General features: G+C 44.7%; 1 protein-coding gene and 1 long non-coding RNA gene across 3 annotated transcripts; one reads left to right on the forward strand and one right to left on the reverse strand.

Annotated features, from left to right (window-relative positions):
* The first annotated feature begins 3539 nt into the window (after positions 1-3539).
* LOC138849965 (uncharacterized) lies at positions 3540-36597 on the forward strand. Of its 2 annotated transcripts, none has more exons than XR_016232578.1 (4): positions 3540-3668; positions 24802-24989; positions 31710-31851; positions 35632-36597. It is a non-coding gene; the product is annotated as an uncharacterized LOC138849965 (long non-coding RNA). The 2 variants fall into 2 exon arrangements; XR_016232579.1 differs by having other exon boundaries at positions 3550-3662.
* A 19100-nt stretch (positions 36598-55697) lies between these two features.
* Positions 55698-56640, reverse strand: OR2AT4 (olfactory receptor family 2 subfamily AT member 4). Its single transcript, XM_008267736.4, is given in 2 exon segments — positions 55698-56339; positions 56341-56640. Coding segments are annotated over 2 exon segments (942 nt in total).
* Between the last annotated feature and the right edge of the window lie 11640 nt (positions 56641-68280).

Here is a 68280-nt window from a genome sequence, read left to right on the forward strand (position 1 = left end):
TGTAAGTCACCAGTGAGAGCTTGCAGGCCTCATACCAACCCGAGGAGCTGGGGCAAATCCTCATCAGACTGCCTAAGGTCCCTGGGGCCTGATAAGGATCCTGAGCTGCAGACACACACTTGCTAGGGGCTGTGACCAATCCTGCCTCTGGTGCACAGGTAAGTGGATATGTTTGGGCAGGGCTGCTACTTTTGGTGTGCAGTACAAATGTGCCCGGCCATGGGGCAAGGCGGCTGCCATCCAAGCCCAAGGTGGAGTTCCCCAGGCCAGGCACTTAAAGTCTGCAGCTGCCAAGGAGTACCTTTTCCTAATTAGCACAGGCAGACTACAGGACATGTGGTTTTGTGTGTCTGGGACGGTGCTAACCACTGCTGTCAGAGAGCCCTGGGCTGAGAAGTTCATGCCTGGCTTCTTTAGGAGGTGACGGGGCTAAGGCTGGCTCTACTCCCCCTGCTGCTTCAGAGAAGCTGCCTTGGGCCTGAGAGCAGGCTGAGATCCCCTCACTCAGGGTCTGGGCTTTGCCATCCTGCAGTTAAATATAGAGCATCCTAGGCCACTGTCAAAAGAGGCCAAATTTGACAATGAGACCTCTGTTCTGATGGCAGGGATTAGTGAACCTTTTTTTTTTCCTTTGGTGACAAGACTGGGAGGCAGAGAGGCAAACCCTTGAATGACATTTAGGAGAATATCATATATTGAATAGGACCAAATGAATAAAATTATGTGAACTTAGGGTTGTGCTAGGAATCAAGAGACAGCTCTTAAGATCCCCTTGGGTTTCTGGAGGGAAGCTGACCTTTGTTTTTACTAATGGAGCCTGCCTTTCCTCTTCTGTAAAGTGGGTGCAGCACCCTGACCTCTCAGAGGGTGGGAGGATTCAGAATGCATCTGTGGATGTGCTCAGAACAGGGATAAATCAGGCTTGTTCTCCTGCCTCATTCCCACTCTAAGAACTTGGCAGGGCCAATGGCCTGGGAGCAGAATCAGTGAGTGTGGGGCCATGAGGGCTCTCCCTCTGGCATCTGAGGGAACCTCAGTGGCCCACTTAGGAGGCCTGGCTATTTGCAGAGTGAGAACCTGGAGACATGAAGGGTGCAGGCCTGCCACATCTTTCAGGACTGCCCAGTCCTCATTGCTCCACCAGCTCCCTGTCACCCTTCCAGTCCCCTCTGCACGCTTCCCCCATAGGATAAAGCCTTAACCTCGCCGTTTAGAGTCCAGGCTATGTTTTTACTCATCTCCCACTACAGTTCTCCCCACACATGACTGAATATTCCTGAGCAGGCCCACGTGGTGATGCCTCTGTGCAGTTCCTTTTGTTTGACATGCTCTTTCTCCTTTTCTGGTAGGAAAACCCCTTTTTCCTCTCAGGGTCTAGCTTCAATGTCCCATTCACCAAGGAGCCTCCCCCGTCCTCACCTATGGCCACTCACCACCCCCTCTAACACAGCCCTGGCCATTCTTTGTTAAATGCTCTGGTGCTGTTTCTGAGCCCTTTTCTGGACTATGAGCTTGCTGGATGCATGTATCCATGCAGAAACATGTATGTAGCTGCGCGGTTGCAGGCAGGTGACAGGCAGCCCTGTCCTCAAGCCTCAGAGGGTCACCTGGACTGGGCATAGGCTAGATTATATTATATTGGTCTCTTTTGTCAAAGAAGGTTAGGTCTGAACTTGTTTCCAGAAACCAGAATAAGTTATCTGTAAGACTGCCTAGGGAGAGTGGCAGAAATCTAGGATCAGTTATTGTGAGGAGCTGTCAGAGGTGACCATGGGCTCTGCTCAGTCCTGTCCATGGCTGAGAAACCACCTCTGCCAGCCATAGGTGGACACTAGTACTGCACTCAGCCCTTGCCACCTGCTGGCAGCTCCACAACAACCTCTGAGGACATGGAGGTCCCCTACTCTCTGGGATCACCCTTTCCCCCAGTCTCTGTTGAATATTTCTTGAGTCTTTGTCCTGTGTTCTGTGCAAAGCTCAGGGTCTTTCCCAAGATTCCTAAGATTTCCTGGGGAGCTAATATTGTGATCCCCTCTCATTCTTAACTCCTGCTTCCATTGCATTCTTATGCCTCTGCATTATTTTGCGCCAAGCTCAGATGCTGCCCTACTCCTTTGTTCCCCAAGCTGTCGCTGTCACAGACATGTGTGTGGAATAGGTTTTCCTTCAGGGTTGGCATCAAGAGGAGAATGATAGTACAAGGCAGGTATGAGAGGTTTATACAAAAGAGGAGACACAGCCAAAGACACTGACCTAGTGACCTGTTGAAGGTTATGCAGCAAGACAGTACTGGAACCAAAACGGAAACCAGGCCTTCCGATAGACTCTCTGCAGAGGGCATTTCACTTTTCTGAACTTCTGTCATCTGAGGAGCCATCAGGGCTGCATTAAGAACAGTTCCACACAAAACAGACAGCTCTGGATGACAGCAGGGAAAGAAACCAGGGGAGCTGGGACTCCCCAGGAGGGTGACTCACCTCCCTCTGTGCCCTGAGTCCTGCAGAACAAGACCAGGAGGGTCAGCTGTACTGTGGATCTGCCTGACACAGGCACAGTAATGCAACTGTTTAGTTTTATCCTCACAACGGACCTGCAAGGTTGGTATCTCTACCCACTTTAGTTGAAGATAAAGGCTCAGAGGGTGAAAGTGTCTCTTGTCCAAAGCCATACAGTTAGAGTCAGGCCTGGCTCTGAGCCTAGGGGGCTCCCAGACGAGGACTCGGCCGGCAGTTCCATGGCACTGCCAACGTTGACCACCAGGTGGCAATCTTCTCCAACTGCCTGCAAGCCTGTAATGAACCACAGCGCTGTGGTGGGGACCAGACAGCAATCTGTCCCTGGATTCTTCCTTATCTCTGCAGTTCACACGGGGAAACCGATCCCTTGAGAGGGGTGGTGGCCTTTCAGAAGAGGAAGTTCTATGCGTGCGCATGAGCTTGGAATCTAGTCCACCTGGGGCTGGTGGACACAGCTGACCCGCGCTAGCTGGGAAGCGGTTGGCACGATTTTCGGTACAGTGCCCAGTCTCCCTCTGTCCCCTCTGTTGCCAAGGCCCGCCAGAGATGAGCAGCTGCGTTTCCTTTCACTCTGCCAGAGGCCCACGATGCCACCCTTTGTGGGGTGAGGGCCGCCTTTGCCTGCTGTGAGGCCATCTGAACAGCTCCGTGGATCCTCACTCTGCTCTCACCGCCTGCTTCTTTGCGTGGGGCCAGAAAGAACGGGGCCCGGGGGCCATGGAGTTCTTCCTGGAATTCCGGCTGGGTTCCGTCTGAGCAGCGCTGGCTGGAACAGGCCCCCGGACGGGACCCCCTGCACCACCTCTCACCTTCCAGAGCCCTGATGATGGCCTGGGCCTGTGGGCCCCGGGCTCGGCCAGCTTTCCACGCGGCTCCCGGGGCGGGCGAAGTGCCCCCTTCCAGAAGTGTGCCCAGTTTCTCTGAAGAGCTGGAGCCGCCCTCAGCTCCCATCCTCCGCCACACAAACGGCCACCGCACCGCGTCCGCCGGCGCTTTGCTGCTTTCCCGCCAAGTCTGAGTGCGCACGCGCTCGCACATGCGCACACCCTCCGCAAGCGGACGTTCTGCCTGCTGCCTTCAGTGTCGGCTTTCTGTACAGTTTCCCACGTCAGATCTCAGTGAAGGTCCCGCTGTACATACCGTGAGGTAAAGGTGAGAACAGCCGCCTTCCAGCAGCCGAGGCAACAGGGTGTGACGGCCTGAGGGCGGAGGCCGCCCTTGAGCTCTGTGGCCCCAGCAAAAGCAGGAGGCAGGATGCATGGGACAGGCCCTGGAGGCTGTTTCCCCCGAGTGCGGGGCCTGTGGTAGCGTCCGTGGGCCCCTTGGCAGGACAGATCCCCACGCCTCCGCGGGGCTCCACGTTCGCCTCTCCAGGGAGCGTGGGCATGTGGCGAACAGGACAAATATGTACGAAGGCGAGCCTTGCATGGCCGTCTTCTCAGGGGTTCTCAGTCTTTTCCCGCCCAACTCCATGGCTTTTTGTTGCTGTTGTTTTGTAAATCTGTGTTTTATTCTTAATATCTTTCTTTTGTATACTTATGTAAATACCAATTCCATAATCTCCTAAGCGATAATAGCCATTAAATCACACATTTGATATATTCGTTATGTGTATTTTTTCCAAGATACAGTCAAATAAACACGGAGTTTTTATAAAGTAACAAAGACCACCAATAAACACCTTGGTTCCTTCATCTTCACATAACCCTGCGAAGTCAGTAATGTAATGTCTGTTTTACAAGCGAGGAAATTGAACTCAGATTGGTGAACTGACTTGGACAAGGTCACACAGAGACTTCTGATCTTGACCCCACAGCCTATGGACAGGAGAGGGGAAGAGGAGCATGTGCTCGGAGGAGGATGGGGTGGAGAGGGCAGCCGCTAATGAGAAGTGCAGGAAGGCAGGAGAGAGGGGGGGCAGGGGAAAAGACTGCGCGTCAGAAAGGCAAATGACCTGAGTCCCAATGTCCTATGCACAGTAATGGCCATGAAAATAGCTGCAGATTTGCCTGCATTTGTGTGACCAAGATTTATTGTACCAGCAGCTCCGGTAATTGGATGATGAAAGCACTGCAGCTGGAACTGTTTGCTGGAGATTAATTATTAGGGGGAGGGGAGGAGGAGGAGAAGGAGAGGAGTGGTCTGGATGATGCCCAGCTGTGGAGGGGCTGCCCCCCCCCCACTGGAAAAGTGGACCCCTCTCCACTCAGCTGAGACCCAGAGAGGGAGGCAACAGACTCAGAGTCACAGCCATGTCACAGCAGAGCAGGAGAGCTGTTCCCCTAGCAAGCGAGGCTGACTTCGTAGAAAAGACGGACAGCCGCAGCAGCAGGAGGTGCTAGAGGGGAAATCCCAGCTTCCTCTCACACTGCCTTTTGAAGATGATGTCATGTCTTTTAGCCTCAGTTTCCCCAGCTGTACAATGGTGCTAACTGAGCTAGAAACTCGTGAGGCTCCAAGGAGATTACTGGATCCTGTTTGGACATCGGACTCACCCAGAAAATGTTCCTTGTCACCCACCCTGCTCAGGTCTGGCACTTCTCCCCCATACCTGAGTCCTGCAAACTACTTGTGCCCTCTTTAGAGACCCAAACTTTGCTCTGCACCACTGTGGGCACTTTCTGAGTGAGTGTTGCAGCTCCCCAACAGGAGTGGGGAACCTTTTTTCCTGCCAAGGGCCCTTTGGATATTTATAACATCATTTGCAGGCCGTACACAATTATCAACTTAAAAATTAGCCTGCCATAGATTTATTGGATTTCGAGTCCTGCCTGCGGTTGCCTTGGCAGGGCCAGACCCAATGATTCTGCAGGCCTTAGATGGCCTGCAGGCCGGATGTTCCCCACCCCTGCAGGGAAACCTGAAAGGGACTAGGAGTTGGGGAGTCCCAAGAAATGTTGAAGTGAAGAAGATCTGGGGACCAGAGTCATCCGAATCCAGCCACCCTGCTAAAAGACGAGAGTCTTGCTGGCATCTTACTTTCTTCCCTCTTGGCAGGGCGCGTGCTGGGTTTTTAAGGGTTTGTCATCCCCCTCTCAGGGCCAACAGAGTCTGAGGGAACTGAGGATTAGGAAAAGGGGCCCTGGCTCACCTGGGGCTAAGGAAGGAGGAGGAGCGGGCTCTGGACAAAGAAGCTCTTGGATTCTAAATCCAGTGTTGCTGCTTAGCTTACTGTATGACTACACCAATTGTTTTCCCTCTCAGCCTTAGTTTTCCCCATTTGCAAAATGGGAATAGTCCTTATCTGTAGTTGCAAATAACAGAAAATCACTGGACTGATCATTTAGGACTAATTAAAATTGTGAAGGAGCCAGCCATGGCAACTGGAACCAGAGCTTGAACATTGTGGGGAGCAGAGGCCAGCTTGGGAATGTCTCTGTTGCTATCTGCTCACCTCCCACTTCTCTCTTCCCTGTGCCTCTCTTCTCTGTCTCACAGTTTCCACTTTCTCAGGATCTCTACTTGAGCACCATTTTTGCTAATACTGCTCGGTCTGCAACTCAATTCCATGGTTGCTTCCTTTGGGCCCCCCTGTAGTCTTCCACTTTGTATTCCCAGCTACCATCCCTCCCCCCCTTTTCCCAGTGCATAAACATGAATCTGACTGGACCTGCTGAGTTCTCTTGCGCAACCTTATCAGAGATTGAGAACGGATTTGTGGCCTTCACCTGAGCAGGGGATCACACAGTCCTCACAGATCTGCGGGAGGGACAGGCCCTTGGGTTGACATTGCCTCTGACCAGGTAAGCGGTAGGAGCTGGATCAGCTCATGCATGGAAAGTGCTGCAGGTGGTGCTGACATATGTAGTGCTCAGGGCACTTGAGACTCAGAGATTTATCCTGGTCCCTCCCTCCTCCCTGCACAGAGGCTTCCTGCCTTAGGTGTCGCCTCCTCTGAATCTTTTCACAGCCTTCCTTCCTTCCCTGGCCAGGCTGGACTTGGGGTGGCATGATCCCTCCTCCCAGACCCTACACTTCCCTGCACCTCAGCAAAGCTTGCCCTTGACAGGCCCAGACCAGCTCTTCTCACCATCTTGCTGACCTCCTGTCTATCTCAGTGGGAAGCGAGTAGGTGATAATCACAAGTGGCTGCCACTCATTGAGCCTGGCCTGTGCTAGGGGCTTTGCCTATTTATGCTTTGTACCCTGTACCATCGTCCCTTGCACCCTATACCATCGTCCCTTGAGATGGAGCTTTATCCAGATGCAAACACTGAGGTTTTGACCTAATGAAGTGATGCAAACCCAGCTCTGTCTGACTCCCAAGTCCTTGGCCCAAGAGCTAAGCTGCAGGATGAGCTGTGCCATCATGCCACCATTCCTCCGACCACACTACTATTTCCCCCTCCCCTCTAGCTTTACAGGTAAATCAGCTCACAACGGCTGTCCGTCTTTTCTACGAAGTCAGCCTCGCTTGCTAGGGGAACAGCTCTTCCTGTTTTCTCTGCATCCACCCTGTCTTCCTGGTTAGAAACCTGTGTGTTACATTCTCCAAACCTCTTTGTCCTTTGTTTTCCATATTGAAAAAAAAAATCACAAAAGTCAGATAGAGTCTGTGTCCCCTTAGATGATGTGGGAACTATGCCTTCCTTTCCAGGAAGTAGAACACAGCAGGGAGACTTGGGTTGAACAGGGATGGGCTTTAGGATTGGACAGACCTGGGTTGAAATCCTGTCTTTACCACTTATTGGCTATATGACTTCCAGCATCTTTCTTAATTCACTCAGTCTTAATTTCCTCATGTACAAAGTGGAGATAATAATCTACCTTGAAGAGTTGTTGTGAGGCTTAGAAACAAAGATGCCACTACTTAGCACTGTGCCCGTCCCCAGGTCCCTCTGAGTGACAGCATTCATTATAATGGTGATAATGATAACTATTTCTGGACTCAGTCTAGGACATCATCTTTTCTCTCTTGGACCATTGCATCAGCTTCCTCACTGGACTCCTTGCCTGCACTGTTCACTACCACCACCAATTCTTCTTTTCAGATTGGAGGACTTTTTCTAAAATACAGATCTGTGTGTGACACCTGCTTAAAACTCTCTTCTTCTTTTGTATCTACCCCACACTCCAGCCACCTTGTAGGACTTCAAGTACACATTGGTCACCACTCCTGCGTTTTATTCAAGGATGTCCCTTTGCATGTCTTCTCTCCCTCCCTCACATCCTTCACACCCAGTACCAGTGTCTGCCAGCCCTCCAGGGGGATGTCTGTTTACTTGGAGCCAACTGCCAGTTCCTTGAGGGCAGGAAGCAGGTCTGATTCTTCTTTGTGGCCTCCTGCCTGCAAGCACAGGGCTTGGCTTGGAAAAGAATCTTCGCACTGCCCAGGGTCACATAGAGTGTCAGCAGCAGGGACAAGGCTTGACCCAGGTCTCTCTCTCTCTTTTTTTTTTTTTCAACAGGCAGAGTGGACAGTGAGAGAGAGAGACAGAGAGAAAGGTCTTCCTTTTGCCATTGGTTCACCCTCCAATGGCCGCCACGGCCAGCGCGGCATGGCCGGCGCACTGTGCCTATCCGAAGGCAGGAGTCAGGTGCTTATCCTGGTCTCCCCTGGGGTGCAGGGCCCAAGTACTTGGGCCATCCTCCACTGCACTCCCTGGCCACAGCAGAGAGCTGGCCTGGAAGAGGGGCAACCGGGACAGAATCCGGTGCCCCAACCGGGACTAGAACCTGGTGTGCCGGTGCCGCTAGGCAGAGGATTAGTCTACTGAGCTGCGGGCGCCGGCCGACCCAGGTCTCTTGTCTTCCTATCCAGGACACTTTTCTCTACACGTGCCCTTTTGCCCTGGTGGGGCACAGGAGCCCAGAGCAGGTGGCTTGAGGTGGAAGACCTCCCCATGTGAGGGCAGCGGGCGGCCTGAGGTTATCACACACTCCATCTTAGCACTGCGCTCGATAAGCAGGGGAAGGATAAAATTATCCACTGCCCACGTCCTGTATCTCCCCATCCGACATGGACTAGAGATAAAAAATGAACGACACAAAATCCAATCTTCCTTGTGCAGAGGCTGGCAGGAGTGGGAGTGGGGCTGGCAGCCCAAGCAGCCGCTCATCGCGCAGCACATCTCATATTTATTGGCTCATAATTGAAGGCAGCCTGGAGATGTCCCAGCACTGGTCCCTGACAAGACAGATGGGGGCACAATGACTGCTGAATGAGGGAGTCAGGACAGAACTGCAGTCACGAAGAGGAGGCCGGGGATGGAGAGGGACCTGACTGAGCACTGGCCCCATGGCACTGTGGCACTGGCCCCTGGTCTGCCTTGGGTCCACGGTCCTGCTTGCCACTCACTTGGGAAGATGTTCTGCCAGGCCCTCCCCTCTCCAGGCCTTTAACTTTAGGCTTCTGGATTTCAGTGCTCAGGAATAAGGGAACCACTCTGGGAGGGAAGAATCAGGACTACTAACTTGCTGTGCAGCTTTTTGTGAATCTCTTCCCCTCTCTGGGCTTTGGGCTTTCTCCTTGTACAGGATAGGATGTCTCCCTGTTCTGCATGATGACTGAGGGGGTTGGGTTGGTCTGGAAGCAGCCAGGTTGTGCATTTTAGCAACAGCACTGGAAAGCTCCCTGTTGGGGGAAGGTGAAGAAACAGGACCTGCTGCCAAGTATTAACAACTTGCATGGTTCCCAGATGCTCATGGAAGTGTTCCACATTCCTAGGCTAAGCATTCAAGGCTCTGCATAACCCACAGAGACCTTCCTTTCGTTGCACCACTGCGGGGAAAGTGTCCAGGGCTGGGAGCCAGGAAGCCTGGGCCCTGGACCGCTCATTCCTCTCCCTTGCTCTGTGACTTTGGGCAGGTCCTGGATCATCTCCAGGTCTCAGTTTCCCAGTCTGTAAGATCTGCATATGTGTTCTTTGATGTAGTTAGGGTCCCCAAGCCAGAGCTAGTCAGTTGCTGTTTCTGTCCTCTCTCCCTCTGAGTGTCCCCCTAAACCCACTCCTTCCCTACCCCCATTCCCATTCGGTAGCTCCTCGGCTCAGTACTCAGTTGTCTCTTCCAGGCCGGCAGGGACCACTCCTTTGCCCTTCCAGCCTCTGCTCCTCTGCTCCATGCTCCTCAGAGACTCTTCTAAAGCATGTGTCTAACCGTGCCCCTCCCCCATACCAAGCCTCCCTCTCCACCCGCAGCCCTCAGCTGAGCCCTTCAGGGTGGCATCTAAGATCCCTCATGGTCTGGCCATCCTGTTTCTTCTATATCTCCTGTCTGTGCCATTCAGGCCTGCCTCCTCCTGCCCTCTGTCCAGCTCTGACACAAGGCCTGGGCCTTTCCAAACTGGCCACAAGGAGGCCTGGGGCCCTGAAGACAGCAGTGGGCAGTGTTGCCACAGTGCCTGGACTGCTGCTTGGCCTCGTCAGAGGCTTCTGGAGCTCCAGGCTCAACTAACCAGGGCCTCTTCTTCCTGCTGCTGACACGGAGAATGTAGGAGCCCAAGGGCCTCAGAGGTGGAGCAAGGCTGTGGATTGAACACTTGAGGGGATTGAATAGGAGGGGGGATCTGGCTCTCCCTTTGGTGGTGGGAGTAGAAGTAAGAGTCTGAGGAGGAGAGGCTCGGGGAGGGGGAAGGACTTCTGCTGATCACGCTCCCATCCTCCTTGGGCCCCAGCTGGTTCTGTCCCATTTAGGGCTCCATGTCTGCCCACTTCACCCCTTGGCCACATCTCCAGCCTTCCTGTACTGGACTGGGGGATGGAGGAAGCAAGGCATCGAGGGCAAGTGTTGTATTCACAGTCATGCTTTGGGGATCTTGGCAGCATCCTACAAGTGCAGAGGCAGCCCTTGCTCTGTTCAGCAAGTCCTCTGTGAAGCAGTGGATATGTCTGCCCTTCGTGGACACTGTGTCTGACTAATTCACCAGGAAGGGGAGCTTCTGGGTAATCTGTCTGTTATAGGAGGATTCACAAAAAAATCTGTGGTATAGGCTGCTGTGACTTTGGCCATGTGAACACCTGGAGGTTAGTCATTTGAAGCCAGGCTAGACAGGGCCCTGAGGGTCAGACCAAAGATCTCAGGTTTTTTTTTTTTTTTTTTTTAAGATTTATTTTATTTATTTGAAAGAGTTACAGAAAGAGGCAGAGATGGAAAGAGATCTTCCATCTGCTGGCTCACTCCCCAAATGGCCACAACAGCCACAGCTGAGCTGATCTGAGGCCAGAGCTGAGCCGATACAAAGCCAGGAGCCAGGAGCTAGGAGCTTCCTCCAGGTCTCCCATGTGGGTGTAGGGGCCCAAGGACTTGGGCCATGCTCCGCTGCCTTCCCAGACACATCAGCAGGGAGCTGGATTGGAAGTGGAGCAGCCAGGACTTGAACCAGCACCCAGTGGTTTACTGGTGCTGCAGGTTGGGGCTTTTAACCCACTGTGCCATAGTATCAGCCCTGGAAATCAGTATTAAAGTTACAAGTCTTAATCATTGATGGCTTTGTGATATTGTGTGGGTAGCTAGTGGACACAAGGAATGAGCTCAGATTCCTGTTGCCCTTTTTGGGCCTGCCTTTCTGGGTCTCCCAACCACTCTGGTTAGAATTTGCCCTTGCCAAGTGAAATCACCCAATCAGAAACAGTTTCTTTGATTGGGTGTCAGGGAGTCTTGATCCTTGCCTTCTTATAGCCCACAGGCCTGGAGATGGGACATAGCAACCCTGGAAAGGAGCACTGAAGAGGCTAAATTGTTGTAACAGTGGTAGGAAGTAGGCAGGGGAAGGATGCCAGAGAGGTAGAATTGGCAGGAATTAGTAGCCAATTAGGTGAGAGACATGCGGCGTCCAGTGTCCTGGGTGACCACTGGCAAGGGTGGCCAGGTATGAGCACTGGATACCACTGACCTCGTGGGTTGTTTCTGGGGCCCAGCCCCACAGAGTCTACAGAGCCCTTCTAGAGGCTGAGTCCTGGTTGGGAAGTTTGGCTGCTGCCAGGGGCCTGCTGAGTGTCCCTTTGGCCCTCCTTTGCCTCACAGGCAACATTGGAACCATCAGCTCAGGTCTGAACTCACTGCTGTGCGTTAGTTTATGCCTCAGTAGTGAGGAGCAGGCCCAATGTGACAACCGCATGAGGTGGCACCACTAGGGAGCTTTTCCAGGGCTGAGGTTATTAATTTTCTGGATGTCATTTCATAGGAGGAAAATGACCAAATGAAACCATGTCTGTCTAATGCCTGAACCAACCTACTTCCAAAGCACAATAGATGATTACTTCCATAGTGTGTCTATCAGTGATGTAAACCTTGAGCTTATCGCATGAATAATTATGGAGAATGCTGTGGCCTAGGCTCAAGGCAGGTTTGGAAGTCCAAGGGCCCTGCCTACATTTCCCTTCTTTTTCCTTCTTTATTTTCTATAATTTAATTCTCACATTTACCTATCTAACTTCAGTTGGGTTTATTTTGGTATATGATCTGAGATGGATGTGAGTCCATGTGAGTTGTAATCTAGGCCAGAATTTTCCAGAGTATTCTACAGAATACAGATCCTGTAGAGTGATCAAGAGTGACAAAAAAAGCATTTTGTAGTAAAAAATATTGGGAACTATCATATACCTACACTTTCCTAGAGATTCACAGTATGCAGTATTCCTCTTTTAAACAAAATTTTTCTTCCCATGGTCACAGTTGCCTGAATTCAACCAAAAATATTACTATTTGTCTTAATTTCCCGTAAAAAGAGACTACATTTATACAACTTTTATTACAGTATCATTATAATTATCCTATGATTAGTTATTGCAATTACTTTCTTTACTGTGCCCATTTTATAAATTAAGATATATCATGGATATACAAGGGTATGCCAGAAATTTCACAGGAAATAATTAAAAGACAAGTTTGTTTTTGTGCAAAAATTTTTTCGTATTCATTCATAGGTATCATAATATTCATTTTCCATGAACTTTTTTTAATCATTAAGGAATCTTTTTATTTGACTCTTGTATTTAAAATAAAATGACCCAGCTGTGTTATTATTTACCATAACAAATGAAAGATTTTTTAAGAAGACATTTTGGGGCATTCATTTTCATTAATCCTTACAAACCATACAATAAACTAAAGTCTTATATGGACATGAGCTAATTCACAACTCTCAGACAATAGACTTGTTAATTGCACTGATTATCAGGGAGATGGTCATAGTGAGGGGATGGATTTTTTTTTAAGATTTTATTTATTTATTTGAGAGGCAGAGCCAGAAAGAGGGAGAGACAGAATGGTTTTCCATCCACTTGTTCACACTCCAGGTGGTAGCCACAGTGGCCGGAACTGACCCAATCCAAAGCCAGTAGCCAGCGGGTTCTTCCAGATCTCCTTGGATCCAGGGACCCAAGCACTTGAGCAAGCTGGATCAGAGGAGGAGCAGCCGGGACATGAACCAGCACCCAAATGTGATGCTAGCACCACAGGCAGAGGCTTAGTCCACTATGCCATGGCTCTGGCCCCTGCAGCGAACATTTTTAATTTACAGACTTGCTTAGAACCATGTCATCTGCGTACCTAGCTACAGAATTGCCACTGAAATTGCCAAGTGTCCATTGTTTGGCATCTGTTAACTGAATATAATCCTCACATTATCAGTTTTCATCATACATATAAATGAAATCATTCTACTAATAAAAGTATAGGCAAGTGCTAAAATAAAAATGTCAAGCCTCTGGTCCAAAAGCCACCTTCCACATTAGGCTGGTCCTTTTCCGGTCTTCCTGGTCCTATGAACAAACAGTATCAGAGCATCTTGCACTGCTGTACTGATAAAGACAAGCAAAAAGAATTAAAATTGCTGGTCTATCAGGTTTTCCACTACTTACGGATTCCATGAACTTTTTAAAGAACCTTCATGTGTATAGAAAAAACATTTGAACCTATGTATAAACAGATCTCACTGAAGGACCCTAATCAATCCCTAGCATTCTAGTTCTCTCCTGAGCCTGACTCCCCAGTCATTTGTTTCAGACAAGAAAAGAACCTTGCCAACTGTCCAAGGAAAGCGGGCTGCCTATGGGAAGCCCCGTGTGTTCTGCACAGAGGCCATCCATGTTCTGGAACTCTGGACACTGTTTTGGCATCCACTGGGGTTCTGGGAACAGATTTCCCTTGGATAACAAAGGACTCCATCCGTTCACATTAACATAGTGAAGGCTCTGAGGAGTCGGGAAAGCCTCATCTTGTTTCGTAATTGGATTTGACTGCCAACCTCATTATTAAATTATGGCTGTAAACACAGTGTGCAACACTCTGGAGAACAGAGGGCGTTGGGGCAGAGCTGAGATGCAGGCCTTCTCTGCCTGCGTCTGTGTCTGGGGCCTGGCCAGCTCTGTTCCAAGGCCCTCAGTGCAAAGAGCTCTGCCAGGAGCCTCCACCATGGTGCCCCTGGGGAGGACAGAGTGGCCTGGCACTTGACGGAGAGGCTTTTGGGCCTTGAAGGGTAAGCAGTATGTGAGGTGGTCCTTGTGAGGGCAGGATTCCCAGTGGGGACACCCTGCCAGGGTGCCTACTGGGTCAAGCCTCCAGGAACCAGGGGGCATAGGAGGTGGATGGGCAGACCCATCCCTGAGGAAGCAGGGGATATGGGGGCAGTGTGGAAAACTCAAATGCCTGTGCGGGAGCAGAAGTGGGTGTGGGCATGCAGTTCTCCTGCAGGTGCCAGAAAGGGCAGTCTGTTCCCTTGCCCAGTGCTGGGTCCATCTTGCTGAGGCAGGGTCCCGTGGGGCCTTGTTAGGATGGTGAGCACCAGCCACACATGTGGCCCTCTCCCCAGGCCTCTCTTTCCTTGGGGAGTCTGCAAAGTTCTTTTCTTGTCTGGAGCAAATAACTGGGGAGTCGGGCTAGGGTGAGAGGAGAACATGGGGACCTAGGTTCCTAGGGATTAATTAGGGCATTTCAAAGAGATCTGTTGCTCCTATGGAGGCCAATTAAAGCCACTGGAAGCTTGGGAAGTGGGGAAGGGGAGACAAATATGTGCATGCGTACTTGAGACAGACTCTGCAGAGTCCCTTGGGGTGGGCCTCAGGGACCTCAGGACCATTTGCAGCAAAAGTATCAGGGCAAAGACAATCACGGAATTGTTTTCATCCAGCAGGGGTAGGACTGCACGCCATGTGAGTGCGTGGCTGACATCTCAGACTTCCCCTGGCCTCTGCACTGTCTCACGCTGAGCACCCCTCAGGGCCGGGCTCCAGCCTGGCCTTTCCATCCACGATCTCATTTTTTGCAAACAGCTTTATTGAGATATACCTCACAAACCATACACTTCATCCATTCATCTATTTAAAGTGTACATGTAGTTCAGTGGTTTGTCATATATTCATAGAATTGTGCAACCATTGCCAAAATCACTTTTAGGACATATTTATCATCCACAAAAAATACCTATATCCATTAGCTGTCACTTCCTTTCCCCCTCCCCCAACTTCTCCCAGTCCTAGGAAGCCATTAATATACTTTCTGTCTCCGTAGAGTTGTCTACCCTGGGTGTTTCACATAAATGAAATAGCATGAGAATACTTTAAAATTTTGTGCAAAATGAAGTTTAAAAGTAGCTTCTTTTGGTGCCAAAAAACCCCCACACTGAAATCCCTATGTAATTTTTCCATAATATGCATTTCCATGAACTTTTTGAACACACTGCATATGTGGTCTTTTGTGATTTACACATTTCATTTAGCATAATGTTTTCAAGCTTCATCCATGTTACAGTACATTACTCAGTATACTTCATTCCTTTTTTAAAAAGCAGGTTTATTGAGATATAATTCATATGTACAATTAAAGTGTACAACTCAATGATGGTAAATCACATTATTAGCTTTTAAAACTATGATAAAATGGTATAATGTAAAATTCATCCTTTTAACTGTTTTAACTGTACAATTCCATAGCATTAATTGCATTCACAATATTATGTGGCTATCACTACTATTAATTTCCAAAACCCTTTTCATTACTTCAAAGAAGAGCTCTACAACCATTAAGCAATAATTCTCCATCTTCCCTTTCCCCAATCCCTGGTAATTCCTCATCTATTTTCTGTCTTATGGATTTGCTTATTGTAGGTATCTTATGTAAGTCATATCCTTACAATATTTGACCTTCTTGTCTGGATTATCTCACTTGGCATAATGCCTTTAGGGTTCATCCATGTTGTAGCATATATAAGAGTTTCATTCCTTTTTATGGCTGAGTAATATTCCATTGTGTTTATAGTTCATGTTTTATTTATCCTTTCCTCAGTTGATGCACATTTTGGATGTTGTAAATGCTGCAGTAAACATTAGTGTTCAAGTTTTTGTATGCACATTGGCTTTCAACATGTTAGATATAGATCCAGGGGTGAAAGTGTTGGATTATGTGATTATTCTGTGCTTAACTTATCAAGGAACTGCCAATTTTTTCCCCTAATAGCTTTATCTTTTATATTCATATCAGCAGTGTATCAGGGTTCTAATTTTTCCACATCCTGACTAGCACTTGTATTCCTTTCTTATTTTAATTTTTCTTTAAAGATTTTAAATTGACTTTCTCTTCATTTGAAAAGCTGAGAGAGAGAGAGAGAGAGAGAGAGATATCTTACTTTTGGTGGTTGAATAATATTCCACTGTAGGTGTATAACACATTTGGTTTCTCTTTTTTGCCTATTGGTAGATACATGGGTTGTTTCCATCTTTTTGCTATTGTGAATAATGCTGTTATGAACATGGGTGTTTATTTTTGAGTCTCAACTTGGAATTTGAGGGGTATACATTCTAAAGTGGAATTACTGTATTATATGGTAGTTTTATGTTTAATGTTTTGAGGAATTGATATGCTATTTTCCACAGCAACTACACTGTTTTGTGTTCCTGCAGCAATGCAAAGGGTTCCAACTTCTTTACACCTTTAATTTTTTTATGTTTAATTTTTTTTTTGACAGGCAGAGTTAGTCAGTGAGAGAGACAGAGACAGAGAGAAAGGTCTTCCTTCCATTGGTTTACCCCCCAAATGGCCGCTACAGCCAGGGTCAGGTGCCAGGTGCTTCCTCCTGGTCTCCCATGCGGGTACAGGGCCCAAGCACTTGGGCCATCCTCCACTGCCTTCGTGGGCCACAGCAGAGAGCTGGACTGGAAGAGGAGCAACCGGGACAGAATCTGGTGCCCCAACCAGGACTAGAACCTGGGGTACTGGTGCCACAGGCAGAGGATTAGCCTAGTGAGCCATGGCGCCGATCTAATTTTTTATATTAACCATCTTACAGGTTAGGAAATGATATCTCATTATAATTTTGATATGTGTTTCCCTAATGATTAATGATGTTGGATGTTTCATATGTTATTGGAAGTATATATTCCTTTTGAGAAGTGTCTCTTTAAGTCCTATGCTCATGTTTTCATTCAGTTGTTTGCATTTTGTTGTTGTTTGTTTTTGAGATTTAAAAGTTCTTCATATATTTTGGACATTAATCATTTCTCAAATATTTTATTTTTAAATATTTTCTCCCATCCCATGGATTGCCTTTTTGCCCAGATGATGGTGTACTTTAATGCAACAAAGCTGTAAACTTTGATGAAGTCCAATTTGTCTCTTTTTTATTTTGTTGCCTATACTTTTGTTGTCATATTCAAGAAATTATTGCCAAGTCTAATTTGAAAATGTTTATTATTTAGTTTTTATGTTAAGTCTTTGAAAGTGCTTAATCTTAGTTCATTTAATGAGCATTTATTGAGAAGTAACTAAATGATGGATCTCGATTCAAGTGCTGAGGATACAATGATGAACACAACTTTGTGTCAGGCATGTTGTAGATGAGAGTCAGAAAAACGAAATGAGCTGCTTAGGGTCATATATCTGATAATTGGGAAAGCCATGACTCTACCCTAGGTCTTTTGATCCAAATCTGGTCTCCTGTGTTTTGTCCTTCCTTAGTTTACACACCTCCTAAAATTCCTGAATGCCAGGGGCGAAGACCATACTCTCAATTAGACTCTCCAGGCCCTTTATTGAGGCCAGTCCACATTTCTAGTGCTGTCTTCCCTGAGTCTGCTTTATGTACACCTTACTTGAGCCAATGGTCAACTCTTAGTCTAATGCCCCATGTTCTTCACTTCTCTTTCACTTTATGGTCTCAAACCCACTCCCTCTCAGCAGTCCAGCTGAAAATCCACTTCTTCCAGGAAAATTTGCTTGCTTTCCAGCCCTTGCATATTTCTTCCTTCCCTTCCCATGGATTCCAGGGCCTCCGCATTATACTTATTCTTATCTCTTTAGATTTTTTTTCTAACATCTGAATCAGCACCAGATTTGTAGCCACTGAAAAGTGATGTTGGAGCCAGTTTCTGCTATTTTGTCTTTTCACTTCTCGCAGTCCCAAATTCCTCCTCTGAAAAATGGGGACAGCAATGCCCACATGGCTAGTTTGGATGAGACTTAGTTACCTGAAGTCCCTGATTCAGTGCATGGCATGTGCTGTCTTCCATAGATTATTGGTTCCTCTCCTCTCCAGTTTCCAAACCTGCAACAGCTCTCCTCATCCAGGTTGTGGGTGTGTCCCCTACACTCTCAGCTGATAAGGGACACATAACAAGGCTAGGGCCAACTGGAATCCTGAGCTCCTGCTGCCCAGCCTTGGCTGAATTCTGTCCCCCAGGGGGCAGGTTGTTTACTTCAGGGATGTTTACTTCAGGTTGTTTACTTAGGGATGTTTACTTCAAGGAAAAGTTTGCTCACACAGTGCTTTCCTGTCCTAAGTCAGTAGCTGCTCCTGTGCTCTTTGGGGGGACCTCCCCACTGCCTGGAATGCAGGGCAGAGATCCATGCCTCTCTCCCAGTGGTGCCTGGATGGTATGTGGATGGACTGAAGATGAGGTTGCAGAATCATAGGCCTATAGATCTCAATCCTCTCAGTACAGATAGGGATTTGAGGGCCTAAGATCACAGAAGTGAGGTCCACAGGGAGTTCCCCATGCTGGCTCAGCTGCCCAGTCTCCTGCAGAAGAAATCCCAGGTGAGTGGATTCTGGTCCCCTTCTCAAAGTCACCAGCTCAGACCTAGGCTGACAAAGGCTCTATGACTGGGGATCTGTCACTGACTTACAGTGTGATGTGGGCTGATCATTTCCTCCTGGGCTTCACTCATAAAACGGGGAGGATAATTTCTCCCTTGATCATCTTACAGCCATGTGGTAAAAGATCAGATAAATCACTGCTTGTATGTCTGAAGAATCCTTCAGCAAATGTGAGCTCGCTTAACCCCCAATCCTCACCTGTTTTAACTGCATCTTCGTGTCGCCCAGAGGTCTGTCAGCTGTCTCTTCCAGTCTACATGGCACTGTTGACTATTTGAAATTGTCTTCGCTCTGCTCGAATCCTTCACCTTTCTTTCTTCCTTTCCTCTCCTCTAATTTCTTCTCTTCTTTTCCCACTAACTTCTCTTCTTCCTCCTGCCTCTCCTCAGTGCCTTCTCTCTGTTCTTCTTCCTTTATCACTCTTCTTTCTCCTGTTCTCCCCTTCTCCTTCCTCCTCCCCCCTTCCTCTTTCTGATCAAGATTGCCATATTTATTTTGAGTTTTCTGTATATCCACGTTAATTTCCTCACAAACGCACACACGCAACTTGGCTTGGATGTTGATTGGAATTTCATTATCCAATTATATCAATTTGGTAAAAAAAATCAACATTTTTTACAACATTGAGTCTTCTAGTACACATATGCATAAGTTTCAAAAAAATTTTGCACCAAAATAAACTTTTTAAATTCTATTTTTCTATGCACTGTTTGAAGTAGCCTGTACATCATCATGGTGTATCTTTTTATTTATTTAGGTCTTGTTTAATTTCTCTCAATAATGTTTTATAGTGTCTTTGTAGAGGTTTTATACCCAAAATGAATTGAAATGGAATATTAACTAAACATTGGCTTCTTTAATATCTCTAAGAGAAGTGATAGTTACAAGGACTATGGAAGTAGGATTTTGTGTGTTTGTGTGTGTGTGTGTGAGAGAGAGAGAGGGAGAGAGAGATCTCAGTCTGCCTATTTCTGCTCATCTGTCATGGGAGAGATGCTTCTGGAAAATCACAGCTAAGATGGTAGTGGAAGTGGTTTTAGATCATCTAACACCAACAAGGCAGGGAATGAGAATGAGAAGTGTCCGTAGTAGCATGTAAGGAGGTCCTCAGGTACTACAGATTTTTTTTTTATTCTTCTCAGGTTGATTTTTAAGAGTATGAGAACCACAAAGTAGTACAACTTGGAAAATCTTTTTTTTAAAGATTTATTTTATTTATTTGAAAGAGTTACAGAGAGAGGTAGAGACACAGAGAGAGAGGTCTTCATCCGCTTGTTCACTCCCCAGATGGCCACAATGGCCGGAGCTGTGCCAATCCAAAGCCAGGAGCCAGGAGCTTCTTCTGGGTCTGCCATGTGGGTGTAGGGGCCCAAGCACTTGGCCCATCTTCTACTGCTTTCCCAGGCCACAGCAGAGAGCTGGACTGGAAGAGGAGAAGCCGGGACTAGAACTGGCACCCAAATGGGATGCCAGCGCTTCAGGCCAGGGCATTAACCTGCTGCACCACAGCGCCAGCCCCTTGGCAAATCTTTTATTTGTTGTGTTTTTTTTTTAAATAAATATCTATTTATTTATTTGTAAGACAGAGTTACAGAGAGGCAGAGACTGAGACAGAGCAGAGAGAGAGAGAAAGGTCTTCCATGCAGATGCAGGGGCCCAAGGACTTGGGCCATCTTCCAGTGCTTTCCCAGGCCATAGCAGAGAGCTGGATCGGAAGTGGAGCAGCCGGAACTTGAACCAGTACCCATATGAGATGTCATCACTGCGGGTGGTATCTTTACCCTCCACACCACAGTGCCGACCCCTTGGCAGATCTTTTTTACTAAAGTCAAGACCCTGATATGAAGGACTGAGGTCCCAGACCTGGGGTGGAGATATTTAGGTGGTTTCATGTGAGAATATTGAATCCATGTAGTTCTATAAGAGTGGCCCATTTTCCCTTGCTGGAGGATGGAAATGTTCTGTTTATTGACGTCTATAGGGAAGACTGAGGTTGAAATCTTGTAAGATGATATATTCCCTTGGGCTGGCGCTGCGGCTCACTTGGCTGATCCTCCGCCTGTGGCGCCGGCACCCGGAGTTCTAGTCCCGGTTGGGGCACCGGATTCTGTCCCGGTTGCTCCTTTTCCAGTCCAGCTCTCTGCTGTGGCCCGGGAAGGCAGTGGAGGATGGCCCAAGTGCTTGGGCCCTGTACCTGCATGGGAGACCAGGAGGAAGCATCTGGCTCCTGGCTCCAGATCGGTGCACCACATTGGCCGCAGTGCGCTGGCCATAGCGGCCATTTGGGGGGTGAACCAACGGAAAAGGAAGACCTTTCTCTCTGTCTCTCTCTATCTAACTCTGCCTATCAAAAAAAAAAAAAAAAAAGATATATTCCCACCTGAAGACCTACCCCTAATTCCCCTTCTGGCTGCTTTGCCAATAGTCATGATCAGGTGTCAGTGTGGATACAAAGTTGCTACTTGGATAATATATGTTTGGATAATATAGACACATTTCCAAGAGTGGATCTTAATGCTACTAGACTAGTGGAGGGTTCATCAGTTTGGGAGAACTTTCTATGACCTGGGATTTACTGGACTTAGCATTCTTTCTAAATGACTCCTGGAAGTCCAGGGTAATGATGACCCATTTTTAATGAGGTAGAGATGACACATCCACTGTTCCAGACTGCTGGAGAAGAGACTCAAAAGGCTCAGACAACTGGACAAGCCAGTATGGACTGAAGAATCCAAAAGATGACTATTTCCTGAGATGGCCCAGAAGCCACTCTTTTTAAGATAAAGAGAAAGATATTAGTGAAGGGGGTCCTTGTGTCATTGAAAAGCTCCCTGAGAATGACCTTCTGTATATCATGGTTGACAGCAGCTATTGTAGAACTAGTTCCCTAATGTTATTTAGGATGATAGGATTCTGGAATCAGGCAGGCAGCAGCACTATTAGAGGCGTGCTTAATAGAATTACTGTATCAGGCAGCACAGCAGGAATTTTATATAACTAGATATATTTGATTTTCCTACATATTTACCCCTTTCACCAATACTTATTTTTGCCTGCACCTATGGGCTTCCATCTGAATTTAGTTTCCTCTTGCCTGCAATACCCTTTGGTGTAGGTATACTCTTTGTCAGAAAATTGTTTTATCTATTTTTTAGAGAGGATTTTTATCAAATATAGAATTTTTGGTTGACAAACATTTTCTTTCATAGTTTTGAAAACAAAACATTTTTCTGTTCCATGGTTTCTGTTGAAAAATCTGCAGTCAGTGTGTAAAGGTTGCTCAGTGAGAATTTGTCTTTTTTTTTCCTCCAGCTATTTTAAGAGGTTTTGTTGGTCTATGGTTTCTAGCAACTTTACTGAGATATTCCTGATCATGGCTTATAAGATCACTTGAATATGTGGATTGATATCTTTAGTTACTTTTGAAAAATTGTTACTCATGAGCTCTTCAAATCTTGCTTTTCCTTACTGCCTTGTTCTGCAGCTGTCAGGGCTCCATGTTAGACCTTTGTTCTTCATTCCATGTAGTTCTTAGACCCTCCTCTATGTGTGTCACGCTTTTGTTGATTACTTCTGGGTATTCTATTTTGACATAGGTTCCAATTCACTTATTTTACTTCAGCAATTACTTTGTTCTTAGGGGCCGGCATGTGGTACAGCAGTTAAGAATGTAGGGGACCCCCACATTCTATATGTAGTGCCTGGTTGAGTCTCCACCACTCTGCTTCAGATCCAGCTTCCTGCTGTTGAGCACACTGAAAGGCAGCAGATGACAGTTTAATGCTTGTGTCCCTGTCACCCATGTGGGAGACCAGGATTGAGTTCTGGGTTCCTAACTTTGGCCTGGCCCAGCCCTAATTGCTTTAGGCATTTGGGAAATGAACCCGTGGAGGGAAGCTCTCCCTGTGTCTCTGTTTTTGTGTTTGCCTTTCTGTCTTTCAAATAAGGTGAAATCAATTATTGTGTTTTTCAATTTTAGAGTTACTATTTGGTTTGTCATCGTAGTTTCCTGTTGAAACTCTCCATATCTCAGTGTATATGTCTAAGATATTCTCCCTCTGAATTGTAGATGCTGTTTTCAGTGTGATTTTCCAATTTGTTAGTTGTATCTGTGCTATTGCGAATTTCACAGATTGAATTATTTTAGTTATTAGGTTTTTTTTACCTTTGATGGTTCTACTTGTATTTTTTTTCTGATTCTTTGTGTCACATATTAATGTGATCTTTCTTCATCATTGTAAGTATATTTAATAATCTAACTTTAGTTCTAGGACTTTTTCACTATTTATGCTATTGTTGAAATTATATTGAAATCTGTATATTGTTGGAATCTGGTATATTGTTTTTCTTTAAGAATAGTGTTTCTCAAACATCCTATTATTTTAGCCTACTGATTAATTTTCTTCTGGAGGCATTGGTTTAGTACTATCAGGCACTGCATATAAAGGAAGGTCAGATCCAAACTGTGTTGGTATTAATTAGCTGAGGATGTGGAAAGCAGATGAACCTCCAGGTGGGAGAAAGCCATAATCAATCACTCCTTTGCCCACAGCAGAACTCCCCAGGAGGTTAATCCTCCCCCGTTGCCAGACAGGGAGAAGCAGCATTAGGACCAGACTGTAATTAAACTGTAATTACCCAGTTCTAGGATTTTGGTGGGGAGGGAGCAAATGCCTGTACTCTGCTTTCCACACCTCTGTTTCTCAGGAGTACTTCTGTGTCACTGGAATTTGGCTCCTGAAGTCACCTGGAGTCGAGCTCTGAGCTGCTCCTGGTATAGAGGTGGCCATTGCTTGTCCTAAGACAGTGGAGGGGACGTAGAAGTCAAAGCAGAGCTCCAGTAGCACCCCTCTTACTTTGTCCTCTGACAGCCCTTCAGGTTTGCCTCCTGCCCACAGCCAGTACTATACCCCTGTGGCGCACCCATCCCAGACAGGCTGCTGTCACCTCAGGAACCTTCTCAGCATCTGGGGACTCCCCTCTGTGGCTCCATTAGCTTGACAGGGCAAGAGGTTTTTGTCAGTTTTGCTAGTTCAGTGACTGGGGCAGAACTTCTCTATTTATTGATTTTGGGTAATACACAAAGACGTCCCATAAAAGTATAAATAGTTAAATTTTGTTCTTTTTAAAGATTTTTTATTTGTTTATTTGACAGGTAGAGTTACAGACAGTAAGAGAGAAAGACAGAGAGAAAGGTCTTCTATCCAATGGTTCACTCCCCAAATGGCTGCAACAGCCAGAGCTATGCCAATCTGAAGCCAGGAGCCAGGTGCCTCTTCATGGTCTCCCATGCGGATGCAGGGGCCCAAGCACTTGGGCCATGTTCCACTGCTTTCCTGGGCCACAGTAGAGAGCTGGACTGGAAGAGGAGCAACTGGGACTAGAACCCAGAGCCCATATTGGATGCCGGCACCACAGGCAGAGGATTAACCTAGTGTGTCACGGCGCTGGCCCCAAATTTTGTTTTATATAAATGTAATAGCAAAGAAAGGAACTGAGGTGGAACTGAAGAAACCTATGAATTTTAAAGAAAAGTATTTTCAGTTTGAGATATTCACTTCTTTTTTTTTTTATTTTTTATTTTTGACAGGCAGAGTGGACAGTGAGAGAGAGAGACAGAGAGAAAGATCTTCCTTTTGCCGTTGGTTCACCCTCCAATGGCTGCTGCGGCTGGCGCGCTGCAGCCGGCGCATCGCGCTGATCTGAAGCCAGGAGCCAGGTGCTTTTCCTGGTCTCCCATGTGGGTGCAGGGCCCAAGCACTTGGGCCATCCTCCACTGCCTTCCTGGGCCACAGCAGAGAGCTGGCCTGGAAGAGGAGCAACCGGGACAGAATCCGGCGCCCCAACCGGGACTAGAACCCAGTGTGCCGGCGCCGCAAGGCGGAGGATTCGCCTATTGAGCCATGGCGCCGGCCTGAGATATTCACTTCTAGAAGAAGCATAAGAAAAAAAAGTTATGAAAAACATTAAGAGATTAGAATCATTGTTTCTAAATTTCTCATTTAAGTTTTGTACACTTGTTCTTAATATTCTTAGAATTCTTAATTTTCTTAGCAAAAATATTAGTTATATCATTAATTTTACTTTGTCAAAGTTTAGAACATTAGTTTCTATTCATGCTGATATAATTTCCAAATTCTCTGGTCTCAGTTCCATACTCAAGTGGGTTATTTAGTGCTCATAATTGTCCTTCTCAATTCTGTAATTCTTTATTTTGACTAATCTGTAAATTGTCTGAATTTCTTTATAAAGCAGGTTTTTAATGACGAGCTCCAGATGCTGTGCTTCCCGAGTTCCTTCATGTTTGGGAATATTTGCCGGTTACCATCAGACTCAAATGACTTCAGAGCCATCACGTTGTGACACTGAATGATGCTGGGAAGACTTTTCTTCTTAAGTGCTTGAAATATTCTTTCCTTATCCTTGAAGGCTGATAACTTAAGGTATGTATATGTACTGATCTTCCTGCACCAATTTTTCTTGAAATAAGCTGTACCCTTTAATGCTGCAGGATTAGTTCTTTATTTCATGGAACTTTCCTGCTATTTATCTTTGAATACTCTTCCCATTGTATTCACTGGGATCTTGACTTCAAGGACACCAAACAGCCTTGTGATAAACATTTTTCTTCCATATTTATTATCTTCCCCCCAATTAGGTATTGGGAAGAGGAGTGAGAGTCTCATTTTTTAACCTGGAAGTCAGCAGTAAATTAATCTAAGAAACACCTTTATTAAATGAAGAGTTGGAAAACCAATCAATCCACATCCACTGACGACCGACTATCCACCCACAATTTATTCAGTCACAAGATTTAGCCCTTGTTCTGTGTCACACTGTGCCGAGCCCAAGGACCGAAATGACTCACACCTGGTCTCCACCGCCAGGCCTTGCAGGATGAGGAGAGGACACAGGCACTGGCAGGCTGGAGAGAAGCAGGTAGTCTAGAAGGATAACAGGAGCCATAGGCAAGTAACAAAGTTGATACAGTCCTAAAGTGCCCAAAATATGTAGGAGGAATACAAGATTATCATTTGGAAATAAAAGGAGGAGTTAGTATCTTCAGGATACTAGGAGCTTGGGGTGGTGGATGGCTGATTGGGAGAAGGCAGCGGGATGGTGGCTGTGAATGAGGTGATGGTACTGATTGTGTGACAATGAGACGGAACTGGAGGTCTGGGTCTACTGAGCCCCTTCCCTCACGCTCCCTGCACATCCCTCGTGGGGGAATTTCTTCCTCACCAGCTTTTCTTCCATCTGCTCCTTGTTCTGGTAGCCTTGCCCTTGCAGCTGGTCCTGATTTTGCCTCCTGGTCCATGAATGCAGGCCATCCTGGAAGCACCTTTCTTATCCTTCCCTATGGGAAAATGTCTAAAGTGCATGTGTGAGGGAGAAAGAAACAAAATCACTTTTTTTTTTTACTCCACGTCTTAAGGATAGCACCAGATGGAAGGTTCTGGGTAAAAAGTCAGAAAAAGTACAAAGGCCTTGAAGAGTAGAGCCCTACAGCTAGCCTGGTCCTGTGATCCTGCCCTGGATGGTACTCAGCCAGACCCATCATGTCTCCGGCAATACAGGAGCTAGTCTGTAGGGAAGATATGACTGGACTGGTGTGAACCCTAGGAAAGAGGCAGGGTCAGAAGAGGGCTCTGCTATACATGAGTCAAAACACTTTTGGCTGCAGATGACAGAAGCTGAGCTCAGACTGTTTCAGTCAGAGTCTTGGGTAAATAGCAGGAAACAACTCCTGTTGACTGAGTCAGCAAAAAGTTTTACTAAAGGACATTAGATAGCTCACAAAATTTCTTTGAGACAAGAGAATCTAGCTCTCATGCCTGGACAGTATCTGCAAGAGAGGCTGGAAAGTCAATGATGGCTTGTTTAGAGCGAGGAGAAGACGGGAAACTCCTTCCACATGGGAAGGTTCTGGGCAGCCGGCATAATGACGGAGGTCCTGCACAGCAGCTTGAGGAAGTGGGGCATTTAAAGGCTCACTTGACCAGGAAATGCAGGGGGATAGTTTGGCTTCTGATACGGCTGATGCCTCCTCCACATTCCTCTCCTAAAGATCTTTCCCCAAGATAGGTATCATTCTCAGACAAGTCCTTTCCGCAGTCACTTTGTAACTTCCATGAGTCCTCAGTGCTGGCCCCTTCCTCCATACAAAAATATTAACAAGGATGCTTGATAATACACCTAAGAGTGTGGTGCACTCTAGGCTCTGTGCCTACCCTGCCTCATGAATAAGGCATCTCTGGCCCTTTCCACCTGATGGAGAAGTTGGTCAGTACCTAATGTTGACAACTAGAGCTTGTATCTCTTCACAGTCTCACGGAAGGAGAGTGATCAGTGCTCTCTCCCACATTGTATTTACGGTTGTGTGAAAAGCCCCTCTGCTCACTTGTTGGGGAAGGCTCTGTTCAAAATAGGTAACTTTCTAGTTACCCTGGGTCCTGTGCCTGCTCTCGAGGTAGAGAGGGAGGTGTTGTCTGGTTGACAACTCCACTGGAAGCATATGGAGAAGAGGAATTGCTGTTCCTAAAAAGAAGAGATGCTAGGCACATAGAAGAGATACTAGCTGTCCACTGCAGAATGGCCATGATGGTATTGCAGGTGGAGAAAAGGCTCAGTGTCATGTGTGATCTGGTCTTACCAGGAAGTGACTGAGCCAGTTGGCAGCCATGACCTTTACCTAGATTTGCCTCTGAGCTCCGACTGGGAAAGTGCAAAGCATTTGCTGGCAGGTGGGCTGGAAAGTGGATGTATTTGTTTGGGTACCACCAGTAATTAGCTATAAACTCATGGAACTAAAGACACTAGATTTTAAGACTCTTGGGATATTTTTTGAAGAATTTGGAGGCATTGAAAGTTACATTCTAAAGATCTTAGAGCTTTATTTTCAAATAATGAAAATGAAGGAATTTTAGATTTTACTTGTTTGCTTTGCAAATCTTTTCTAAATTGTAAAATGTTAAAATCTTAAACCATTGTCACCAAATTGGAGAACAAGGAAGTCTTATACTCTAAGAATGACTTAAGATAAGAGGATATTGGAATATTTGAACTCATCCTCAGAATCTTGCCTTGGGAATCCTGAGTCTTCAGAATCAGAGAAGCTTGGGCTCAATCCCCTGGTCCCTGACCCTAGGACCTCTGAGCTGTTAGGAACTTAGCGAGTTTTAAAATGAGGCACTGAGGCAGGCAGTGATGCAGAGCCCCAGGGGTAAGTTTCAGTTTCATCCTATCCTGGGCCTGCCCTGCCCATTGCCTCCTACTATCCCCCAGAGCCTAGAACATGTATCTGCCATGCCCTTAGCCCATGCCACCCCATCTCCTTGGAGCTTTTTCTCCTCTTTGGGAACTAGGATGCCCATGACACATGAATAGGATCCAAAACTGGGCAGGTGAGTCAGAAGGAGAAAGCAACAGGCCCCTTCTGAGCCTTGTGGAGGCAAGGAAGGCTTCTCTGAATATTGGAGAAGAGGAATTGCTGTTCCTAAAAAGAAGAAATGGGAATGGAGGGGATCCCAGTACAGGAGGAGGTCCCCAATAAGAGAAAAATCAATATCGATGAACTCCCAAAAGGCTCTTGTAGCATGCCATGAGAGCAGCTGCTGGCTTTGTGCAGGGCCTGATAGTCGGTATCACCCTAGTACTTCCTTCATATTGTTTGAGTCTTGATAGCCACCTCTGTCTAATGAGACTATTATGCTAGTTGAGGGATAGGGAAATTCTCTGAAACTAGAGATTATCCATGACAACCTACTGCGAATAAAAGGTAACAAAATAATATCTAGTCCTTAATTTTTCTGGTGGTCATTATTTTAAGCAGATTTCTACATAATTATATCTTTGCAATTATGTATACTATATATGTTTATATTTATGACAGCTTTAGAGAATACAATTTGAAATGGGACAAAATATAACAAAAGTAAACAGAGAAGGGCAACAGATATTTTTAGGTATGTAAATAAGAGTGTAAAAGATGAGAACAAGGCTCTGAGTTCTTGTCAGCTGTTGCTGTGGATTTGTTCTGAGAGGAGGAGCACGGTGTGGGCAAGAGGTGTGGAGTCACCACACAGACCCCAGGAGTCGGGTGAAAGCAGGCAGAGGCAAGCAGCCCGCAGACTCATTTATTTCAGTTGGTACAGCAGCTTAAATAGCCAAGGCAGCCAATTTGGTCAAGGGGCACAGTTTCTGCCCTAACCAATCACAGCCTGTTGCCAGGCAGGCTCCCTTGCCATGTGGTTTTCAAAGCCATCCAATCACAGCCTGTTGCCAGGCAGGCTCCATTGCCAGGTGGGTTTTGAAGCCATTTCTGTAACTGATGCTGGCTTGCCAGCGGCCATCTTGGCATGGCCTTCTCATTCCACCACAGTCAGCCACCATGCTGTGGGTTGGATGCTGTTTGTCTCCTCAAAAATTCATGTGTTGGGAGCTTGGTTCTCAGGCTGGTGGTATTGGGAGAGAATGAAACCTTTGAGAGATGGAGCCTTGTGGGAGGTTTTCAGGTATTTTTCATGAGGCTGGTTAGTTCTCATGAATGGCTTGTTATAAAAGCCTGCACCTGGCCCTACCCACTCTCTCTCTGGCTTCCTACTTGGTGATTTGATCACTTACTCCCAGACATGCTTCCCACTGTACTATTGCCTTTGACCATGAAGTGTCCAAATCAAAGGCAGGCCCTCACCAGAGCCTGTGCCATGTCATTTGGACTTTCAGCATCCACAACTGTGAGCTAAATTAAGCCTTTATAAAGTTAGACTGACTCAGGTGTTTTGCTATAGTAATGGAAAAGCTGGCTGCTTCACAAAGCAAAAAATCTGGGTGGGTACAAAGCATTTCATTACCCTGCAGAAGAAACAATAGTTTCCTTTTAGATAAAACTCTTACTCCACTGCATTTGAGAACAAAGTTACAGTGGTGTGAATAATATTAAGAACTAAATACTAAAGTTTAAAAAATTTACTTGAAAGGCAATTATATATATAACTCTATCTATATATGGAGAGAGAGAGAGGGAAATCTTCATCCACTGGTTCACTCCCCAAATGGCCGCAACAGCTAGGGCTGGGTCCAGCCAAAGCCAGGAGCCAGGAGTTTCTTCCAGGTCTCTTACATGAGTGGTAGGGGTCCAAGCACTTCTTCTGTGCTGTTTTCTGCTATTTTCCCAGGCACAGTAGCATGGAGCTGGATCAGAAGTGGAGCAGCTAATACTCCAACCAGTGCCCATATGGGCTGTCAGCATCAGGCAGAGGCTTAACCCACTATGCCACAACCCCAACCTTTAATGCTAAATGTTTACTGTGTGTTTTCTGGTGTTAGGAATACAAATCCTTGGGCCCCACCCAAGGTTTACCAGATCAAAAAATCAGGATGGATCCCAGAAACCTGTGTTTCAACAACCCTTTATTAGGATGTTGATGCCACTGAGTCTGACAACCAATGGTAGAAGATTGGAGAATGCAGGTGGGAATTCTGCATCACCATGAATCACTCTTCAGATCCCTTTGGGCTTCTAGAGGAAGACTGACCTTTGACTTTGTTTTCTGTTAACTGAGTGAGAATCTTCCAACTATTCATCATTAAAAGGGAGGGCACTTAATGAACAGAGGCAGCTTAATGGAAATGAGGTGGACCTCAGCCAGCAGACCTGAGCTGTAGCTCCAGATTTTCTTTAATTTACCCCAAATCCTTAGGCAATGCATCCTTTCTCTCTCTTTGGATGTGAGTGTATCCATCTATGCAACGTAGGTACTGATGAGATGATTGTTCAAAGTGAGTGGGAACTAACATTGAATAACACTATATGTCGAAGAATAAATTATTTATCCAGCCAGTACTATTTTTTAAGCCGCCCTGAGAGACACTGTGGATACAGAGATGAAAAGACAGACCCAGTTCCTATCTTTAGATGGCTTCATTCTTCTAATGAAGAATACATCCAAGTGATGACAGATAGTTACAGTTCAGTGTGATAAGAACTAGATGGGGACTCTATTCTGGCTAGAAAATTATTTTCTAGCATAACAAATAGAAAAAGTTTAAATGTTTTTCACAATGGTACCATAAATAATGAAGTTTATTCTCCCAAAAATACTACCGTATTTGTTGAAAAAATTGAAAACTTGAATGAAAGAATATGAAATCAAATAAGTGGTAAGGGTAGCATAATACAACTCTACCAAAATTATTTCTCAAGTTTTAAAGGAGCTTTCAAACTATTCCTAAAATTTAAATAGAAAAATAAGAACAAGTAAATAGCTGAGTCAACTTTGAAAAATGTGAAAGGATTGAAGAGGCTTCCTGTATCAGATAGGAAAGAAGATATATTTGAAAGCTATAATAATAAAATAGCAAGGTTCTGGCATAGCAATAGATATTAATAATAGAACAAAATAGATAGCTCAGAAGTAGACAAGGTATATAAGAATTAGATATTGATAAAAAATGGCACTATAAAATAATGAGGAAGGGCAGACTTTTAAAAGATGGATTTGAGAAAAATGGCTTCTGATATGAAGGGGAGGAAAAGAGGAAATCCTGCCTATCCCTTAACCTGAGAAGAACTGTATATGGATCCAAGATATAAATGTAGAAAATAGCTTAGGAAGCTAATGAAAGAAAATGTTATGAAATACCTTGATCATTGTAAACCCTGGGAAAAGCTGAATGTTGCAGATGAATCCTTAGTAGCAAGATATGCCCAACATTCAAAATGGAACCAGGTAGCCATTTGCTCTGTTGATCTTTGTCTCTCACCCCCTTAGAAAAAAAAAAAAACAAGAAAACAAAAAAAAAAATCTCCCCAGAACTCTACTTTTGTGGCCCTTGGCTAGGTATATTTCTTCAACTTTGAGACAGCCTTTGAAAAAGTCCTATTTCTCCATCTGGACCTGATCAGTGGACTGTATGTAGCCTGCGGTCAGCCAATCAAACTGAAAAACTCACAACACCTTATTTGCATAAACTGATCAGAACACAACAGATTGAATCCTTCATTTGCATAAGGGAACCTCGATGAGAACCTGGGTGGGAAATTCCTCTACAATGGACAATTCCTTTCTTTGGCTCAAAAGCTGTATTTTCTGTTTCTGCCCCCGTTTGCAAACCGTGTGATTAGTAAAGATCCTTTTTATCAGAAAGTTTGCTTCTTGCAGATTTTCGTTGACATTTCTTGGTGTCAGAAGTGGGATGAGTGACCCCCAGCCCTTTCTTTGACAGCACTGAGGATGAACATATCATTCCCAACACGAGCCCCTTGAGCTTGGTTGTCTCCCTGGAGATGCCCGGAAGAGTCAGGTAAGTCCTCTTGCATCCCAAACGTCTCATGCTTTATTGACACTTAGAGGGACCTAATAAGGAGTTGTCTGTGTGTGAGCTCCATAAATTCAGAGCAATTTCTTTAAGAGAAGGTGCATACCAGTAAAGGAAGCAGAGAACTTTTGTTCTAAGGTTTCTGGGACTAATCAGCCACCTTCAGGCATCCAGATAGCTCTATGTCTAAGAATTAGGGCTCAGAGACTCTTAAATGGCTATCCCTGTGGACTAAGATCACCAGAGATGACCTAAAACTGTGCGGGCCAACCTGGGGCTCTCTTGAGGTCCCCAAACTCGTCAGCATGAAGAGGTTTCCATACCTTTCAGAGTCAGTGGGAAGCCTATTTAATTGGTATTTTGAACTCTGCAAAAGAAATCCAAAACCTCTGTTGCATCCTTAAGGGAAAATAAAATGAAATGAATGCCTGGCAAAGTTAGAAAAGGAAAATGCTGATGCTTGCAGTTGTGCCTTAAAACTCTCAGTGTGTGGTGTTCCTTTGGCAGATGTGGTCAACACTGTTTCCACTTGTTCCTCACCTGTGCTGTCCTGCAGCTTCCTCTTCTACCTCACCCTCCCTTCTGCTTCCTCCGTACTCTTAGCTCTCTGGACATTCCTGCTCCTATCATCACTACTGACTTCCTGGTCCTTTCTCTATACCCCCCTTTAAAATGAGCATATGCTGTGCTGGCTTCAGCAGCACATATACTAAAATGGGCATATACTTCAGCTTCTTCTTGGACAAATCTTATCACATCTTTAAAACGTATTTTAAAAACTCATCATATATTCCTTTCACAGTAAATTTATTTTTGGCTCAGAAGAAAAAAATTAATTGAAGTTATTTGTTCTGAATTACTTGTATGACTTGAATTTGTGGTACCCACTTATAATCCTTTATTCTCTGTGAAGGCTTTTGATGTTGTATTTTATCTCACCAGCTGTTTTTGACTTTCTGTCTCCAAGGGGGACCAGTGAGTTTCTGGGCCTTTGTGTGTAGACATCCAGTCAGAAGGTTGGGATTCTGAAATTTTGTAGACAGAAAATGTGAGTTACAACCCCATTTGCAGTTAGTGAATTGTTCTCTTTATAAATCTTTTTTAAAAGATTTATTTTATTTTTATTTGAAAGAGTTACAGGGTCCAGCGCGGTGGCATAATGGTAAAGCCGCTGCCTTCAGTGCCGGCATCCTGTATGGGCACCAGTTCAAGTCCCGGCTCCTCCACTTCCGATCCAGCTCTCTGCTTTGGCCTGGGAAAACAGTAGAAAATGGCCCAAGTCCTTGGGCCCCTGCACCTTCATGGGAAGACCTGGAGGAAGCTCCTGGCTCCTGGCTTCGGATCCGTGCAGCTCTGGCCTTTGCAGCCAATTGGGGAGTGAACCAGCGGATGGAAGACCTCTCTCTCTGCCTCTCCCTGTCTTTCTTTGTAACTCTGACTTTCAAATAAATAAAATAAATATTAAAAAATAAATAAGAGTTATGGAGGGAGGTAGAAAGAAAGAGAGTGTGTGTGAACTTCCATCCACTGGTTTACTCCCAGGAGCATTAGCAGGGAGCTGGATTGGAAGTAGAGCAGCCAGGACTCTAACCGGTGCCCACATGGGATGCCAGTGCAGGGGTTCTTGTTTTCGTGCAAGAAAGAATTCAGGCGTGAGACAGAGAATAGTGGAAAGCAAAATAGCAAGGTTTATTAGGGTAGGGACATCTGTAAGAATGGTTGGGCACCTCTCCAGACAGACCCTGAGAGAGAGTGCCCAGTCGCTCAGACTAGGGGAGAGCGAGGTTACATGGTTGAGTGGAGAGAATACACCTGGGCAGGCCAGGCTGGCAGCTCAGCAAAGAGGCAGATGGCTGAGCGCACAGTTCAGTTGAGGCCGGGGTTTTTTAAGGGGATGGGCCTTGCCTTCCCACCTCTTCTCCTCCTGGAACAAAGGACTTTTTGGATATATATATGAAAAATTCCTTTCTGAGTTTTCCCCCTGAAGTTATCAGACAGATGCCTGGCTGGCATCACCCCCACCAGGGAGGAAGGATGGTTATCCGGTAGAAGGGGCAGGGCGTTTGAAGTGCAGATACTGGGCTGCACCTGGAAGGTTATTGGGATGACTTTGAGATGCGGATGCTGGACCTAGATGTCAGCTCCTTAGGCCTTTGTCACACACACATAAGCTCATTTCTGACTTCCTACCTAACAGTGCTGCAGACTGGGACTTTAACCCAATGTTCCATAGCACCAGCCCCAAATTGTTCTCTTTAAGCTAGCATTGGGAATGGCTTGGATTTTTATAGAAAAACATTTTTGTTCCCTGTATAGAAACTTTGGTTAAAAGCCAAAAATAAGGGAGGGGGAGGTGCCTTGTCTGTTCTAGTCTCATGTGTAAATATTCGTTAGTTCAAGCCATTTGGTTAGGTGTGCCTTTGATTTAAAGCTTGGTTTTATATTTAGAGCATGATAATAACCTTTTGTTTGCTTCACTTTCTCTCTGAAGCTAAAATGGAATTGTATGCTCCGAAAGAAAGAAAACATTTGTTAAGATGTTCCAAAGACAAACCACTCTGAATCCAAACAGAAAGCTTTTGGTTTCTATCTTTGCTAAAAATCCCCTTGACACAGAGGAATAAGTGAAAGATAATCTAAAGAGATGTTATTCAGGTTGCAACCCAGTTAATAAGGAAATTAAGACTTTTTCTTACAAGTTGAGTCATTGATAGGCAAGTATTATATGGGGAGACCTTGCCACACATGCCTCCCCTCCCCAACTAGACTTGTTCCAAGTTCTTGATGCCATTCTTGAAACAAAAGAAGGAAGAAATGTAGATAGAGGTGAACAAGAGAGCAAGATTTCTTTAAAGGGATAGTACACTCAAGAAACAAGTGCAGACAAGCTCTGGATAAAATGAGCTGCCATTTATAAGTTTTGGGCAGGGTTTGGAGTGGGGTTCGAGGATCACTTATTTCCATGTCCACCCTCCCTTTTGTTTTTGAAATCTGTGTCATGGCATCTGGTGCATGTTGGGAGAGGGTATGCTGACGGTCCATCATGGGGATTGAGTGTGTCAAACCTGCAGCCATGCTGGAGATTTCTAGCAGGTGCCAGCTGTTAAGCAGTAAAACCTCAGCAGCTGCGGTTTGCATGGAAGGGGACAGGGTTTTGTGGTGCCAGCTGCAGTCACGGGTGTTGCTGGAAATCCTCAGTTCCTCACTACCTCCCGGCCTACATCAGTATATTTCCCAAAACTCTTTCTTGGTGAAAATTTAACAGTAATTCCCTTGGTCATTAAGATGTAAATACCAGTCACACCTGAGAAATGATGACTTTTATTATTTATTTATTTAAAAGGCAGAGAGACAAGAAATGGAGACAGAATGAGAGAGATCTTTTGTTTGCTGGTTCACTCCCTGAGCACTCAACAATTGAGGCTGAGCCAGGCCTAAACCAGGAGCCTGGAACTCAGTTCGGGTTCTTACCAAGGGCAGTGCTTGCACCAGCCTAGTTAAGTTTCTTCCCCTACCCTAACATTGTGTCCCTCTGAGAACAGGAGAGAGAGAGAGAGAGATTTATTTATTTACTTGATAGGCAGAGTTAAGACAGAGAGGTAGAGACAGAGAGAAAGGTCTTCCATCCACTGGTTCATTCCCCAAATGGCTACAATGGCTAGAGCTGGGCGAATCCAAGGCCAGAAACCAAGAGCTTCTTCCCGGTCTCCCACATGGGTACAGGAGGGGCCCAAGCACTTAGTCAATCTTCTACTGCTTTTCCAGGCCATCAGCAGGTAGCTGGATTGGAAGTGGAGCAGCTGGGACTTGAACTGGCACCCATATGGGATGCTGGAACTCCAGGTGGTTGCTTTACCTACTATGCAACAGCACTGACCTAAGAACAAGATATCATAAAGGCAAAAGTTCCCCAGGCCAACTGGTTTGAATTGGTGTGATTCAAGATGGCTGCCAACATGACCTCAAGCTGTGACAACTAAAAATCATCATGACAGCCATCAGAAGAGGCCATAAAAGGACAAAAGAAGGTGACTCTCCAATTCTGAGAATTCTACCACCTGTTTTGCAGAAAATCTATGACTATCCCTTCCACTGATTACCATATTCCTCCCCCTCATGTCTGTTCCCTAGAAGTCTGACTCTTCAGCCTCCAGCGGATGGAGAAGATGAACTGTGAGCAAGACTCCTCAGTCTTCATTCTTTGGCCACTGAATAAAGCCTGGGCTGTTGATGCTCAGCTTCAGCTTCACTATTGGTTTCTGGACACAAACACACAAAGAATTCAGTGTTGGGATGCCTCACCCCTGAAAAGGCAGTAACAGGGTCTCTCACAGGGGTGACAGTGTCCCATTATCTGCTGTATCCCAGGGAGTACCTTAGCAGAAACCTGAAACTGGAAGTAGAGTCTGAACTCAAACCTGCACTCTGATACGAAATGCAGGCATCTCAGGAGATATCTTAATTGCATGCCAAAGCTCCACTTCCTATTGCTTTTGAAATGCAAACTCCAGGGGGAGTAATTCATGGAAAATAAAAAGCATTTGTTGGCTGTGGCAGATAAAATCTGACAATGAGTATTTAAAATAATTTTTTGAAGAGCTCTGTGGTCAGTCTTGCACTAATGAAGCCAATATTCAGGCTATATGTGTGTTTTGGAGGCCTCTTGTTTTTCTCTCTTGGGTCCAACTGTCTTCATTAATAAATCAGTAAATTTTTGTACCTCTCTCATAACTCAAATTTTTAAATGAAAACTTTAAGATCTTTGTTTTTATTTGTACTTTTTATATGTAAATGTGTACATATGTGGTATGTTTGCATGTATGTGTTTGTACATTGTCTGCATGGTACTAATTGGCTTAGAGCATACTCATAAACTAGATAACTAACTTAAATTTTTTTCAAGTTCACATGACTTTAGCAATCTTTGGTAAATAAAAATATTATTGGTGTAATTCAAATAGAATTGTCTATCACCATTGCATATACACAGAATACAATTTTTTTTTTTTTTGACAGGCAGAGTGGACAGTGAGAGAGAGAGAGACAGAGAGAAAGGTCTTCCTTTGCCGTTGGTTCACCCTCCAATGGCCGCCGCGGCCGGCGCACCACGCTGATCCGATGGCAGGAGCCAGGTGCTTCTCCTGGTCTCCCATGGGGTGCAGGGCCCAAGCACTTGGGCCATCCTCCACTGCACTCCCTGGCCACAGCAGAGAGCTGGCCTGGAAGAGGGGCAACCGGGACAGAATCCCGTGCCCTGACCGGGACTAGAACCCGGTGTGCCGGCGCCACAAGGCAGAAGATTAGCCTGTTGAGCCGTGGCGCTGGCCTTTCTTTCTTTCTTTTAAGATTTATTATTCAAAAGTCAGAGTTACACAGAGAGAGAAAGAGAGGCAGAGAGAGAGAGAGAATTCTTTCATTCACTGGTTCACTCCCCAGTTGGCTGCAACGGCCGGGGCTGGGCTGATCCAAAGCCAGGAGCCAGGAGCTTCCTTTGGGTCTCCCATGTGGGTGCAGGGACCTAAGGACTTGGGCCATCTTCTGCTGCTTTCCCAGGCCATAGAAGAGAGCTGGATTGGAAGTGGAGCAGCTGGGACTCGAACTGGCATCCATATGGGATGCCAGCTCTGCAGGTGGCAGCTTTACCCGTTATGCCACAGTGCTGGCCCCACAATTTTATTTCTATTAGATATTCAATATAAAGAACAAGTAAATCAAAATGTTAAGATGATAGACAATAATTATATTTTCTAATAGGTTTAAAAAGATTTATCTCCTTGGTAACTACATCCTTATAGTTTACTAAGCTAACTAAAATGTTAGGTATTTGTTAACTATCCAGGTTATTTCCAAATAAGATAAAAGATTTTTTTTAGGTTGATCGATCTGCTTACTACATTGACTAGGTACTGATTGGTAGCATGTTAAAGAAAACATACAATACAAAATACAGAAGTTGATTTCTTCAAACCCCACCCCCCACCCCCAAATACTCATCATCAGGATTTGGTCAGAACCAGGCTGAAGGCCAGAGGTCAGGGTGACCAAGGGTGGAGGGGTCATGGGCAGTGGGTTCATGGCTGTCACGATAATACTGTGGTGATGCTTCAGCTTTCAGTGTTGGTTTTTAAAACCTCGTAATATAGGAGCCGCGGGACCGAGCCGCGGAAGCCTAGCCGCGGGACCGAGCTGTGCAAGCCGAGCCGCGGGACAGAGCCGCTGGAACGCGAGGTGAGCCGAACCTCAATAGCCCGAGACACCAGCAGGCAAGCGGAGAGAGGAGACTAGAGGGAACGACCCCCGGGTGGGGGGGGGACTTCACCAGGCTAACTGGAAGAGAGAGAGAGGTGACTGGTACGGACACGTGTTTCTCTCTCTCCGCTCACCTCTCAAGGGCGAGCAAGACAAAGAGCAGGCGCCATCTTGGACATACGTCATAAGCAGAGCGACCTCAGGTCTGCACCGACCCTGAGCCTAGCAGAAAAACCTGACTCTGGGCGGGGCAAATTAACAGGAGATTAGGACCTAGTAAATTTGTGGTGCTACTGAACTGAGTCTGTGAAAAAAGAGACGGTGGGGGAGAGAGCTCACGGAATTCACGTGAGCACTCTCCAGAGACGCTACAATTCCGTAACTTTGGCAACCCAGTGGGAGACTGAAGGAGAATTTGAGCCCACTCTGAGGGCCGAACAGATTCCCTGTTTGGTCCTTGGGAAAGAGCTTCTGATCTCTGGTTCCTGTGGGTATATCATTTGCCTGCTAACTACCTCCAACTTCGTTCAGCTGTGCAGAATAACTTCCCTTTTGAATCAAAAAAAAAAAAAAAAAGAGAGAGAGAGAGAGAGAGGTTTACCACGCCTAACCTGGGAGTGTCACCTTTGGCACACCAAACAGAGCTCTCAGGCCACACCCATCTCAAGCCCTAAGGCTCCATCAAAAACAGATAGTCCACTTAATCTAGAGCCATAATATAACAAGAAAAAGCACCACAGTGAAGAAACCAAATATCTCCAATATGCCAAATAACAAACGCAAAAACCAAGGTAATAAAAACAAGGAAGTCACCATGAAGCCCTCAAATGAAAAAGACACCCCAATTCAAGATTATGAAGATGATGACATAGAAGAAATGCAAGAAGCAGATCTCAAAAAATTGATAAGAACATTAAGAAGTTCTCAAAAACAAATTCTTGAACTACAGAAATCCTTAATGGACAAGATAGAAAATCTCTCTCGTGAAAATGAAATATTAAGGAGGAATCAAAATGAAACGAAACAACTAGTACAACAGGAAACTGGGATAGTGACTGAAGTGAAGAATTCAATAGATCAAATGAAAAACACAATAGAGAGCCTTACAAACAGAATGGGTGAAGCAGAAGAGAGAATATCGGACTTAGAAGACAGAGAACAGGAAAAGATACAGTCAGACCAAAGAAAAGAAGAGGAAATTAGGAATCTAAAACATATTGTCGGGAATCTTCAGGATACTATTAAAAAACCCAACATTCGGGTTCTAGGAGTTCCTGAAGGCATGGAGAGGGAGAAAGGATTAGAAGGCCTTTTTAGTGAGATATTAGCAGAAAATTTCCCAGGTTTGGAGAAGGACAGAGAAATCCTAGTACAGGAAGCTCACAGAACCCCTAATAAACACGACCAAAAGAGATCCTCACCACGACACGTTGTAATTAAACTCTCCACAGTGAAACATAAAGAAAAGATCCTAAAATGTGCAAGAGAGAAACGTCAGATTACTCTCAGAGGATCGCCAATCAGACTCACAGCTGACTTCTCATCAGAAACTCTACAAGCTAGGAGGGAATGGCGAGATATAGCCCAGGTACTAAGAGAGAACAACTGCCAGCCCAGAATATTATATCCTGCAAAGCTATCATTTGTGAATGAAGGTGAAATAAAGACTTTTCATAGCAAACAGAAATTGAAAGAATTTGTTGCCACTCGTCCAGCCCTGCAAAAGATGCTTAAAGATGTGTTACACACAGAAACACAGAAACATGGTCATCAATATGAAAGAAGGTAAAGGAAGGAAACCAAGGAAGGAAAGCTCACAGCAAAAGATCACAGGGAATTCAAAGCATATATTAGAACTTATCTTTGGCAAATGGCAGGGCAAAGTTACCACTTATCATTAGTCACATTGAACATGAATGGCCTGAACTGTCTAGTTAAAAGACACCGATTGGCTGATTGGGTTACAGAACAAAACCCATCTATTTGCTGCTTACAAGAAACTCATCTTTCCAACAAAGATCCATACAGACTGAAAGTGAAAGGCTGGAAAAAGATATACCATGCCAACAGAAATGAAAAAAGAGCAGGCGTAGCCATCTTAATTTCAGACAACATAAACTTTACCACAAAAACCGTTAAGAGAGACAAAGAGGGACACTACATAATGATTAAGGGATCAATTCAACAGGAAGATATAACAATTATCAATGTATGTGCACCTAACTACAGGGCACCGGTTTATCTAAAAGACTTGTTAACGGACTTAAAGGGAGACTTAGACCCCAATACAATAGTACTGGGGGACTTCAATACTCCACTCTCAGAAATAGACAGATCAATAGGACAGAAGATCAACAAGGATACAGTAGATTTAAACGACACTATAGCCCAAATGGATCTAACAGATATATACAGAACTTTCAATCCTACAGCTAAAGAATTTACATTCTTCTCAGCAGTACATGGAACCTTCTCTAGGATTGACCACATACTAGGCCATAAAGCGAGTCTCAGCAAATTCAAAAGAATTAGAATCATACCATGCAGCTTCTCAGACCATAAAGGAATGAAGTTGGAAATTAGCAACTCAGGAATCCCTAGAGCATATGCAAACACATGGAGATTGAACAACATGCTCCTGAATGAACAATGGGTCATAGAAGAAATCAAAAGAGAAATCAAAAACTTTCTGGAAGTAAATGAGGATAACAGCACAACATACCAAAACTTATGGGATGCAGCAAAAGCAGTGTTAAGAGGAAAGTTTATATCAATAGGTGCCTACATCAAGAAATTGGAAAGGCACCAAATAGATGAGCTTTCAATTCACCTCAAGGATCTAGAAAACCTACAGCAAACCAGACCCAAATCTAGTAGGAGAAGAGAAATAATTAAAATCAGAGAAGAAATCAACAGGATTGAATCAAGAAAAACATTCCAAAAAATCAGCCAAACGAGGAACTGTTTTTTTGAAAAAATAAACAAAATTGACACCCCATTGGCCCAACTAACTAAAAAAAGAAGAGAAAAGACCCAAATCAATAAAATCAGAGATGAAAAAGGAAACGTAACAACAGACATCACAGAAATAAAAAGAATCATCAGAAATTACTACAAGGACTTGTATGCCAGCAAACAGGGAAACCTATCAGAAATGGATAGATTCCTGGACACATGCAACCTACCTAAATTGAACCAGGAAGACATCGAAAACCTAAACAGACCCATAACTGAGACAGAAATTGAAACAGTAATAAAGGCCCTCCCAACAAAGAAAAGCCCAGGACCAGATGGATTCACTGCTGAATTCTACCTGACATTTAAAGAAGAACTAACTCCAATTCTTCTCAAACTATTCAGAACAATCGAAGAAGAGGGAATCCTCCCAAATTCTTTCTATGAAGCCAGCATCACCTTAATTCCTAAGCCGGAAAAAGATGCAGCACTGAAAGAGAATTACAGACCAATATCCCTGATGAACATAGATGCAAAAATCCTCAATAAAATTCTCGCCAATAGAATGCAACAACACATCAGAAAGATCATCCACCCAGACCAAGTGGGATTTATCCCTGGTATGCAGGGATGGTTTAATGTGCGCAAAACAATCAATGTGATACACCACATTAACAGACTGCAGAAGAAAAACCATATGATTATCTCAATAGATGCCGAGAAAGCATTTGATAAAATACAACACCCGTTCATGATGAAAACTCTAAGCAAACTGGGTTTGGAAGGAACATTCCTCAATACAATCAAAGCAATCTACAAAAAACCCACAGCCAACATCCTATTGAATGGGGAAAAGTTGGAAGCATTTCCACTGAGATCTGGTACCAGACAGGGATGTCCACTCTCACCACTGCTATTCAATATAGTTCTGGAGGTTCTAGCCAGAGCTATTAGGCAAGAAAAAGAAATTAAAGGGATACAAATTGGGAAGGAAGAACTCAAACTATCCCTCTTTGCAGATGACATGATTCTTTATTTAGGGGACCCAAAGAACTCTACTAAGAGACTATTGGAACTCATAGAAGATTTTGGCAAAGTAGCAGGGTATAAAATCAATGCACAAAAATCAACAGCCTTTGTATACACAGACAATGCCATGGCTGAGGAAGAACTTCTAAGATCAATCCCATTCACAATAGCTGCAAAAACAATCAAATACCTTGGAATAAACTTAACCAAGGACGTTCAAGATCTCTACAATGAAAATTACAAAACCTTAAAGAAAGAAATAGAAGAGGATACCAAGAAATGGAAAAATCTTCCATGCTCATGGATTGGAAGAATCAATATCATCAAAATGTCCATTCTCCCAAAAGCAATTTATAAATTCAATGCAATACCAATCAAGATACCAAAGACCTTCTTCTCAGATCTGGAAAAATTGGTGCTGAAATTTATATGGAGGCACAAGAGACCTCGAATAGCTAAAGCAATCTTGTACAACAAAAACAAAGCCGGAGGCATCACAATACCAGATTTCAGGACATACTACAGGGCAGTTGTAATCAAAACAGCATGGTACTGGTACAGAAACAGATGGATAGATCAATGGAACAGAATCGAAACACCAGAAATCAACCCAAACATCTACAGCCAACTTATATTTGATCAAGGATCTAAAACCAATTCCTGGAGCAAGGACAGTCTATTCAATAAATGGTGCTGGGAAAACTGGATTTCCACGTGCAGAAGCATGAAGCAAGACCCCTACCTTACGCCTTACACAAAAATCCACTCAACATGGATTAAAGACCTAAATCTACGACCTGACACCATCAAGTTACTAGAGAACATTGGAGAAACCCTTCAAGATATTGGCACAGGCAAAGAGTTTCTGGAAAAGACCCGGGAGGCACAGGCAGTCAAAGCCAAAATTAACTATTGGGATTGCATCAAATTGAGAAGTTTCTGTACTGCAAAAGAAACAGTCAGGAGAGTGAAGAGACAACTGACAGAATGGGAAAAAATATTTGCAAACTATGCAACAGATAAAGGGTTAATAACCAGAATCTACAAAGAGATCAAGAAACTCCACAAAAACAAAACCAACAACCCACTTAAGAGATGGGCCAAGGACCTCAATAGACATTTTTCAAAAGAGGAAATCCAAATGGCCAACAGACACATGAAGAAATGTTCAAGGTCATTAGTAATCAGGGAAATGAAAATCAAAACCACAATGAGGTTTCACCTCACCCCGGTTAGAATGGCTCACATTCAGAAATCTACCAACAACAGATGCTGGAGAGGATGTGGGGAAAAAGGGACACTAACCCACTGTGGGAATGCAAACTGGTCAAGCCACTATGGAAGTCAGTCTGGAGATTCCTCAGAAACCTGAATATAACCCTACCGTTCGACCCAGCCATCCCACTCCTTGGGATTTACCCAAAGGAATTTAAATTGGCAAACAAAAAAGCGGTCTGCAGCCTAATGTTTATTGCAGCTCAATTCACAATAGCTAAGACCTGGAACCGACCTAAATGCCCATCAACGGTAGATTGGATAAAGAAATTATGGGATATGTACTCTTTAGAATACTATACCGCAGTAAGAAACAACGAAATCCAGTCATTTGCAACAAAATGGAGGAATCTGGAACACATCATGCTGAGTGAAATAAGCCAGTCCCAAAGGGACAAATACCATATGTTCTCCCTGATCGGTGACAACTGACTGAACACCAAAAAGGAAACCTCCTGAAGTGAAACGGACTCTATGGGAAACGGTGACTTGACTACAGCATAGCTCTGACTGTTAATGAACAACTTAATACATTATCCCTCTTAGTAGTTTTTTTGTCTGTTCTACTTAATATGACTGGTTTAATTCTGTAATTAATACACAGTTATTCTTAAGTGTTAAAAATTAACTGAAATGTGATCCCTGTTAAACATAAGAGTGGGAATAAGAGAGGGAAGAGATGTATAATTTGGGACAGGCTCAAGCTGACTTGCCCCAAATGGTAGAGTTAAAAACATACCAGGGGATTCCAATTCAATCCCATCAAGGTGGCATGTACCAATGCCATCTCACTAGTCCAAGTGATCAATTTCAGTTCACAATTGATCATAATGAAAGGACTAAGAGTCAAAGGGAGCACATAAATAAGTCTAGTACCTGCTAACACTAACCGATGGAATAAATAAAGGGGAGAGTGATCCAACATGGGAAGTGAGATACTCAGCAGACTCATAGAATGGCAGATGTCCTAAATAGCACTCTGGCCTCAGAATCAGCCCTAAAGGCATTCAGATCTGGCTGAAAAGCCCATGAGAGTATTTCAGGCATGGAAAGCCAAGACACTCTGGCAAAAGATCTCTGCGAGTGAGATCCCAGTGGAAAGAACAGGTCTTCAAAGAAGGAGGTACCTTTCTCTGAAGGGAGGAGAGAACCTCCACTTTGACTATGACCTTGTCTAAACAAGATAAGAGTCGGAGAACTCAGAGGGCTTCCATAGCCTTGGAAACTCATGGCCGGAGCATAGGGAGATTACTGATGCCATAGACAGGAGTGTCAATTGGTAAAGTCAACAACAGGAGTCACTGTGCACTTACTCCTCATGTAGGATCTCTGTCCTTGATGTGCTGTGTATTGAGATTTAATGCTATAACGAGTACTCAAACAATATATTTCACTTTGTGTTTCTATGGGGGTGCAAACTGTTGAAATCTTTACTTAATGCATACTAAACTGATCCTCTGGAAAAAAAAAAAAAAGAAAGAAAGAAATTATCAACTCCCAATTTGACTCTCACTGGGATTAAACATGACAATAGGTCTGATCTGATTTCATCATCATTTAAAAAAAATCATCTATTATTTCTCACTTTATGTTTCTGTGTGAGAGCAAACTGTTGAAATCCTTACTTAATGTATACTAAGCTGATCTTCTGTATATTAAGATAATCGAAAATGAATCTTGATGTGAATGGAAGGGGAGAGGGAGTGGGAAAGGGGAGGGTAGTGGGTGGGAGGGATGGTATGTGGGGGAAGCCATTGTAATCCATAAATCGTACTTTGGAAATTTATATTCATCAAATAAACGTTAAAAAAAAAAAACCTCGTAATATAGCTAGTAGAAAGATCTTACCCTGTGTGTAGAAGTCTCAACATGAACATTTTCTTGTTTGTGCTTACATTATTTTACCTTTATCTTCAATTTATGGTTTCCTTGTAGAAATCATTTTTAAGCCACATGTCTTTCTGAGGGCCAGTTTAGTAAAATAATATAATCCCCCCAAACTATTAGATACAATAAATGGAAACTGGTTACAACACACTGATTCTGAACCAGAGAGGGCACCATTGTCAGCTCCTTCTCATTACTGGAATTCCCACAAGCTTCAATCACAAACCTCACTTGCTGTAGGTGACAGGTGACCTGAGAGGCAGTCCAAGGGATGGACCCTGGCTCTGCCTATAAATTAACTACTAGAAAAACTTTTAGATCAAAAAAGAAAGGCAGGAAGAAAGGATAAAAGGAAGGGAGGCTGGTTAATTATTTTCCTTCCCTGAATGGGAATGGGTAATGTTGAGCAGATAATTTTGCTTTTTTTTTTTTTTTTTTTGACAGGCAGAGTTAGACAGTGAAAGAGAGAGAGAAACAGAGAGAAAGGTCTTCCTTCCATTGGTTCATCCCCCAAATGGCTGCCACGGCTGGCATGCTGCGTGGATCCAAAGCCAGGGTCAGGTGCTTCCTCCTGGTCTCCCATGCGGGTGCAGGGGCCCAAGCACTTGGGCCATCCTCCACTGCCTTCCTGGGCCACAACAGAGAACTGGACTGGAAGAGGAGCAACCGGGACAGAATTTGGTGCCCCAACTGGGACTAGAACCCAGGGTGCCGGCGCCGCAGGTGGAGGATTAGCCTAGTGAGCCATGGTGCTGGCTGAGCAGATAATTTTGGAGACCACTGGGGTGAAGAACGAGAACTGGAAACACTAGGAAAGAGCTGTTGTTGGAGTAGATGATTTGGAAGGCACTGGTGAAGGAAATAAGTGAAAATATATCGGACAGCACACAACTCTCATCTACCTTGCAATAAATGGTGAAGAAATAATTCTGGGAGAGAAGTAGTTCATCTGTCTCTTACTGCTGGGTCCCAGGGTGAGGCATTGACTTGGCAAGTCCTCTTGGGGTACTGTGAAGAATTACCTCCGATCCAGACTGCTCCTTGTCAGGGAGGGATGAGAAATGGCAGAGTTTGTATTTTCTTTTTTTAAGATTTATTTATTTATTTGAAAAGCAGAGTTACAGTTACAGAGAGGTAGAGGCAAAAACAGAGAGAGAGAGAAATCTTCTATCTGCTAGTTCACTCTCCAAATGGCCGCACCAGCCGACTGGAGCTGTGCCAATCTGGAGCCAGGAGCCAGGAGCTTCCTTGGGGTCTCCCATGAGGGGCAGGGGCTCAAGGACTTGGGCCATCCTCCACTGCCAGAGAACTGGATTGAAAGTGGAGCATCTTGGGGGCCGGTGCCATGGCTCACTTGGTTGATACTCTGCCTGTGGAGCCACCCATGTGGGAGACTAGGAGAGGGCTCCTGGCTCCTGGCTTCAGATCAGCGTAGTTCTGGCCGTGGCAGCCATTTGGGGGTGAGCCAACGGAGGGAGGACCTTTCTCTCTGTGTCTCTCTCTCTCTCTATCTCACTAACTCTAGCTGTCAAAAAAAAAAAAAAAAAAAAAAAGGAAGTGGAGCACCCTGGGACTCAAAACAGCACCCATAGGGATGCCAGCACTGCTGGTGGCAGCTGTACCCATAGCACCGGCCCCTGTATGGTTTTAAGTTGGCAGCAAATTTAACCATTTACTTGTTTGCATGGGCTCCACATTAAACTGCTGCTGACATGGCACTAGGAAACCCTGCATCACCTTAGCTCTGCTTGTCTGCAGTCTTGCTTAGATCCATACAGCTTCATCAGCTTACTGTACTCTGCAATCTTTAACCCAAACAAAAGCTCAATCTGGCTTTTCTTGGGATTGTGTCATACTCAGCTAAGTATTGTTTCACAGTGACCTATGATCTTGTTTTAATTGTTTTAAATCTTTTTGTAGTCTTAAACTCTCCCAAATCAAACTCTAAATTACATTCTTTGACCTAGAATTGACATTAGGATTTTTCCAGTTGGCCCCTGGAGAGCCTCAAGGCTATGTCTCTCATCTTGTAGTGATATTAAAATAATTAGAATCATTTGATATGCTAAATTATATGGAATATAGTATCAGATGAGAAGTTATATTTAACCTTCTTTGTGTATATTGATATAAATATGTTAACTACATCTGTTCCAAAATTATATGGGATTCCTAGAAGGCTGATATGTATTGGTACAAGTTAACACTTATAATAATACTGGATAGGTTAAATACCACAGAAATAACCAAATTTCTTTGTCAGTTGCTGACTATAGTGAATTCTTACCAGATTTGTAACCATGGCCATTTAAGTTTCATTGTCCACGGTTAAAGTGCTTTATTCTGATGTTTCTTCTGAAAGGTCTTTGTAAGTAACCATCATCCTAAAGTGTCTTTGTTAGATATAGGTTTCAGGTAACTTTGAGACTCAATTATTGGAATGAGTAAGAATTCTAGAACATAAACACTGGGCTTATAAAATGGCTGACCAACATCAAACAGAACAAAAATTAATTACGCATCTTTCCCCTGTAGCTCTAGAATCTTTAGCCATAAGTGGGAGGTTTCTTGCATGCTGTCAGGAGCTCATTAAGAATGTTAATAAAAGTGCATTAAGCCACTGCCTGCAGTGCCAGCATCCCATATGGGCACCAGTTGGAGTCCTGGTTGCTCCACGCCTGACCCAGCCCCCTGATAATGCCCTTGGGAAAACAGTGGAAGATGACTCAAGTCCTTGGCACCGGCACCCATGTGGGAGACTCAGATGAAGCTATGGGCTCCTGGCTTCAGCCTGGCTCAGTCCTGCCATTGCGACCATTTGGGGAGTAAACCAGCAGATGGAAGGCCTTTCTCTCTCCCTCTCCCTCTGTGTCTCCCTCTTTAATTCTGACTTTCAAATAAATAAATACATACATCTTAAAAAAAAAAAAAGAGTTGGGGCTAGCGCTGTGGTGTAGTGGGTAGAGCTGCCACCTGCAGTGCAGGCATCCCATGTGGGTGCTGGTTTGAGACCCAGCTGCTCCACTTCCAATCCAGCTCTCTGCTATGGCCTGGCAAAGCAGTGGAGGATGGCCCAAGTCCTTGAGCCCCTGCACCCACGTGGGATACCCAGAAGAAGCTCTTGGCTCCTGGCTTCGGATTGGCGCAGCTCCTGCCATTGTGGCCATTTGGGGAGTGAACCATTAGATGGAAGACCTCTCTCTCTCTACCTCTATCTCTTTATAACTCTGCCTTACAAATAAATAAGTAAATCTTTAAGAAAAAAGAAGAAGAAGAAGAAGAAATAAAATAATAAAAGTTAGTCCAGGGGTAGGCACTGTGGTATAGCAGGTTAGGCTGCTGCCTATAGTGCCAGCATCCCATATGGACACCAGTTTGTGTCCCGGCTGCTCCACTTCCAATCCAGCTCCCTGCTGGTGTGCCTGGGAAGGCAGCGGAGGGTAGCCCAAGTGCTTGTGCCTCTGCACCCATATGGGAAATCCAAGTGGAGCTCCTGGTTCATGGCTTCAGCCTGGCCCAACCCCAGGCTTTGCAGCCATTTGGGGAGTGAGCCAGAAATGGAAGATCTCTCTTTCTCTGTGATTATGCTTTTCAAATAAATTATTTATTTGAAAGTCAGAGTTACACAGAGAAGGAGAAGCCGAAAGAGAGAGGATTTCTATCCGCTGGTTCACTCCCCAATTGGCTGCAACAGCTGGAGATGTACTGTTCCGAAGCCAGGAGCCAGGAGCTTCTTCCAGGTCTCCCACACAGGTGCAGGGGTCGAAGGACTTAGGCCATCTTCTATTGCTTTCCCAGGCCACAACAGAGAGCTGGATTGGAAGTGGAACAGCTGGTATTTGCATTGGTGCCCATATGGGTTGCCGGCACTGAAGGCAGTGGCTTTACCCACAATGCCACAGTGCCAGCCCCTAAAATAAATCTTAAAAAACTAAAAAAAAAATTTAAAAAAGAAAACATGTTCAGAGGGTACCAGAATAATACTAATACTAATACTACTACTACTAATAATAATAATGATAAAGTTACTCAGGTTCAACAATCTTTTTATATCAACAAAGGGAGGGACCTTCCATCTCATAGGCTATCTCAGTGAGCTTGTGAACTAAAAAAGACATCTCCACAAAAATTTCTTCCAGCCCCAATGGGTAGGTCTTTTCCAGGTACTTCCTGTGAAGCCCTCTGCAGCCAAACTTGAGGGAGCTGACTCCTGGATTCTTGTTCCCCAACTTACGAACTTCTGGTCTACTTGAGCAGTCCAGTTTCCTATTACTGGCCTTGAGCTTCATCTGGCCAGGAAGAGAAGTCACGGGCAGGTCAAAGTTTGACTGCTTCTACCCAGGAGTTTGGTCCAGGCGTGTATAAACCTTAAATACTGAATCTTGCTATGCCTGGTTCTTATGCTTATTTTGTAGTTATTATAATAATTTTGTTCTTAGGAATGCTGTTCATTTTGATTGTGCTGAACCAAGCTAGTCAATTTTTTGTTTTAGATCATCAATTTAAAGATATATATTTGTGGGGCTGACATTGTGCTATGGCAGGTAAAGCTGCTGCCTGCACTGTTGGCATCCCATATGGGCACTGGTTTGAGTCCTGGCTGCTCCATTTCCAATCCAGCTCCCTGCTAATATGCTTGGGAAAGCAGCAGAAGATGGCTCAAGTCCTTGGGTCCTTGCATCCACATGGGAACCCTGCAAGAAGCTCCTGGCTTTAGCCCAGCCCTGACTGTTGCAGCTATTTGAGTAGTGAATCAGCAGATGGAAGATCTCTCTCTCTCTCTCTCTCTCCCCCCTCTCTAACTCTGCCTTTCAAATAAATAAATAAATAAATACTTAAAAAAAAAAAAAAAAAAGATAGGGGCCGACGCTGTGCGCAGCAGGTTAAAGCCCTGGCCTCAAGTGCCAGCATCCCATATGGACACCGCTTCTAGTCCCGGCTGCTCCTCTTCCAATCCAGCTCTTTTCTATGGCCTGGGAAAGCAGTAGAAGATGGCCCGAGTCCTTGGGCCCCTACACCCATGTGGGAGACCCAGAAGAAGCTCCTGGCTCCTGGCTTCGGATCGGTGGAGCTCTGGCCATTGCGGCCAATTGGGGAGTGAACCAACAGATGGAAGACTTCTCTCTGTGTCTCTACCTCTCTCTGTAACTCTGTCTTTCAAATAAATAAAATAAATCTAAAAAAAAAGATATATATTTGTTTTTTTTTTTTTTTTGACAGGCAGAGTGGACAGTGAGAGAGAGACAGAGAGAGAAAGGTCTTCCTTTTGCCGTTGGTTCACCCTCCAATGGCCGCCGCTGCAGCCGGCGCACCACGCTGATCCGATGGCAGGAGCCAGGATCCAGGTGCTTTTCCTGGTCTCCCATGGGGTGCAGGGCCCAAGCACCTGGGCCATCCTCCACTGCACTCCCTGGCCATAGCAGAGAGCTGGCCTGGAAGAGGGGCAACCGGGACAGAATCCGGCGCCCCAACCGGGACTAGAACCCGGTGTGCCGGCGCCACAAGGTGGAGGATTAGCCTAGTGAGCCACGGCGCCGGCCTTATATATTTGTTTTTAGTCTAGATAGTCACTCACCTCAGCAAGAAAGGGCTTACTGCTATTAGATGCCTGGCAAACAGGCAGACAATGCCTTTTAAAGCCTCTGAGGACATTAAATTATTACTTTTTCTACACAAAAATTCAGACTCCATCCAACAGAGAGAAGAGGTACATGCTGACAGTTTATCAGTATGGTCTAGGGAAAAGTATACTTTGTTTTCTTATTCGTAATGTTGGAGTTACATAAACAGGGACGTGACCCAAAACGTTTCCTACCCCATTGGTAGAACTGCCCACTCCACCACTCTGGCTGTTAGAGCCCAGAGGGGCTCTTTAGATGTCCTTGGTCACGTAGTCCTGGATAACTGCACTGTACTGGATTACCTTGAGCCACACAGGGTGGGGTCTGTGCTGTGATGAGTGCTTCATGCTGTACTTGGATAATTGCTTTTAGCCAGATTGAGTTGGAAACTTCCAAAGTCTTAAAATTGACTAAGTTCCTAAAAGGAGTGCCCTTAAAGAATCCTCTCAGCTGGTTCAATTTCTAATTCTCAGATTTTTTCAGCTGGCTACACTCTGATATTGATTCCATGTTGCATTCTGCCCCACGGGTTTGTTTGCCTTTTGTTTTCTGTTTTGAGAGGTAGGGAGACAGAAAGAGGGTCAGAACACCCAGGCTGGTTCACTCCCCAAATGCCCAAGAGCCAGGCACTCAATCCAGATGCCCTACATTGAAAGCAGGGACCCAACCACTAAAGCCATCACCTACTGCCTCCCAAGTGCATGCATGTTAGAAGGAAGTTTAAATTAGAGTGGAGTCAGGACTTGAACCCAAGCACTCTGATACAGTATGCAGACATCCTAAACAGTATCTTACTAAACAGACACACCTGCCCAATTTTTTTAAAGATCTCATTTATTTATTTGAAAAGTGGGAAGAGAGAGAGATTGAGATTGAGATTGAGATTGAGATCTTCATCTGCTGGCTCAGCACAATGGCTGGCATTAAACCAGGTCAAACTCGGGAGCCTGGAACACCATCTGGTCTCCCATGTAGGTGGCAGGGGCCCAAGCATTTGGACCATCTTCTACTGCTTTCCCAGGCATCTTAAGGAACTGCATCAGAAGTGGAGCAGCTGGGATTTGAACCAGCACCCCTATATGGTATGCAAGTATCATGGTGATGGGTGGTTTAAGCCACTGCACCACAACACTGGCCCCACCTTACAGTTTTGAAAAATTCTCATCATAGGACTAAGCATATGCTTCTCTTTAAGATTATTCTAGCCTGTTTCTACAGATGCCTGCAAGACAGCCCACCAGAATCATGCTAATCCAACACTTTAAGACTCTAGACTCACTCCAATTAGAAATTGTAACCAGTCTTACCCGAAATACTATTTTTGAAAGTTATTTATTTCTTTGAAAGACAGAATGATAGAGAAAGGGAGAGAGAGAGAGAGAGAGAAAGAGAGAAAGAGAGAGAGATCGATCTTGCATCCACTGGTTCACTCCCAAATGGCTGCACCAGCTGAGTTTGGGCCAGGCTGAAGCCAGGAGTCAGGAACTACATCATGGTCTCCCACATGGGTGGCAGGGGCCCAGGCACTTGAGCCATCTTCTGCTGCCTTCCCAGGTGCATTAGCAGGAAGCTGAATCAGAAGTGGAGCAACTGGGACTCAAACCAGTAGTCTAATATGGGATGCTAGCACCACAAGCAACGATTTAACTCACTGTGCCACAGTGCTGGCCCCATACACCCAAGAGACTGATTCAGATCTGACAGGTACCTGGGTGAATCTTGTAAGTAAATGGATTTAGTTGCTCAGTTGACCACTGCCTGCTGTGAAGATCCCAACATGAAACTGAATGGATCTGAGCAGGTAATCAACCACTCTAGCATCATAATGGAACATGAGCGACATAATTGATCATCAGTACTGCCTGCTGATAGGTTTTAATCAGAGGGGGGGAAACGTGTCTACGGCCATGCCCCTGAACATGTCCAACTTCAAAAGGGAGAAGTGTAAACCTTGGGAAAAGCTGAACCTTCAAGATGAATTTTGAGTGGCAAAATGTGCCTAACATTTAAAATGGAGCCAGCCAGACATTTGCTGACTAGAGATTGCATATATATTCTGTTGCTCTGTATTCCGAAAACGTAACAAAAAATCTGCTTTGTGGCTCTTGCCTAGGTATGTTTCTGTTTGAGAGATGATCATTTCTAAAAAATTCTCAACTTCATCATGTGGACTTGACCAATGGACTGCAACCTATGGTCAACAATTGAAACTGAATAACTCACAATACCTCATTTGCATAAGCCTCTCAGAACTGAACAAGCATAAATGCTTCATTTGTATAAGTGGACTTCAATGAGAAACTGAGTGGGAAATTCCTATAAGTAGGACAATTCCTTTCCTTTGTTGGTGTAATGCACTTCTGGTTTCTGTTAAACAACATATGGCCCAAGGCTGGCGCTGTGGCATAGCTGGTAAAGCCGCTGTCTGCAGTGCCAGCATCCCATATGGGCACCAGTTTGAGTCCCAGCTGCTCTGCTTACGATTCAGCTTTCTTCTGTGACCTGGGGAAGCAGTAGAAGATGACCCAAGTCCTTGGTCTCCTGCACTCCTGTGAAAGACCCAGAAGGAACTCCTGGCACCTGGCTTCAGATCAGCTCAGCTCCAGCCATTGCAGCTATTTGGGGAGTAGATAGAAGATGTGTGTGTGTGTGTGTGTGTGTGTGTGTCTACTTCTCTCTGTAACTCTTTCAAAATAAATAAAATCTTTTTCTTTAACATTTTATTTATTGAAAGGCAGAGTTACAGAGAGAGAAGGAGAGAGAGAGAAGGAGAGAAAGAGAGAGAAGGCGAGACAGAGAGAGAGAGAAAGAGTCTTCCATCCTCTGGTTCACTCCCCAGAATGGCTGCAATGGCCAGAGCTGCTCCAATCCAAAGCCAGAGCCAGAAGCTTCTTCTGGGTCTCCAGCAGCGGGCGGGGGCTCAAGGACTAGAGCCATCTTCTACTGCTTTCCCAGGCCATAACAAAGAGCTGGATTGGAAGTGGAGCACCCGGGACTCAAACCAGCACTCATGTGGGATGGCAGCACTGCAGGTGGAGGCTTTACCCGCTATGCAAAAGCACCGACCCCTAAAATAAATCTTAAAAAAAGGCATAGAACTTAACAAATGTAGATAAACCCCACTTTAAAAAAAAAGAAAGAAAAGAACAATTGGCCCAGGCACATTAGCAGGAAGCTGGGAAGTTGAATCAGAAGTGGACTAACTGGGGCCATGTTATAGTATAGTAGGGTAAGTCTGCCTGCAAAGTTGGCATCCCAAATGGGCACTGGTTCACGTCCTGGCTGCTCCACTTCCCATCCAGCTCTCTGCTTAGGGCCTGGGAAAGCAGTGGAAGATGGTCCAAATGCTCCCAAGTGGGAGACCCGAAAGAAGCTCCTGGCTCCTGGCTTTGGATTGGAGCAGCTCTGGCCATTGTAGCTATTTGGGGAGTGAACCAGTGGATGGATGACCTTTCTCTCGTCTCTCCCTTTCTCTGTCTTTAACTCTGCCTCTCAAATAAATAAATAAATAAATCTTTTTTTTTAAGTGAAGTAGCCAGAATTTGAATTGGCACTCTGATATGGGATATGGGGGTCCCAAGCAGCAGCTTAACTCACTGCACAGTGCATGCCCCCCAGCTTATTTCACTTAGCATAACACCTTTAAAGCTCATCCATGTCATACCATGTAACAGAATTTCATTCCGTTTTGAGAGTTAATAATACTGTACTTGTGTGCATGTGTGTATGTGTGTGTGTGACATTTTGTTTTCCCATTCATCTGTTCAATTAACATTCAGATCGTTTCTACCTCTTAACTGTTGAGAATAGTGCTACTAAAAATGACGTATACAAATATTTCTTCAGGACTGGCTTTCAATTCTTTTGAGTATTTACCCAATTGTGGAATTGCTGTATCCTGTGGTAATTCTATATTCAAATTTTTGAAGAATCACCAAACTGTTTTCCTTAGCAGTTGAAGCATTTTACATTCCCATTAACAGCACACAAAGGTTCTGGTTTCTTCACCTCTTTACCAACACTTGCTATTTTCTGTTTTTATAATAGCTATGCTAATGGACATGTGGGGTAACTCTAGTGATTAATGATGCTGAGTATCTTTTCATGTGCTTATCTATCTACTCTGCTCATCTTTGAATTGAGATGTCTGTTTTTTGTTGTTGATGATGAAGAGTTATGAGGGTTATTTATAAGTTCTGGATATTAATTCTTTATTGGCTATGTGATTGGCAATATTTTCTCCCATTCTGTGGGTTGTCTTTTCACTCTTTTGGCAGGGTCTTGTGATGCACAAAGCTGGAAATATTTTTAAATAGGGAAATGCAGAGAGACTTTGCCAATTAGCAGGTGTGATTACTGGTTAGAAACATTCTTATTATTGCCATTGCTATTATTTCATGTCTACTCATGATGAATGTTTAGGGAAAATCACAATAAAAGAGCAAATGGCCTATCTCTGAACCTCGTGGGTATCTGGGGAGTAAACCAGCAGATGGAGATCTCTCTGTGTCTCTCCCTCTCTCTGTCATTCTGTCTTTCAAATATATAAAATAAATATTTTTTAAAATGGCCTTCAGTTTTATTCAGTCTTGTGAAATCTGAGGTTCACAGATTAAAGGCTGAATATGAAATTGCTATCCATTTGGTCTGTGAATTAAGAAACAAAAGTCATAGTTTGATTATAATAGAGGAATACCTGGGAGTATATTTTGGGAGTTATTGTTCTAGCTACCTTGCTGCTTAGATTTTGTAGTTTTCCATGAGAAAAGATCTAGTTACCTTTTTAAATCAGGGTTTCCTACCATTCTTTGGTGCCTAGGGACAGGTCATTTTGGTGATGGCTGCCTTGACATCCTTGTTCCTCAGTGTGTAGATGAGGGGGTTGAGAACAGGAGTGAGAATGGCATACACAACATTGCCCGTGATGTGGAAGTCGAGGGGCAGGTCAGCCCTGTAGGCCACGTAGGCTACGGCGATGGATGAGTAGTAGGTGCCCACCACCAGGAGGTGGGAACTGCAGGTGGAAAAGGCTTTTGAGCGGCCTTCTCGAGACTTGATGCGAAGCACCGAGGCCAGGATGTGGGCGTAGGAGAGAAGCACCAGCAGGAGGGGCAGGGAGGACACCACCATGGCGATGCAGAAGCCCATGAGGGTCTGGGAGGTGGTGTCGGAGCAGGAGGACTGGACCAGAGACAGGTGGTCACAGAAGCAGTGGTGGATGTAGGCAATGCTGTTGTATGCCATCTGGGAGGTCTTTACTACTGCTGGGACGGGCAGGAGGAAGGCAGTGAGCCAGGCGCTGGCTGCCAGTGCAGCATTGGTCTGTGGGGTCATGTGGACAGGGTAGTGCAGTGGGCGGCAGATAGCCACATAGCGGTCATAGGCCATGACCACCAGGATGAAGGCTTCTGAACAGGAGAAGCTATGGAAGAGGTACATCTGCAGGAAGCAGGCAGGAAGGAAAGCTGAGGAAGTGGTCCCCAAACAGGAATAGAGACAGCATCTTGGGGACGGTGGTCGTGGTGAAAAGGATGTCCAGGGCTGAGAGGTTGATGAGGAAGAAGTACATGGGCTTGTGGAGGCTAGGCTCTGCCAGCACAGCCCCCAGGATCAGGGCATTACCCAGCAGGATGAGCAGGTAGAGGAGGAGGAAGATAAAGAAGATGGGAAGGAAGAGGTGCTCCGGCAGAGAGGGGATGCCTGCCAGGTAGAAGACAGGTGAGTCATCTCCTGATCCATTACAGGCTGTGGTCTCCATGGGGGCTAAAGCTGGATGCTCAGGAGGTGGGTAGTGAGACATCTGCAAACCAGGCTCCTCTGCAAACAGAACAACCAGAGGTTCCGGGGTGAGAATTCCAGAAAGGTCATGAACACGACTGTATTTATGTAATTTGCAGTCTAGAGCACAGGGGATGGGTTGTGTCCCATATCAAATTTCTTCAGCCCTTTCTAGAATTGCCTCTTCCCTTTTAAAAATCAACCATGAGAAATTGTCTACACTACACAAACCATACACTCTGTGTGAGGTATAGGTGACAAATTGATGGGTCTGAAATTCCAGGGGTAAAGATACTAAGCAATAATTATTTAATAATTTTAAAATTTAATAATAATTTCATTGCAGTTGCTTGGCAGAACTCCTCCTGGTGTCCTATTCCATTTCCCATATGGTCTTCTTGGCGGATTAAGATCTCTCATCTGGCCCCCGAGTTCCTTTCTCTTTCAACCTTTGCTTCAAGTTTTACAAAAGGACATCATTGTCCCCAGTCGCTCATGAGCCCTGATTTATCCAAGGTTCACAGCAGCAAGTATCTTCCACCATAATCACTAAAGGGCCTGTCTCCCTGTTCTCCCGCTGGTTTGCTGCAGGGCTTCTACTGTCTCTCTGGAGTTCTGTGTCCCCTCTCTGGGGGCAGGGCTTGTTGTCATGTTCCAAAACTGCAAGTGTGGTGAGAAGTTATCCCTGACTAGGGTCCTGACAATGTTTTCTCCCACCCCAGGCAGCCCTGGAGAGCCCACGCCTCTCTCTGTCATCCAGTGAATTTCCCTCCATCTTGGCTGCTGCCACTCAGCAACTGCTCTTGTTTGGCCTCGGCATGCCCGCTATGCAGCAGACTCCCCCGGCCCCTGGTTGGAAAGGGTCCTGGTGACCTGGGAGGCCTTGGGAGGTGTTGTTGAAAGAGAAAAAAACCCAAAATATGTTGGCAGCAGCTGCTCCAAGGCAGAAGAACCCCAGAGGCTCAGAAATGAACATTTCAGCTCCCAGCCCAGGCATTTTGGGTTGAAGGAAAGCGCTGACTCACCCTCTGCTCTAGGTGTGCCACTTGGATGGAGCAACCCCCGGGGCAAGTCCACATGAGCAACAGCATCATTGCCTCTTTAATCCCAGTGGTTCCCCTTATTGTCCTGAGCCACTTCTGATTTCCCACTTTTCTAACAAATCATCTTCATGAATGCAACCACTAATATAGAAACTGGGAAAATGTCCCAACCATAGACTAGAGACTGTGCACAAGGAAAGGGGGGCTTCCCAGGTGCCTGGACTGCTGTTTTTTGTTTTTGTTAAAGGAGCTGGAATTCTTTTTTTTTTTTAATCAAATTATTTATTTGAGAGGCAGAGAAAGAGATAGACACATAGAGAGATCTCCCATCTCCTGGATCATTTTTCAAACACTCAGAGTAGCTAAGGTTGGGCCAGGCTAAAGACAGGAGCGGAACTCAGTCCAGGTTCCTACTGAAGCCATGACCTGCTGTCTTCCAGGGTGAACAGTAGCAAAAAGCAGGAATTGGTAGCAGAGCTGGGACTCAAACTTGGGCTCTCTGATACTGGTTGCAAGCATCCTAAGCAGCGTATTAATCACTAAGCCAAATGCCCACCTCTGTGCTGGTCTTTGCTTTCCAGAGCAAAGCACTTGCCTTGTATGTATCTCCTGGAGAATCCTGAAGTCCAAGTTTCCAATGTGGAACAGTTTTTGCCTTTTTGATTTTGCCATTGATGGCATCATACAAAATTAGAGTTCGGGTTTTTCTCTGCGTCTCTGTATGATAGGCACTAAATTGGTGTCTGGCAACACAAAGGATCCTTTGAAATAACACCCCAGGATCTGGCAGAAGAGTGAACCTGTTTCAAACAGAGAGTCAGCCTTCAGTTAACCAGAACCCTTTCCCAACAGATTTTGGTGGCCAGATTTTCCTCAAACCCAGAGGAATGAAAGCTACATGGCCCTGGACAATCCTGCATTCAGAGAAGCAGTCATGGGCTGATCCGTGGGTTAGGGTGATGTGGGGGTTGGAGAGATAAAATCTCAGGTCAAAACCACTTGGGCTCTAACAGGCCATCAAGCCCAGCTGCTCTGCTCTTTCTTTCTTTGTCCAGTTTTGTGCAGATGGTCCATGGCTTTTCCATGCCAGGCGGTGCTGGACTATTTAAGAAGCAGCCCAGGTGCAGGCCACCAGCAAAGCAGGGCTCCAGAAATGTGGTAGGAATTTAACATGGGCTGTTTCATAGCACCAATCACCTAAGCCACCACCAGAAATACCAGAATTTGGCTGGACTTTCTTATAGTTCTTACTTTATTTTGAATTATATGTTACCTCCCAGTGATGCAGTCACAGGCTTAGGGCCAAAAGGACATTTCCCAGGGCACTGAACTTGCCCCAGTTGTCTTCCCTGTGGGAGTGGTCTATGACCCAGAGCTGGCAAGAAAAGACAGGAAACCCCATCACCTGGATGTCCAGCCTTGCATGACACTCCACAGCCATCATCTCTCAACACACAGCCCTGACAGGGTGTGGTGATGTGCCATCAACACACAAGAACCTGGGGGTCAGAGGAAGATGGGCTCGCTTCCAAGGCCACTGCTGGCAAGGGGCGAGAGCAGAGGGTATTCCTGGAATCAGCCTGCTGTGAGGCTGTCCTGCCTTCCTGGCAGCCAAGAATCCTGGCTCCCAGACCAGCCCTGCCATTTGCTGGCTGTAACCATCCTTCTTCCCCACAGCCTAAGTTTTCCTCCCTGTACAGTGAGAGGTTTGAAGACCAGGTCTCTGAGGGGTTCCAATTCACTGAGCCATGTTCTCAGTGTCCCCATATATTTGGCAGGATGGTCCATGCCCATAAGGGAGAGGGCAAGGGCTGCCCTGCTCAGGTCACCTGCTTAAGGTCAAGTCCTTTGCCTCTTGGTTAAGGGTACATACTTGAGAGTCAGAAAGGACTGGTTTCCAATCCCTGCTCCCACTTCCAGCTGTGTGACCCTTGAGCATCATGTCACATCCCATCATCTGAAACCACATAGGGTTTCATTCATGGAGAGAACTCAGAAAATGCTTTCTACAAGCCCAGGACATGTGAATTCAAAGTTTTCTAGAGTTTCAGGGCCAGCACTGTGGTGTAGCTGGTAAAGCTACCACCTACAGTGCTGGCAGCCCATGTGGGTGCTGGTTTGTGTCCCAGCTGCTCCACTTCCAGTCCAGCTCTCTGCTATGGCCTGGGAAAGCAGTAGAAGATGCCCAAGTCCTTGGGTCCCCGCACCTGCGTGGGAGACTGGAAAGAAGCTCCTGGCTCCTGCCTTCGGATCAGCGCAGCTCCTTCTGTTGCGGCCATTCGGGGAGTGAACCAACGGATGAAAGACCTCTCTCTCTTTCTCTGCCTCCTGCCTCCTGCCCCTGCCCCTGCCCCTTCCCCTTCCCCTACCCCTACCTCTATCTCTACTTCTCTGTAAGACTCTTCATTTCAAATACATAAATAAGTCTTAAAAAAAAAAAAGCCAAAGTTTTCTACAGTTTCATTGGTTCCTGGGAAAAGATGCCACCACAGTGATTTGCCTCCCAGCTGTGAGCATTCCTCCTTACCCTTATCGGACCCATCAGGATGCCTGGTCCAAGTCGCCCACCGTGCATAGGCATACAGTGGATCTTGGGTGCCTGCTTCTGTGCACATCCAATCTATCTTCCTGACCTCTGGCCCAGAATTATGGTCCTTGATCCTCCATGCTCATCCCCCATCCCTGTCTGCATACCAGTCCTGCCTATCTGTGGGCACAACATGTCCAGCAAAGGTCACCTGCTGAGCCTGGTTCCACAGTTGTCTCTGTGGTTCTCCGCATGAAGCCTTGGGGGAAGTTAGCAGGCTGGGGTTGTGGGCCATGGACCTTAAACCCTTGTGCTCCTCCTTTCAGGCAGGCCTCTCAGGGTATTTTCCCTCAGGACAGTGCTCCTGTGGGCACTGTGCTACCATCCCTCAGGGACCAATTCCTGGCATCTCCTAGGGCATGTGTAGGAGGGTGTGGGCCTTGGCACTGGGCTTCATGATAATGAGAGGAACACCACTAACAGCCCTCAAGGGCCCAGAGTTCTACACTAATGGTGTAGCCTTCATTCCCATGATCCCACCTCACACTCATAGCAGCAGAGGAGGCAGGAAGCAACCACAAGGTATACAGAGAATACAAGAGAAGGAAGAGAAATAACCCACCCCCTTTCACACGGTGGGGCTAGAGGCAGAGCTAGAATTGGGATGCAAAGCTCTATTCCTTGCCCAGTGCTTTGACCACTACCACAGTTGTGTAATAATTAAGAAGATGGGATTTGGAACTATTAGATATTAAAGATATTTCTGTATTGGTGTGCTGGTTTTCCACTAGCTTTTACCATTGTATATAGAAATACTAATATGCACTGCAGCAAAGTCTGCTGGTGGGAATGTAGATTAGTAAGTGTGGTTATTGGACAGATGTTCTTCAAAAACTTAAAAATACATCTACTGTGTGATCCAGCAATCCCACTACTCAATATTTATCCAGGCCGGCGCCGCGGCTCACTAGGCTAATCCTCAGCCTGTGGCACTGGCACCCTGAGTTCTAGTCCCGGTTGGGGTGCCGGATTCTGTCCTGGTTGCTCCTCTTCCAATCCAGCTCTCTGATATGGCCCAGGAAGGCAGTAGAGGATGGCCCAAGTGCTTGGGCCCTGCACCCACATTGGAGACCAGGAGGAAGCACCTGGCTCCTGGCTTCAGATCGGCGCAGCGCACCAGCCGTAGCAACCATTTGGGGGTGAGCCAACAAAAGGAAGACCTTTCTCTCTGTCTCTCTCTGTCTCTCTCTCTCACTGTCTAACTCCGCTCAAAAAAAAAAATATCCAAAGGAAATTAAATAAGTATGTTGAAGAGATATCTAAAGCCGCACGTTTGCTGCAGCACTATTCACAATAGCCAAGATGTGGAATCAACCTAGGTGTCCATAAACCCTGAATGGATAAAGGAATCGTGGTACATAACACAATGGAATACTATTCAGCCTTATGAAGAATGAATTCCTGTCATTTGCAATGACATGGATGGACTTGGAGATCATGAAATTACAAATAAACCAGTCCAGAAAGACAAGTACTACATGATCTCACTTATATGTGAAATCTCAAAAATATTGACCTCATTGAAGTTGAGCAAATAGCTACCAGAAGCTGCGATGAATACAGTGGAAGGGAGAGATGGGCAAAGGCTGGTTTTCGGTACTAAATTACAGTTTTGAGAGCAGAAAGAAGTTCTCGTGCTCTATTGCACAGTGGAGTGACGATAGATAATGCTGGTGTACTATATATTTTAAAAGCTAGATGAAATAATTTTGAATGTTTTAACCACAAACTAATGATAAATAGGGAAATAGAGATGCTTACTTGATTTGAATATTATAGTATGCATACATGTATCAAAACATCACATGCTAGCCCATAAATATGTTGAATTTTGTGAGTCAATTAAAAACAAAAAATTATTTAAAAGAGGAAAAGATAGTCAAAATATGTTAATGGAGAATTTAAAGAGAGAATTGGGATCTATAAAAAATTTAATGAACATCTCATCTCTAAGAAGTATATGAACATAAGCACTTCTTGGATGGATATAAATGAGAAAGAATGAATTAATTAAAAGAAACATTGCTAGAAAATATGCAAGCTGAGTCATGGAGGGAAAAGGAATTGAAAAAAAAAAACACAAAAGATTGTAGGACCTAGTCAAAAGTTCTAACAAGCATACAATTCAACTTCCAGCAATAGAGGAAAATACAGAAACAATTTATACAGAGATAATGCCTGAGAAATTTCTAAAACTGATTTTAAAAAATCAGTTTTTAAGGAACACAGCAGATTTCAACCAAAACAATAAAAACAACAGGGAACCATACATCATGGTTAATTGCTAAACTTAACTAAAGATAAGGGAAAAACAAAAAAGTGGCCAGAAGAAGTAAATTAAATTTCTTTTTAAAAACATTATTTTAAAGTTATTATTTGGCCTGGCTGTTAGGATCCACACATTCCCAGATTGGAGTGCCTGTGTGAATACCCCACTCTGGCTCATGATTCCAGCTTCCTGCTAATGTAGATTCTGGAAGGAGGCGGTGATGGGTCAAAAAATTGGATCCCTGACCATCTATGTGGGAGATCTGGACTAAATTCCTGGCTCCTGGATTCAACCAGGCCAGCCATTGTGGATATTTGTGGAATGAACCAGTGGATGCCTCCCCTTTTCTCCTCTCCTACTCCCTCTTTCTCTCTCTCCTCTCATTTTCTCTCCCTCTCAAATAAATAACATTTAAAATTTTAAAAATTAAAAGCTACTAAAAATTATTCTGATTAACATGTAGTACTTAGGCATTTTATGGGGTACTGTATAATATTTCAACACACACACACACACACACATATATATATATATAAAACATAAACCAATCTTACCCAGCAACTATCCTTTCTGTAGCCTTAACTTCATGTTTGGAGCCTACCAGCTTCTCTCCTAGTTCTTTATACAGAATATAATACCTTATTGTGAACCGCAGGCATCCCACTGTGCTATGGAACCCTACGACATATAACTCCTGACTGTGGTAGTGCTACCCATTATCCAGACACCCTATATTTTCACTCCAGTGTATTGGAAGATACATTGCTTTTAATGTAGTGACAATAAGGCCAATAGCTGTCTTTCAATAGAAACTATGGAAACCAACTGACTATGGGATGGCATCTTCACAGTGCTAAAAGGAAAACTCTTCCAGCCTAGAATTCTATACTCACTGAAAACATGCTATAAAAATAGAATTCCTAATAAAACCTCTCAACAAAGTGTGGGCTAGAAAAGAACACCCTCAGCCTGATCAAGGGCATCCATCCATCCATGAAAACCCCATAGCTAACGTCACATTTAATGGAGTGATACTGAATGCCTTTTGCCCTATTAAATCAGGAATAAAGATAATATGTCTTCTTGTACTGTGTTCATTCAGCTTTATGCTGGAGGTCCTGACCAGTGCAAAAAGGCAAGAAAAAAGATAATAGAAAACATAAATATTGGGAAAGAACAAATAGAATTCATTGTTCATAAATGACATGATTAAATATGTTGAAAAGTCTGCTGAGTCTAAAATAGCTACTAGAATTAACAAGTGAATTTATCAAGATGACCAAAGGCAGAGTCACTGTACAAGACACTTTATTTCTATAGACAAAATAAACAATTGGAAGTAGAAACTTTTAAATATGTATAATTGGGGCGGGCGCTGTGATGTAGAGAGCTAAGCCTCAGCCTGCAAGCACTGGCATCCCATATGGACATCACTTTGTGTCCCAACTGCTCCTCTTCTGAACCAGCTCTCTGCTATGGCCTGGGGAAGCAATAGAAGATGGCCCAAGTGCTTGGGCCCCTGCACCCTTGTGGAAGACCCGGGAGAAGTTTCCAGCTCCTGGTTTCACATCGGCCCACCCCTGTCCATTGTGGTTATTTGGGAAGTAAACCAATGGATGGAAGATCTCTGTCTCTCCCTCTGTCTATCTGTAACTCTACCTCTCAAATAAATTAATAAAATCTTTTTTAAAATGTATGTTTATTAAGTGTCAATTAAAAATGTCACATATAATGCCATCAAAAGTCATAAAATAAATATTAACATTAAATATAAATTTAACAAAATATTTGCAAGATTGTACTCAGAATTACAAAGCACTATTGAAAAAAATTAAAGAACTAAATAAATGGAGAGATGAACCATGATTATGGAGCAAGGGAATCCAGCATTTTTCAGATCTCAAATATGCCAAAATTCTTTTACAGAATCAATGCAACCCCCATCAAATTCAAGTAGACATTTTTGTAGAAATTGAGGCATTGATTCTAAAGTTTATTTGGAAATACAAAGGACCTGGAAGAACAAAATTATTTGGAAAAAGAACAAATTAAAAAGATATAATTTATCGTTGCTGCGGCTCAATAGGCTAATCTTCCACCTAGCGGTGCCGGCACACTGGGTTCTAGTCCCGGTCGGGGTGCCGGATTCTGTCCCGGTTGCCCCTCTTCCAGGCCAGCTCTCTGCTGTGGCCAGGGAGTGCAGTGGAGGATGGCCCAAGTGCTTGGGCCCTGCACCCCATGGGAGACCAGGAGAAGCACCTGGCTCCTGCCATCGGATCAGCGTGGTGCGCCGGCCGTGGCGGCCATTGGAGGGTGAACCAACCTCAAAGGAAGACCTTTCTCTCTGTCTCTCTCTCACTGTCCACTCTGCCTGTCAAAAAAAAGAAAAAAAAGATATAATTTATGTGGTTTATGGAAAACCCGTGTGGAAAAAGGTGAAACTCTATCTCCTCTCATTTACAAAATCAACTCAAGATGGATCGTGAACCTAAATGTTAAATAGGGTACATGAAGCCTGAGACCTAAGAAAAAATAATAAATTAGACTTCATCAAAATGGAAAACTTTGGCTCTTCAAATAACATTGCTGAGAGAATGGAAAGGGAGGCCCCAAACTGGAAAAAATAGTTTAATTGTAACCTTAGACTTATATTCAAAATATATAGAAAACTTTTATAACTCATTAACCAAAAATACATAATCCAGCTTTAAGTAGGCAAAAAGATTTGAACAGACCCTATAAAATCAATATATATGAACAGCCAAGGGTACACGTGGCTCAATGGGCTAATCCTCTGCCTAGCGGCGCCTGCGCACCAGGTTCTAGTCCCGGTTGGGGCGCCGGATTCTGTCCCGGTTGCCCCTCTTGCAGGCCAGCTCTCTGCTGTGGCCAGGGAGTGCAGTGGAGGATGGCCCAAGTACTTGGGCCCTGCACCCCAGGGCAGGATAAGTACCTAGCTCCTGCCATCCGATCAGCGCGGTGCACCGCCCACAGCGCACCAGCTGCGGCGGCCATTGGAGGGTGAACCAACGGCAAAAGGAAGACCTTTCTCTCTGTCTCTCTCTCTCACTGTCCACTCTGCCTGTCAAAAAAAAAAAAAAAAAATCCGGCTCAACAGGCTAATCCTCCGCCTTGCGGCGCTGGCACACCAGGTTCTAGTCCCGGTCGGGGTACCGGATTCTGTCCGGGTTGCCCCTCTTCCAGGCCAGCTCTCTGCTGTGGCCCGGGAATGCAGTGGAGGATGGCCCAAGTGCTTGGGCCCTGCACCCCATGGGAGACCAGGATAAGTACCTGGCTCCTGCCATCGGATCAGCGCGGTACACCGGCCGTGGCGGCCATTGGAGGGTGAACCAACGGCAAAGGAAGACCTTTCTCTCTGTCTCTCTCTCTCACTGTCCACTCTGCCTGTCAAAAATAAAAAAAAATGCAAAATATATAGAAAACTTTTATAACGCATTAACCAAAAATACATAACCCAGCTTTAAGTAGGCAAAAAGATTTGAACAGACCCTGTAAAATCAAGATATATGAACAGCCAAGGGTACATGAAAATTGCCAATATCATTAGTCATGGAAATGCAAAATAAAACCACATGAGCTGCCCTAAGCTCTAGTTACAAGAGCTAAAATTAAAGACTACAGTACCGAATGATGGGGAGAGTATGGAGCCAACGGCAAGAGTAACGCATTGCTGGTGGGGATGAAACATGTTGGAAGGGAGCTCCAGAATTTCTTTTAAGTTAAACACTTACATATGACCCATAAATTCCACTGCTAAGTATTTCCCATAAGAATTGAAAGCGCAGCTCTACATACATCCAGAAAATCAGTCATTAAGGAATTTCATTGTGCAGACATCACAGAGAGGCATTATGCAAGCCTAGATGGTATACCCTATGGCACACCTAGGCTATATGAGATATGAGGGTGTGAATATATATACACATACACAAACGAGCTCACACATATATTATAGCTTATTGCTTCTAGAGCCATGATGGGTAAATCAACATGAGATTAAACCAAACACAAGAGAACGTGATGCAACTAAGAAGCATGGTAAGCATAGCTGCTGTTGGCATAGCAAGCTGTACTGTTCTACAGTATTTCTTAATTAGTAGTACAGTCTAAAATAGTAATAAGCATAGTATAATAAATACACAAACCAGTAACAGTAATTTATCATTATGAAGTGTTATGCACCATACATTAGTGTATGTGCTATACTGTTATACAACTGACAGTGTAGTAGGTTTGGTTACACCAATACTTGGAACTGAAATGTCTCATATCAACAATCTAGCTGTCCACATTAAGAAACTAAGAGAAGAAAATCAAATTAAATGCCAAGTATGCAAAAGAAAAAAATAGAAATATTAGATCCAGAATCAATAAATTTTTTTTAACTTTTATTTAATAAATATAAATTTCCAAAGTACAACTTCTGGATTATATTGGCTTTTCCCCCCATAACCTCCTTCCCACCCGCAACCATCCCATCTCCCACACCCTCTCCCATCCCATTCACATCAAGATTCATTTTCAATTATCTTTATATACAGAAGATCAATTTAGCATATACTAAGTAAAGATTTCAACACTTTGCACCCACACAGAAACACAAAGTATAAAGTACTGTTTGAGTACTAGTTATACTGTAAATTCACATAGTTCAACACATTAAGGACAGAGATCCTACATGGGGAATAAGTGCACAGTGACTCCTGTTGTTGATTTAACAATTGACACTCTTATTTATGACGTCAGTAATCATCCGAGGTGCTTGTCATGAGCTGCCAAGGCTATGTAAGGCCCCTGAGCTCGCCTACTTTGATCTTATTTAGACAAGGCCATATTCAAAGTGAAAGTTCTCTCCTCCCTTCAGAGAAAGGTACCTCCTTCTTTGATGGCCTGTTCTCACAGAGATCTTTCATTTAGGTCATTTTTATTTATTTATTTTATTTTATTTTGCCACTATGTCTTGGCTTTCCATGCCTGAAATACTCTCATGGGCTTTTTAGCCAGATCTGAATTCCTTAAGGAATGATTCTGATGCCAGAGCGCTATTTAGGACATCTGCCATTCTATGAGTCTGCTGTGTATCCTGCTTCCCATATTGGATTATTCTCTCCTTTTGAATTCCATCAGTTAGTATTAGAAGACGCTAGTCTTGTTTATGTGATTCCTTTGACTCTTAATCCTATCATTATGCTCAATTATAAACTGAAACTGATCACTTTGACTAGTGAGATGGCATTGGTACATGCCACCTTGATGGGATTGAATTGGAATCCCCTGGCACATTTCTAGCTCTACCATTAGGGGTAAGTCCAATTGAGCATGTGCCAAACTGTACATCTCCTCCTCTTATTCCCACTTTTCGGTTAAATTTAAACACCTAAGAATAATTGTGTGTTAATTAAAGAGTTAAACCAATGGTATTAAGTAGAACAAAAAGAAATACTAAAAGGGATAAAGTATTAAGTTGTTCCTTGACAGGACAAGGGCTGATCAAGTCATTGTTTCTCATAGTGTCCATTTCACTTCAACAGGTTTCCTTTTAGGTGCTCAGCTAGTTGTCACCGATCAGGGAGAACATATGATATTTGTCCCTTTGGGACTGGCTTATTTCACTCAGCATGATGTTTTCTAGATTCCTCCATTTTGTTGCAAATGACCAGATTTCACTTTTTTTACTGCTGTATAGTATTCTATGGAGTA

This window comes from Oryctolagus cuniculus, chromosome 1 (genome assembly GCF_051225735.1).
Source record: "Oryctolagus cuniculus isolate XC-2025 breed Fujian yellow rabbit chromosome 1, ASM5122573v1, whole genome shotgun sequence".
Classification (NCBI taxonomy): domain Eukaryota; kingdom Metazoa; phylum Chordata; class Mammalia; order Lagomorpha; family Leporidae; genus Oryctolagus; species Oryctolagus cuniculus.